Raw genomic sequence first — 72089 nt, forward strand, 5'->3', positions numbered from 1 at the left:
AACAATTTTCCTAATTGACATGCATCACAAAAGTAATCCTTTTTAAAAGATATTTTGGGTAACCCACGTACTAACTTATTTTTAGCTAATTTAGACATGTACTTAGAATTTACATGACCCATTCTCATGTGCCATAAATGTTGAGAGTCATTATTAGCTATAAGGCAATGTTCTGTGATGTTTTCTAGGTATAGTTCATATATATTATTCTTTCTTATACCTTTTAAGATAATGTTTTCGTTGGTGTCTGCTATGAGGCATGCATCATGATTAAAGCTAACATTATAACCTGTGTCACACATTTGACTGATACTTAGTAGGTTATGTTTTAAGCCTTTAACAAGGAGAACGTCTTTGATAAGAGGTTTATCTATGTTACCAATATTACCAATGCCAATTATCAAACCTTTGTTGTTATCTCCAAAGGTGACGGTTTCTCCTTCTTTATGATGAAGAACAGCAAAAAGGTCTGGATGTCCTGTCATGTGCTTTGAACATCCACTATCTAGTATCCATCTGTTCTTCTTGTTTGGAGCCTGCAAATCATTAAGTAAAATTTCTTTTTGGTACCCAATCGGGTCCCTTTTTGTTAGACTTTGGAACCCATATCCATTTGGATTTGGGTTTGTCTACAACCTTGGAGGAGTTAAAAAAATTAACATTATAATACTCCTTATTTGGTTTAGACGAATTTTTCACAAACGTGGTCTTTTGATTCATACAAGAAGGCTTGTTGAAATGAGAGTAGCCAATACCATTCTTGTAGAAAGAGACTTTCTGAGAGGATAAGAGTTTATCCAAGTTCTCTTTACCTTTAGTAAACTTGAAAACCGTTTTCATGAGGTTCTCAATTTTACTTTTTAGCTCTAAAATTTCTACTTGCAGATTTTTAGTTTTGGAGCTAGTAGAAGAAATTTCAGACATAAGCATAAGGTTTTTCTTTTTCAACTCAGAATTTTCACTGCTGAGTTTTTCATTCTTTTGAGAAAGCTTTAGATTTTCAGATTTTAAATCTTTATTTTTGAAACTCAATTTTCTAGATTCTTCAAATAGTTCTTGAAAAGCATCTAGAAGTTCTTCAAAGGAAAAATTAGAGATTTCACTTACAGAACTTTCGTTTGCCATGAAGCACATATTTGCAGTTTCGGCTTCATCATCACTTGTCTCTTCACTGTTGGATGGTTCTGAATCATCCCATTGAGCATGCAGAGCCTTTTTCTTGAAGAACCTCTTCTTAGGTTCCTCAGTCTTGGACTTTCTTTTGAGAAGGGGACAGTCACGTCTCAAGTGACCTGGCTTGTTACACTGATAGCACATGAGATCTTCCTTAGGATCTTTTCTTTCCTTGTGCTTGTTTGGAAGCCGGTTCCTTCTCATGAAGCGCTGGAATTTTCTGGTTAGTAGCGCAATTTCGGATTCTTTATCTGAGTCTTCATTCTCAGATAGAGCTGGGAAAGCCAAAGTTTTCTCTATTGGTTGCTCTTCTTCCCTTCTTTCTTTCATGTGGACTTCATAGGCCATAAGATTGCCTATTAAGTCGTCCAAAGTAAGCTTAGATAAATCTTGAGCTTCTTCAATAGCTGTAGTTTTTTTCTCCCAATCAGTTATGAGAGATCTCAAGATTTTCTTCACCTTTTCAGTCTGGGAATATGTTACACCCAGAGATTTCAGATCGTTGGTGATGTTGGTGAATCTGGTAAACATCTCTGTGATGGGTTCATCTTTGTTCATTTTGAACAACTCATATTTTCTAACAAGAGATGAGATTTTGGCTTCTTTCACTTTGTTGGTTCCTTCATGAATAACTTCCAAAGAATGCCAAATATCATATGCAGATTCACATATAGATATTCTATTGAATTCGTTCTGATCAATGGCACAATATAAGGCATTCATAGCCTTTGCATTTAGGTTTGCCATTTTCTTTTCTTCATCAGACCATAAGCTATAGTCTGCGGATGAAGATGTGTATGGATGCTCAACAATTTTCCATACAGCAAAATCTATTGATTTGAGAAATATAGCCATTCTGCACTTCCAGTATCCATAGTTGGAGCCATTGAAGAAAGGTGGATGAGATGCGTGTTGACCTTCAATATCACGAGCATAGGAGGTAGATGCCATTTGTGCTGGAAGACTTGTTACGTCGAAACCAGCAAACCTGCTCTGATACCAAATGAAATTCCACTAGAGGGGGGGTGAATAGTGAAATTCGATAAAGATCGATAAAAAATAAAATAATCAGGCAATAAGGCACAACACATAAAACACAGAATTTATACTGGTTCGGTCAGTACCCAGACCTACATTCAGTCCCCAAGCAAACCACTTGAGCTTTCCACTATAACATCTGAGTCACCGGATAAATAGTACAACACCCTCTTCCTCAGACGTCTTCTTCCCTCAACAGAGAAGGACAACACCCTCTTTCACAGATGTCTTCTTCTCTCAACAGAGAAGGGCAACACCCTCTTTCACAGAGGTCTTCTTCTCTCAACAAAGAAAGAAAACAGTGAATAACAGAGTTACAATACTTCCTATAGAACCTTCAGAATGATATGAATGCAAGAATGAAGGATTCTCAGAATGTTCTGTTTGTCACTCAGAGGATGCTCTTTGTCAAAGAGCTGGACTTGACTTTTTTTTTCCTTTTCTTTGTTTTCTTTTTCTCTTTCTTTTTCAAGGCTCTCTTTTCAAATATTGAATAGGAATTTTTCTCGTTGTAAGCTCACATGTCTATTCCATTCCATGTTGAATAGTTTATTTGAGTGTGTTTATATAGCTTTAAAAAAGTAGTCGTTACTTTTTGAAATCGTAGCCTTTTTTGAAATGTGAAATGTTATGTCATTTCAAAAATATCTTTAGAGAAATTCGAGAATGCTTTTTTCTATAAAAGAAAAATATAGGGTACACTAGTCGTTGTAATATTTTAGGTAATACATATTTTATGTAAAAAGTCTATTTCTTACAATAGTACATTGAACGTTGGATTGTAGTTTTGTCTTTATTCTAATTAATGATTTTAGGTACATAAGTACTTCTTTACTTTAAATGAGTGTAAGTACACTGAGTGCTTTGAGATATATATTTGTACATAGTCATGTCAAGTGTTTTCTTTATGTTGTGTTTTTCAAAGTCTTCAGAGAGAATGAGGACTAAAAGAAAGTCGACATTCTTTGAGAAGGATATTAACAAGGATTTGTTTCAGGAGGTATTTAATGCTTTGTACAAAGAGAATGATGACTTCAAGTAAGTCGACATTCTATGGTTTTGTAAAAAGGTAACTAGAGTCTTTTCAAAAACATATTATATTTGTATTTCTTTGTGTAGCCGATTTTATGTTTTTTGTCTTCTTCTTATATTAAAAACATTTCTTTTAAAGAAGGTAACTAGAGTCTTTTCAAAAATATATTATATTTGTTTTTCTTTGTGTAGCCGATTTTATGTTTTTGTCTTCTTCTTATATTAAAAACATTTCTTTAAAGAAGGTAACTAAAGTCTTTTCAAAAACATATTATATTTGTTTTTCTCTATGTAGCCGATTTTATGTTTTTGTCTTTTTCCTACATTTCTTTTTCATGTTGTCTTCTATATAGTGTAAGGTACAATTATTACATGACAAAATATCTTTTTCATAAAGGGTTGTAAGAAGGTACAATTATTAGTTTTCAAAAAGGAGCTTTTTGAAACTATCGTATACTTTTATGATATAGTTTTTATGAATGAGTATGTAATATGCAATATGCATGTTCCTGAAGGTTCCGTTACATATGACTCTAAAGAAGAAAAAAAGTCTTCATCTTGAGGTAGCCGATCTCTTCATTTGAACTTTAGGAATGCATGGCTCATCAAGCTTTTTCTTCAAGGAGTATGATTGCACTAGTTGTACTTGAACAGAAAGTCTCCATCCTTTTTGGGTGAGATATCCTTGCATCAAATACTTGTTAGTTTTATGGCAAAACATATTCAGTCATAATATAACATGTTTCAAGAGGACATATTATCATATTATATGAAATCAAATACGATAGTGTATCATATTATGTGACATCAAAACAGAGTTTCTCAACACTCAGGACCCGAGCATGGGCTCAGGTCTGTACCAGACCTGAGCCAGACGCTGCTGCACCTAAACCGAGCCCAATTCAGGTGGTGCATGTCGAATGCGGATTCGGGCAAGTCTGGACCGAAAGTCCAGACTTGCTGCCAGTTTTTCTAGGGACCATCAGGTCCATTGGGTGGGTCTGGACCTCTGTCCAGACCAGCAACTGCAGGACCCAAGGATGTGGTAGCCCCCATTGCGCAGGTCAGTTGGGAGGTGTCGCTCCCAAAAACCTTGCTAGGTTTGCCGGCTGTGGTGTTTTGGTTGGCGGCCTGGGCTATGGACGTTCAGTTCACTGCCGGAGCATGGCCTTGGGGCAAACCTTTTTGGGTTATTGCTACAGCTATTGGGGGCAGCATGCTGCTGGCCTCCCTCCTCGTTATCTTTGTGGTTTTTGACATGTGGTTGCCTCAATAGCCAATTTATGCATCCCAAAGCATTGCTCCTTTTTGCATCAACTTAATTTTGACATACATTTTCTCCTGGAAACGTGTATATATATATATATATATATAATTCTCGTGCGCACATTATGCCACTTGTGTGCATCATAGTTAGCACTTTACGCAAATATGTGGTTCGCGAAATATGACAAGCAAATTAACTTTTATGAAATGATATGATTCAAGAAAAGCAAGGAAGCCATTGGCTTAATGCTCTCTTACTTAATCGTAATTATTTGAATGCAGTGGTTCGACAATTCGGACACTATGTTTCCCATTAGGTGTCTATGCCACTTGACACTTACACATTTTCTTAGTGCGCATTACTTTGGTTTCGTGTTTATGGTAAATGCTCAATTGCATGATAACATGAGATAATGACTTGTGATGATCATCGATTTCATATTTGCTATGTCGATGAGGTTGTTGTACCCACGTCTTTGAAGACTTATGGGAAGTTGGAACTCCTTGGCGAGTTATCTTGGGCAACAGACCCACCCAGTGAGACGAGCTCACTAAAGATAACAATGTAATGTTACTCACACTTTTCTTGCTAAGTGCACCTCGTGCGATGTATGTTCTAGAGAGGCCTTGCCTTAGATTGTTAATTCTTATTGCGATTAAAGACTATCACAACTACACTTAGTTCCTCTCTTAGATATGCTAAACGCCATCACTACAATGCACATACATGTACGCATGCACTGTTTAAGTTATTCTACCTGCTTTAGTTATGGTTAAGTTCCCTTAACTCGTTAATTGCAATATCACATTTCTAATGCCTTTTGTGATCAAGATGTTAGTGTTGTATGTTATCGTGGCTAAATGTTTCTAACTGTCTCATCATAACACACACTGTTTCGTAGGGTTACATTACTAGTTCTCATACTTGTCACAACATGCACATATATGTTCACTTGTATCTATGCACAGTTCACAATACCTTATCTGTTCTGCATGACAAATTCTCGTGTTGTTACATTGGTTGATTATGTTTTGTGATGCATATCATGTTATAAATGCTATGAATTGTGCAAATGGATTATTGTGGTTGATTTCTCACCAGCTTGCAAGAGTACTGACCCTATTTTATGGAGATACAGGTGTTTCCTACTAGGCGTGCGATGGAGCTCGATGTGCGGCGGAAGACATGAACCCACACTTCTAGAACGTCGAGATCTTGGCAGTGTTTTTGTAAAGGGAATTGTTGTACTATTTGTAAAATATGATAAATAAAAGATGTTTCATCTTGTTGTTTCCTCTGTAACCCGCTCAGAATTTTCACTTGTTTTTCCCTTTAGGTTTTTTCGCTTCGCACAATGTATTTCAAAAAAAAAAATCTACCCTGAAAATCTAAAGGATTTCCCAAGCTGGGATTCTGAGGCGTTACAATTATATTTAAATTTCTCAATATGAAGAGGATAATGATTCTTTTAATAGTTTAAATATTTTTTCTTCTTATTTAGCATAGAGGAACGTACCACCACTCTCGTTTGGTGATTCTGTGAGCTGAGCAGTGTCACATTGACCATGGACTAAGTTAATGTTTGTAGCGTAAAACTCTAGGGATAGTTTTCCATTTGGCTTTGGCCTTGCATAAAAAAGGTACACTTTAGGTCTTGAACTCTCAGCCTTTGTCAACTTGAGAGCCTTAATAAGCTGACCTGCCTAGTCGGATGTGCAAAGCCTTTATAGGTGCTTTTAAAGGTTAATGGTTCATTTGGATTTTTTGAGAGGAATGAACGAACAAACATAAATTAGATAATATCATGTGTAGCAAACGGTATCATAAACTCTCTGACACAGACATGTTCGACTCTCAAATTTGATTTTTTTTTCAAAAAATAAGACGAGGACATGGTTTTTTTTTATTTTTAATAAATAAAAAGCTATTTTTTTATCATGTAACACCAAAAGCACATTTTTAATTAAAAAACATTAAAAACTATTAAAATATTATTAAAAATAGTAAAATAATGATCTTTCATATTGGTGTCCATGCGGGTGCTCCAAACACGTCCACTAGTGTCACCAGAGACACGCAAACACACCCAAAATGTGTGTCCCTGGCATAAATTCTTGTTTGTCTATGATAGTTTGTACGATGTGTTAAACAACTCCTTGATTCAAAACAACCCCATTCTCCACAAAATTCCCTAATATCACTAATTTATAAAGTCATTATATTACTCATGTCCACGTGCAAAAAAAGGTTTTCTCCTTGAAAAAGGAAAACACTTTCACTTGTACAAGTTGTGTCTGATGGATTTAAGATCAGGGTGTGTGCTGAAAAGACTTGAAGAGAAGAGGAGTGAGAAGTGATTAACGGCCTACTTCGGAGGGATCCTCGATATAAACATCGAGACCTCTTTCAGTGTATTTTGCAGAGGCAGGGGCTGGAGAATTTAACCTTTACTGGGTAGCCGTTATCCAGCCCTAACTGTCCCATTGGATTCTCAAACATACTGAAAACTCAATGTGTAGTGGCCCCCACCATTATCCTGGTAGTGCATATCTCAATGACGCACTAAGTGGGTCATTGGATTCCATGTGAGACCCATTTGGTCACACTGGATCTGTACTAGGATCCAACATCCCCCACTTGGCCATATGGGATGAATACCCATATTGTAATAACCAGTGCATTATGTATTGCAGTCATGACATTATAAGGTTTTACTTATGCTATTTGGATTTTTCCTTCATGATATATCTCTATCATAAGGCTATTCACAAACTAAGTTAGTTTTTTATCATGTCATAAATTTTAAGTATTTATCATTCATTGCATGCAGTCTATAAATGAATATATCATAATGTGGGTCTCACATAGTCGTGGGGTTCTGTGGCTCTTCTATGACTATACCATAGGCATGCACACTAGTAGAGTAATATACAATTTATTAATTTATAAATCTGTGATTTGCCAAACATAGCAGAATACTCTTACTTTCCATGTGTTGATCATTTTATATCGGTATATACATATCCAAATAGTCACAAATATGACTAACCAACACCATTTAACATTTCATGCAAAACTTTAAAACATGAAAAAATATCCTTTCATATATTCATATTAGCATACTATTCATATGCATGTGCAAAATTATAATTCTGCTCCCACTTTTTTAATGCATTTCATTTAAGCAATATTTGTATTAAGCCATGACATCATGTGATTTTATATACACTAGTTGAATTTCTCCTTCATGATATATCCCTATTGATGATGCATTAAATACACGTAATCTTAATACATTTTCATTACATAAATGCATCAATTATAGGTTTAGAACCCACACTTAGATGCATATAGATGTCATGGAGCTACGGTTCGAATTTCGTTCGAATCGGACTTAAAACAAGAAAGTTATTGCATTTATAGTGAAGCGAGTCGAACCTTGGGGCAAATCGGGTCATTTCGGATCCAACTGGCCCTTTTGGGCCTTGGATCAGGGCTAAAACGCACCACATTCACCCCACACCAGCCCAAAATCGTTTTTTAGAAAATCTTTTCTAAATACCCCCTCTGAAAAAGGCGCCTAGCTAATATTTGTTTTTTAATCTCTTTTCTGGAAATTCCAGAAAAGAGTCTTCTTTGTTTAAAACCAAAATGATGCCCAAAGGGGGGGCGTCTTTGTCTTGATTTTTGTGCCCTAAAACCCGACTCTTCTTCCACCATTGTCTTCCCCAGCAGCCCCTTGCAGCCATCTTCTTCCCCATCCGTGGAAGTGCAGCAACACGCAGCTCCATGGAGTCGCCACCTCTCCATCTTCCATCTCATCTCCCATATCTTCCTTTTCTTTTCCCCTTACTGGAACTAACACCTCATGCTCCATTTTGCAGGAACTCGCAGCTATGGAAGGACTCCAGCCATGGCATGGGTGTTGTCTACCCTGCCATGGCTGGTCGGCCCTACCCCCATCCGACCTTCTCCCTTCACCATTGGATTCACGCCCCATTCGGAGTTCCACCTGCTGTAAGCTCCAGCTTCCTGCAGCAAAGAAGGGTTTGACAGCACCACCGAGGGTATATTGGTATAGCTTCAAGGCAAATTCCAACTCTTCTTCGACCCCTCCAATCGTCGGGTTACCGGACAAGGCCACCGGTAAGCTTCTCACCCCTTTCTTGTAGTATAAAACCAAATCGTATGCTTGTTTTAATTTTCTGGTTGTGTGCCTGTGTTCTCCTCTGTTTTCCAGCCTTAGTGTTAGCATGTTAGTGCTTAAACCAGCACATAGAGGGCGTCTAGGATTTGCATTGTTTTCAGTTTTATTTTTTTTGAATTGCTGATTTGCTTAAGTCTCATGATTTCCCCAATTTACACATCAAACGGCTGGGCTGCTTCCAGCTGGTTGAGACTGTGTAGTATATAGTTTAGATGTGATTGATTAACAGAAATTTTAGGTGTTTAATCGGGTTTAGTGTTGTGTAATTAGCAGGTGTTGTGCGTGTTAGAGAAATTGTAAACATCCCCAAAATCGGATGGATTTACCCAACCGATCTAGGCACCCTAGTATGAGTAATTCTAATTGTAATTTTCTATTTTAACAGTATGTAGATTGTTGGTAATTGTTAATTACTGGTGAATTAGGGTGTTGTAGTTTAGATTTAATTATGTATTAGTTGAATCTTGATTTAGTAGTGTTGAGATAGATTTTTGTAATAGCTAATTTGTGGGATTTAGATAGATTGTACTGTTTATTCTTTCTTTGCAATTAGCAGTAGGTTAGTTGATGTTAGCAAGTTAACTTAGATTAATTCATAACTGTAGGTTAGTTCAACTTAGCCTAACCTAGCGTTTTAAATTAGCACCAATTGTATTTCTCGCAACTAATGTAGATAGTTAATGTAGATTTTGTTGGTTTAGTGTAATTCAATTATTTTCTGTTAGTTAGTTAATTTTAGAACTGTAAATGACTGTAAGCATAGGTGTTTTAAGCAACAGTGTAAGCTTTGTATTCATTTAAGTGAATAGGGCATTCAAGAAAACACTTGATTTTTGCACCAACTTGCAATTCTCATTTTATTCGCAGTTTTATGAGTTTTCTTGAAATTACTATTCTATGTTATTCATTAGGGTGTTAACTGCGTGCAAACCAAAAATCAACTCATTCTGAGTTGATTTGGTTTGCCTTTTAAGCGTTCTGCAAAAGTAGGTTTTACGCGATTTTAGATTCCGGGTCAAACGGTTCTATAATTTTTATCGAACTTGAAACGCTTATATCTGGAGTTCCCGGATGAGTTTTTCAATTCCGTAAAGTCCGTCAGACTCTTGAGTTTGTCAGAAAGAGAACATAAGAGACATACTTAGAATCGGACTTAGTTTGACCCTTCGCACTTCCTGTTTGCGAAAACCTATTAAAAGTCGATTTTGCATTGTTTAGGGATAAAATAGTCATTTGCTTACTTAGTTGATTTTAGGTAGTTTTTCATGTTTTCTAGCAGATAGTTAGTGAATTAACAATAGTTAGGCTAGTTAGAGTGTGTTTACTTTGTTAGTTTAGTTAGAAATTATAATTTTAGTTTTCTTTATCTTTAACTATAGTTTAATTCAGTACTTAGTTCAGAAATAGTCGTAGATATAGCTTAGAATTAATTCTGGATTCCATACTGACTCTTTATTTTCGTGTTTTAGGTTGATAAGTTAGAAACAGATCTACAAGTGTATTTACAATGTGAAGTGCAAATGCACGTGTGACGAAAAGACAGAATTACCTCTGGCGATCTGGAGAAGACTTAGCAACTTGTTTTAGTTCATTTTTATTTTTAGATTGTCATTTAATTAGAATTGTAATATTAACATAGTTGTAAACCTTTGTGATGTTAATAAATTACAGTTTTAGATATAATGCGAATGTATCCCGTTCCCTGTGGATTCGACCCGTACTCGCCACATCCGTGGAAAGTCGGTTTTTATTATTTTTGGTTGACGATTTTCCAAATGATTTTATTGAAAATAATGTGTTAAAAATAACCATTGCAAAAGTCAAACCAAATTTTGGCACCGTTGCCGGGGAACGACGATTATATTATGTTATTTCTGAGATTTCAGTTTATTAATATGTGTTTAGTTAGTTGTTTTTATTTGTTTTAGTCAGTAAGATTTAACATAGTTAGCAGATATAAGATTCATATGTTGTTTCCTATGATTCACTGAATTTCAGAATTCAAAGAGCGATTAGGCAGGTGAGTTTAGAGAATATAGCTTGTGATTCTCTATATTTGCTAAATTTACTGATTTAGATTTAGATTTATGTTTTCGATTTTCGTCATATAGAGTAATTCTGACATAGTTTAGTTGCTTTATGTATTAGTGTTTTTATTTTTATTAACTGTTAGTTAGGGGGTATCATATGTATACTAGAAATAAAATAGTTAATTGGTTATGTGTTTTGTTCTAACTTTTGTTTTGGATTTCATTGTTGTCATGCATGAACATTGTTCCATCTGATGCCTCAATGCATGAGTCCAAGTTGCCAGACATAGAGCACGCCTTCAGAAGCAGACCAGATGAGCAGAAAACTATGCATTCATATATGCATAGTGGTGGTGCGAAATCAAGTCAATCATCAGCTTCAGAGGCTCGATCACACAAGGTTGTATCTATCCTTTCTCCTGCATCTGAATTATTGTTTTAGTGTACATCTACATTACAATTTTATATCTCTGCATGCCACTAGGGACAGTGTCATTCAAGCATGGGGGGATGGTTCAGTAGATACACACTATTTTATCCTGTTTATCATGTTTTGGTAACTAAAACTCATAAATTAGGCGTTTCAGAAATTTTTTTTAGCATATATGAATGTTGTTGACATAATTAGACATGTTAGAAACTTTTAGAAGCCCCATGAGGAAAAAATTTTCTGAACAAAGCTAAAAAGAGTGAGTATTTATGTGAAGTTCAAAGAAAATGTTGTATCTGAATGCGAAAAGCTCATTTTGAATCACAAAGTATAAGCAAGCACTGTTTGAAATAAACTACTAAGTAAATGAAAAATATTAGAAAAAGCTCGAGCTTAAAAGAAAAGAGTCTGCATTAGGTTGTTTGGATGATTTCACAATCCCGAGTACGATTAGTGCAGAAGCTAGTTAAAGCATTTGCATAACACCCGAAAAGGAAAAGGAAAGCTTTGTGAGCCTCGGAAGTTGAGACCAGATACAAGTTGAAGTGTTTGAATCTCGTGTCGAAAAGGTAAATGAAGGAAGTCACTTTTGTGTCTAGTTAGTGTCTTTAACATACAGATAGTGGTATAAGAAGGCATTAACATTGCACAGGGCACAAAAGCAGACCACACGCAGGCGAGTGAAAAGAAAAGAAAAGAATTGAAAAAGTGAAAAATTGAAAATTCAATGAAAAAGAAAATAAGAGCTTAAATGAAAAGAAAAAGTCATTACTTAGAAGTAGAATGAAAGACTGTGCAGAAAAATACATAAGTGATGAAAAAACAAACAATAGCATGATAATACACGATTTTCTGAGAAACAATCATAGATAAATGCGATTTTTAAAAGAGTGAAAGGAAAATTTTTATCGTGGAGGCATAAAATCTCTAATTATGTTCTGAGAAGTGAAAAATTACATGAAATATTTGCTAAATTTGATTTCTGGAATTGCCTAGCATTTTAGAAGAAAATTTTAAATTTCTGCATGATTTCTGATGTTTGTGGGTAGCATCTCTGCAAACCCTCACGAGACCTTGCTCGTCCACTGGGGTAACCCAGGGGTTTAAAGGGCTTGTTGCATGTGCTAAATGCAACCGTGATTCCTACGAAAGTGAGTTAGTTGTTTAATAAAGTTGCATGTTATTCGGGTAGTCCATATCTTCATTGCAGGGGTAGGGTATATTGCTAGGGACTAACAATTATTCTAGCATGGGGGTATTTGATGATGCATTAAATACACGTAATCTTAATACATTTTCATTACATAAATGCATTAATTATAGGTTTAGAACCCACACTTAGATGCATATAGATGTCATGGAGCTACGGTTCGAATTTCGTTCGAATCAGACTTAAAACGAGAGAGTTATTGCATTTATAGTGAAGCGGGTCGAACCTCGGGGCAAATCGGGTCATTTCGGATCCAACTGGCCCTTTTGGGCCTTGGATCTGGGCTAAAACGCACCACATCCACCCCACACCAGCCCAAAATCGTTTTTTAGAAAATCTTTTCTAAATACCCCCTCTGAAAAAGGCGCCTAGCTAATATTTGTTTTTTAATCTCTTTTCTGGAAATTCCATAAAAGAGTCTTCTTTGTTTAAAACCAAAATGACGCCCAAAGGGGGGCATCTTTGTCTTGATTTTTGTGCCCTAAAACTCGACTCTTCTTCCACCATTGTCTTCCCCAGCAGCCCCTTGCAGCCATCTTCTTCCCCATTCGTGGAAGTGCAGCAACACGCAGCTCCATGGAGTCGCCACCTCTCCATCTTCCATCTCATCTCCCATATCTTCCTTTTCTTTTCCCCTTACTTGAACTAACACCTCATGCTCCATATTGCAGGAACTCGCAGCTATGGAAGGACTCCAGCCATGGCATGGGTGTTGTCTACCCTGCCATGGCTGGTCGGCCCGACCCCCATCCGACCTTCTCCCTTCACCATTGGATTCACGCCCCATTCGGAGTTCCACCTGCTGTAAGCTCCAGCTTCCTGCAGCAAAGAAGGGTTCGACAGCACCACCGAGGGTATATTGGTACAGCTTCAAGGCAAATTCCAACTCTTCTTCGACCCCTCCAATCGTCGGGTTACCGGACAAGGCCACCGGTAAGCTTCTCACCCCTTTCTTGTAGTATAAAACCAAATCGTATGCTTGTTTTAATTTTCTGGTTGTGTGCCTGTGTTCTCCTCTGTTTTCCAGCCTTAGTGTTAGCATGTTAGTGCTTAAACCAACACATAGAGGGCGTCTAGGATTTGCATTGTTTTCAGTTTTATTTTTTTTTTAATTGCCAATTTGCTTAAGTCTCATGATTTCCCCAATTTACACATCAAACGGCTGGGCTGCTTCCAGCTGGTTGAGACTGTGTAGTATATAGTTTAGATGTGATTGATTAACAGAAATTTTAGGTGTTTAATCGGGTTTAGTGTTGTGTAATTAGCAGGTGTTGTGCGTGTTAGAGAAATTGTAAACATCCCCAAAATCGGGTGGATTTACCCAACCGATCTAGGCACCCTAGTATGAGTAATTCTAATTGTAATTTTCTGTTTTAACAGTATGTAGATTGTTGGTAATTGTTAATTAGTGGTGAATTAGGGTGTTGTAGTTTATATTTAATTATGTATTAGTTGAATCTTGATTTAGTAGTGTTGAGATAGATTTTTGTAATAGCTAATTTGTGGGATTTAGATAGATTGTACTGTTTATTCTTTCTTTGCAATTAGCAGTAGGTTAGTTGATGTTAGCAAGTTAACTTAGATTAATTCATAATTGTAGGTTAGTTCAACTTAGCCTAACCTAGCGTTTTAAATTAGCACCAGTTGTATTTCTCGCAACTAATGTAGATAGTTAATGTAGATTTTGTTGGTTTAGTGTAATTCAATTATTATCTGTTAGTTAGTTAATTTTAGAACTGTAAATGACTGTAAGCATAGGTGTTTTAAGCAACAGTGTAAGCTTTGTATTCATTTAAGTGAATAGGGCATTCAAGAAAACACCTGATTTTTGCACCAACTTGCAATTCTCATTTTATTCGCAGTTTTATGAGTTTTCTTGAAATTACTATTCTATGCTATCCATTAGGGTGTTAACTGCGTGCAAACCAAAAATCAACTCGTTATGAGTTGATTTGGTTTGCCTTTTAAGCGTTCTGCAAAATTAGGTTTTACGCGATTTTAGATTCCGGGTCAAACGGTTCTATAATTTTTATCGAACTTGAAACGCTTATATCCGGAGTTCCCGGATGAGTTTTTCAATTCCGTAAAGTATGTCAGACTCTTGAGTCTGTCAGAAAGAGAACAGAAGAGAAATACTTAGAATCGGACTTAGTTTGACCCTTTGCACTTCCTGTTTGCGAAAACCTATTAAAAGACGATTTTGCACTATTTAGGGATAAAACAGTCATTTGCTTACTTAGTTGATTTTAGGTAGTTTTTCATGTTTTCTAGCAGATAGTTAGTGAATTAATAATAGTTAGGCTAGTTAGAGTGTGTTTACTTTGTTAGTTTAGTTAGAAATTATAATTTTAGTTTTCTTTATCTTTAACTATAGTTTAATTCAGTACTTAGTTCAAAAATAGTGGTAGATATAGCTTAGAATTAATTCTGGATTCCATATTGACTCTTTATTTTCGTGTTTTAGGTTGATAAGTTAGAAACAGATCTACAGGTGTATTTACAATGTGAAGTGCAGATGCACGTGTGACGAAAAGACAGAATTACCTCTGGCGATCTGGAGAAGACTTAGCAACTTGTTTTAGTTCATTTTTATTTTTAGATTGTCATTCAATTAGAATTGTAATATTAACATAGTTGTAAACCTTTGTGATGTTAATAAATTGCAGTTTTAGATATAATGCGAATGTATCCCGTTCCCTGTGGATTCGACCCGTACTCACCACATCCGTGGAAAGTCGGTTTTTATTATTTTTGGTTGACGATTTTCCAAATGATTTTATTGAAAATAATGTGTTAAAAATAACCATTGCAAAAGTCAAACCACCTATCATGAGGTTATTCGCAAACTAGGTTATTTTTTCATCATGAAGTAAGTTATAAATCTCATACCCGAATCCAATTTGGATATGCACCAAATTCATTATATTATTTGGATATGCCAAATATGATAAGCCACCCCTATTGACTGCTCTGGTGATGAGGATGTTGTAGACGAGGCAAATCTTGAATATGGAGATGACTGTGAATGTGATTTTGGATCCTAGTATGATCGCACCCTGGGGATCGGTGAGCCAAACCTTGCTTGCAAACGGATCCTCCTATACGATCTCGTCTGTAGGCCATCCTATCTTCACGCCCTGAGGATGAACCCGTTCGACCACCAGATCGATAACACTGAGAACTAGATGCTCTACACGATGCACCAAATCCTGGAGGCATGACTCTTCGTCGGATGGGAGCTGATTCGGTGGGAGCTAATCCGTCGGACCGAGGTTTGATTCGAGTAAAGGTCAAGTCCACTGCAATGCCCGCACACCTGCAACGAGACTCTAATATCACTGATGGATTTAGGATCGGGTTGTGCACCAGGAAGACTTGAGGAGAAGATGAGAAAATAAGAGGTGAAATGGGAAATCCTTAAAAGCTACTGCTATTTAGGATTCCTTATTTTGCAGATGAGAATGGAAATGGCCTCTCATCTCTCATTTTTGGATCATATTAAGATGTAGTTGAGGGCCCAAAGGGGTTTGACACAGTGGGATGAAGCTTGCGCTATTAAGCCAAGCAATGCAATTCTTTGGGGGCGAAGAATGAACCACTGTTTATTGTTATCACAGAAGCGACTGTAAGTTTCTTACTCAAAGAGTGGTTTCACCAAAGGGTGTCAACATGTCGGGTTTGGTTCAAACTCAGACCTGATTTGAGATGATGGTATCAGGTTTAGATCCGGGTTTAATCGGACTCGTCATAAAAGAAACCATACCTGGATCCTATAAGAATTACATGAACTAGACTTAGTAAAATAATATTTTTTATCATTTTTATATTGAAAAAATTATGGATCTTAGTTGGAACTCGGGTCAGGCCTGGTTCTTGTATGGAATTTTACAAACCATATCTGGCTCCATATATTAATCGGGGGACCTTATTATTTGTCACCAAACCCTGTCCCTACATGGATTGGTATGGGTCGGGTTTGGATCAAACCTGACCCGTTGACACCCCTAATTTCACTGTATCTTATATATATATATATATATATATATATATATATATATATATATATATATATATATATATATATATATATATATAGTTGAGAAATCCATCCTCTCCTCATCCTCATTTTCATCTCTTTTTTCGTTTACACTTGCTTCTCTGTCTCATATCGGGCTTCCAAATACAACTTATATGCGCATTTGAATCTTGCTTAAGACATCCAAATCTGAAAATAACCGAACCCATTGCTACATACACCCTTAGAACGAAGTAGAAAGGCAAAGGACCTTTCGTTCTCCCCAAACGCCAACCTTGTCTCCACTCGCACTATTTATCACCGCAGTCCTAATCTTTCCCACTTTGAGCGCCCTCTCTCTCTCTCTCTCAATTCACTTCATGAACAGTCTTCTTCGTCATGTTATGTCTCAACCTTCTCTTTTCCTCCTCCCTTCTTCCCTCTCCTCTTCTTCACCCTCCATACACCCACCAAAACGCGAGAATCCCACAAATTTCCGACCCCTCTGTTCCATCAGAGCCTCCCCATTTACAGAAAAGCACTCCCCCGAAAGATACCGACGAGATGGGTGGCTATACCAACAACCCACCTCGCAGAACTCGTGCGCGCGTCGTTGTGATTCGGATTCCATTAGGGAGGACGACATAGCCCTCCAACTCCCCGAGTTGAAGAAGCTACTGATGGAGCTGAAACAGAGGCGCATGGATGAGTCGGGTGGTGGGGAGAGGAGAGGGCCTGGAGACGTTTCCTTGGTGGGAACAGGGCCGGGCGATCCCGAGCTCTTGACGGTGAAGGCGTTGAACGTGATCCGGGCGGCCGATCTCCTGCTCTACGATCGGTTGGTTTCGAATGATATAATGGATTTGGTTAGCTCGGATGCTAGGCTTCTCTATGTGGGGAAGACGGCTGGTTACCATAGTAGAACTCAGGTGAGAACTCAAAAAGTTTGCTTCTTTTTTAATGTTTTCATTGGGTTTTTGGTGTGTTCTTTAGCATTTGGTGGTTGTGTGTTCAAGAATGTTTTATGGTAGTGTAGGAGGAGATACATGAGTTGCTGTTGAGTTTTGCTGAAGCAGGAGCTAATGTGGTGAGGCTCAAAGGAGGTGATCCTTTGGTATGAATCTGCTCCTTTAGAAAGTTGCCATTTTTTTTTATATATGAATTTGGGTATTTATAAAAATGAATGAATGCAAGTCTATAAAGTCGGAGGGTTGTTTTCTATGATCCTCTTTTGCTGAAGCGAGATCTCTTTTCCCATTCTTTACAATTTGATCAAGCTAGTACTTGATGATTCCTTTTGCAGTTGTTTGCTTAAGATTTTTATCCTAATTATGGTACCATGCAGTGTTTGGTTATGGAAAAAATGGTTGTGCTCTTTGTTTTCTTGCCCATGCAAAAGGATGGGAGATAACCCATCCCTGCCTTCAACTGAAGGCCTTTGAACTAATGTTGTGACTTTATCAATATCACATTTGACCATGATAGAGAAGTGCCTGAGCTTTTGGGCATTTTTATGCTTCTTGAGTTCCAAACAACATGAACTTGTTTTCTGAATGATCTCATGTTCTAAGTTGCATTACAGTATACATATGAAAATACAATTTTGCTTGCTGCTAGTAGGGTCACTAGGTGCCCAGATGCTCTGTTAAATCTAGGGTGGCATTTATCTGGTCTCTATCCAAAACTACTGTTGTCCACATCTGATTCAAGAGCAATTTTATTATTATCTATGACTTGGATACTGTGTCAAAGGCATATAGTGTAATTTGACTGTGTGAATTGAGCAGGTGTTTGGCAGGGGAGGAGAGGAAATGGATTTTTTACAAAGACAAGGAATTCATGTCAATGTGATCCCAGGTATAGCTTGACACTTGTTTATTTCCATGAATTGCAATTCAATTGCCATTTTCATGAAATTCATTCATTTTCTTTCTCCCTTGCTTTTCTTGAGTAAACTCAACCATAATAATAATGATGCAGGAATTACTGCTGCTTCTGGGATAGCTGCAGAATTGGGGATTCCGTTAACCCATCGAGGTATTGCTAATAGGTAAGATCTTGCGCTATATTTTGATTATTATAATCTATATATTTGTTTACTTTTCTCTCCATCAAACCAAGGGCACTCAACTTGTTATCTAGTTGCTATTTGTGTGTAAGAGGCATTGATCAGAAACTGTTATGTTGGTTTTGATTTGTGTTGTCATGTACTTGGAGGTTTTAGTTTTGCATATTTTTGCACAAGGGTCAACTTAGACAAACTTATTTGAGTTGGTTCAAGTTGGAAATTGAGTGGGACTGATTGGATTGAGCTGACAATGGTGAATCTTGAGTTACCTTTCACAGTTGAAAGCTCAACCTTTTGGAGTATGTATATAATAAACACATACTGATTGCTGTCTAATACAGGAGCTATGCAATAAAACTTCCGTAGATCATGTATTCAATAAATTTCTCTAGTACTACTAGTGTTCAATGTATTTTTGGAAATATCTATTGGCTCAAATTGCAAGACTCAGTTGTATAATTGTCATAAAGTCTATCAGTTATGGAGTTCATCCAATCTAATGCATGAAGTGGCTCTACCACAATTTTATTGCTTGAAACCCATCATTCATTATGATATGTGATTTAAATTGGGAATGCTTGATTTTAGTGAAGAAGCATTCCTGCTTCTTATTCTTTTTCTTTTTCTTTTCAAAGTGCTGTTGTTAGTATTAGCAAAATTCGTATGCTGTTGTGCTAATATCTCTTTCTCTGCAGTGTGCAGTTTTTAACAGGGCACTCCATGAAAGGAGGAAAAGATCCTCTGTATGTCGCAGACCATGCTGCTAATCCTGATTCAACATTGGTTGTATACATGGGATTGTCGACTTTGCCATCTCTTGTGGCAAAGCTGATCTCCCATGGATTGGACCCAAGCACTCCATCAGCTGCGGTAGAGAGAGGAACTACACCTCAGCAAAGAGCGGTATGCTATCTGTACTTTTCTAGTAAAGATCCTCCATTAGGCTGAAAATATTTCCTTGCTAATTCTTTCTTAAATTACAAAAATTTTACTGTAAGTGCACATCCTGTTTTCTTGTTGATTAATCATATGATCTACAAATACCTCAGTAAATTACAACATTTAATATGAAAGCTGTTCCTTATGTAGATATTTGCTGAGCTGATGCATCTTGCGAATGAAGTGAAGGCAGCAGACTTGGTATCACCAGCACTCATCATAATTGGAAAAGTGGTAGCTCTTTCACCATTTTGGCCACTCTCCACCGTTGAACAGCCTATTGTTGTGGAGCAACAGAATCAGACCCTGAGATCTTAATATAGGCGATGTGGCAGCTCTGTTCTTTCTTGATCTCAATTTATTTGCATTCATTTGCGAGTGCCTATTGAGGATGGTGGTCCATGAGTCCTTCATTCTTCTGTTATCCAAATTTTGTAGAGATGCCCAACTTTCCCTGTAGGGATAAGATTTGGAGCAGAAACAGGGGGGGGGGGGGGGGCTTGCAATTCAATCAGGACCTGGACTCGAGATTGGCACAGTTTGTGATGCCATGAGGAAGCAAAAATCAGCCTCACATTTTGTATGATTATCATCAGTGTAAGGTTATTACAATCCTTATTCTTGATGTAATTGGATCATTTGTTTGCCTCCCTCTCTCTCTCTCTCTCTCTCTCTCTCTCTCTCTATATATATATATATATATATATATATATATATATATATATATATATAGAGAGAGAGAGAGAGAGAGAGAGAGAAATTAAAACCTTCCCAATGGAAAACCCTCCCAAACCTCTCCAATGAACGTTTTATTGGATTTTTGGTATTTTTTTTTAAATTCCGACCGTACAGATGTGATCTACATGCATGTTTTTATAGGAATCAGTTCTTGGAGCATTTGATTCCGATGCATGGATATGTTTTTATAAGTTTTAAATTCAACGGCGTACAATTTTCATAAATTTTTAGGCTCCAAATAATATTTTTTCTATTCAAAACTCATGATCCAAACATCAAAAAATTTCCATTGGGGGAAGTTTGGGAGGGTTTTCATTGGAGAGGTTTATGTATATATATGACATGGGGAACCGGTTTAAACTTTATTTTTGGTGAGCTATATAAAGAACATTCAATCAAGTTCACGGCCACAATCATGCAGCTAATGATTTGCTATGGAGTATCCCCAATTTTTATTATGAAGTAATATAGTTTTCTGGAATTGACTTATCCGCTAGGAGAATCTTGAACCAAAGCCTTTGACTTACAACAGGCGGTGTTATAAGAGTTGGTTTTTGTTGGGATGTGTGGCCATTATCCGCACATCTCGGCATATCCACGAACAAGGGCTCATTCGTGGATATGCTTGGGCAGTTATCAAAACCAATTTTAAATAAACTTTTAGAAAACTGTTTTTGTTTAATGCTAAGAAAAATTGAGAGATGAAAGTTATAAAAGGGGGATATGCTTAGCAGTAGAGTGTGTGAACAACATAAGAAAAAGCCTCTCAAAGCAAACCTTGTCAAGCCTAAAACACTCGAACCTTCTTCTTCTTCTCCTCTTGCCCTTCTTCTGCTGCGTCATCCTTCATTGGTATCAGAGCATAGTTGAGATCTTTGGAGTCTATTGCATCCTTCTTCTTTCGCTTATTGAAACCTGCAAGGAAAGCGTGATAGGTTAGTCGGGTTTTAGGAAGTCTTTTTTTTTTTTACTGTAAACCTGCATAGACACAAATTTTTTTTATGCTTTTTTCGCTTGAGGGACTGTAAGACCCTTCTGAGTTATGTGTTGCTTCTACGTATCTGAAAATAATCATATCTGTGAGAATTTTTTTTATTTTCATCTGTAGCAATCTACAATAAGAATATGAATCAAATAAAAAAAAGGAAAACTATCCTTCGTTGATCTGTCGCTGATTTTCTTTTTCGGTGACCACTGCTATTTTATCAATGGCCTCGACCTTTGATCGACTTTTTCTATTCTCTCTCTCTCCTCGTTTGAATCTGTAACCGGTAGGGAAGATATCCACCGGTGTTCCTGAAAAGGCAAAACAAAACAAAAGTATACCGGAAAACTCATCTAAGAAAACCCTGAAAAAAGAAAAACACCGAAAGTCGATCGTCCGACTACCGGTTTGGTTTGGGTTTTTTCTCAGAGATAGATCTGAGCCGGGAGCACCGACCCAAACACTCGGCAGAGCTTTCCACCGAAATTCCTGGCCGAAAACTCGAAAGAGGAGTTCGACATCTCTGACGAACTTTCGAGAGAAGAGAGAGAAAGTCGACTGAAAAATAAAATTTTCAGTCGATTTTAGGGTATTTATACCCTGTGGTGCGAAAATACAATATTGCCCCTTTGTTTTGCAGGTTATTTAAAAAACCTATTATAATTTTTAAAATTTTAACCCACGTACTTTTTTTTAAAATATTTGCTAAAAGAGGTTTGTGTGTTTGATTTTACCAGAATTCCATTATGAAGCCCGAGAATGTTTAAATTTACAGAAACAAGCTTTTCTGTTTTAGTATTAATATTTTTTCATAATTTTGGCTAAAGACCGCTTATTATTTTTTTTGTTGATTCTTATTTTCTCGGTGTAATATTTTATAGGTCGATACTGATTCGTGGTTTACTATTTTGTTTCTTAACAAAAATATATATAATAATAATAACAATAAATAAATTACTATAAATTAAAATATACAAAAGCGTGACAGGATGACCAATCGAGTGTGTGCTTCTGAACTTGTCAAAACTGACAAGTTAAATGAAACAAAATTTTCAATCTGGAAAAGAAGAATACCTTTAGCTCTTACACTTGAGGGTTTGAAATATGTATTACACAAACAAATAGAAAATCTCAGAGAAATAGTGTCAAAAGAGGAGAAAGAAAAATATGAAAATATTTAAGAGATGATCTTATAGCTAGAACAATTATGCTAACATATATGGATGATGACCTGATTAGAGTCATTGAAGACTATGAAACTACTAATGAAATGATTGAAGCAATTGGGTCTAAATATGATACTACATCTAAAGTATATGTTCAACTGCTATTAGAACAATACAATTCATATAAAATAAAAGAGTGAAACAACGTAGTAGATCATGTAAACCGTATGCTGATCATGGCAAAAGACTTAGCAATAGCTGGAAACGTGATACCTGATAGGATGCAAATCTCAACAATCTTGAATAGTCTGCCTATATCTTGGAAGATGGTAACCACAACACTTAGGCTGAATACTAAAAGTCTAAACCTTAATGAGTTACCTCTGCAACTGGCAATAAAATAAGAGCACATGGCTAAGGACAAAAAGTCAGAACTCATGATAGCTTAAGATGTCTCATACAACAATCAAGTACCATTTAAAAGAAACAACAATAACTTGAAAGGAAAAGAAAACAACAGGTTCAATAAAGGACATGACACCAACTTCATAAGGCCTCAAAGAAATGGATCTCAAGTAAAGTGCTTCAAATGTGGAAAGATGTGACACATCCAAAGGAACTGCAGGACAAAGGCCTTCAACAGGAACAATGGACAACATGGAAAACAGAACAACAAAAGAAGACCTGATAATAAAGTTGTCTGCGTGGTGTCTGAATGCCTCTTTGCAAACGAGGAACTCTCATGATGATGGGTTGATTCTGGAGCAACCCGACACATAGCTAAAACCACAAATGGATCTATAAACATGAAAGAATTAGGCCCAAGAGAACACAAGGTGTACATGGAAAATAATACCTATTGTGATGTACGTGAAATTGGGTCTTATAGACTTAATGTAGGTAGAACAAGCGTCCTTAATGAAGTTCTTTATGTACCCTCAATGATGAGGAACTTAGTTTCTGTCTCGGCATTGACTGGAAAAGGATTTGAAGTCAGATTCATTCCTGAAAAAGTCACAATAGGGAAACATAGCAGAGTCCTATTTGAAGGAACTTTTGTCAAAGAACATTGTATGTTTAAGCTGTGTGATAATAAAGAATCAGTTTCCACTTATATTGATTGTATCTTTAACATTGATATAAACACATGACATAAAAGACTTGGACATATAAGTATAAAGAAAATTAAAAATTTAGCACAACAAGGAATAATTCCTACGTTTAATGAATCACACTTTGAAAAATGTAAAACTTGTATATATGGAAAAATGGCTAGCAAACCTTTTTCATCAAATGTTGTACGTGCTAAAGAATTGTTAGAAATAATTCATACTCATATTTGTGGACCATTTAGAGTCCAAACTCACAGCGAAATGTTATATTTTATAATATTTATTGATGATTTCTCAAGATACGACTATTTATACATGATTAAACATAAATCAGAAGCTCTTGAAAAATTTAAAGAATATAAAAGCGAAGTTGAGAGACAACTTGGAAGATATATTAAAATAATTAGGTCAGATAAGGGAGGTGAATACACTTCGAATGAGTTCTGCGAATTTTGTAAAGATCTTGGCATTAACAGGCAAAAAACCATGCCAAGAACACCACAACAAAATGGTGTTGTAGAGAGGTGCAATAAAACTCTCTTGAACATGGTTAGGACCATGTTGGCAGGAGCACAGTTACCCAAAGTTTTTTGGGGTGAAGCTGTAAATACAACAATGTATACCCTGAATAGAGTGCCCTGCAAAGCTATCCCAATAACTCCGTATGAAAGCTGGACTGATATGAAACTAGATTTGAGCTATCTTAGGAGATGGGGTTCTGTAGCACATGCTAAGATCTTGGATCCAACTATGGATAAGTTGGACAATAGATCTGTTAGAGGTTTTTTTTATCGGATATTCTAAAGGATCAAAATGCTATAGGTTATACCACGAAAGGTTGGGACTGATTGAGAGTAGAGATGTTGAGTTCCTAGAAGGACTCAACAATGAATCCAGCGATCCTATTGAGGATACCTTTGATTTACTGGATGATTTTGATGATCAAGATAAACAGTTTGGTAATGAACAAACTGTGGATCAGTCAGGCAATGAACCAACTAATCTAGGCTCCTCTACTTCTCAAAGTTTAAGCGGTCATAAGAGGATTAGAGCTCCTCCATCCTATCTAGATGATTATTATGTGCATCTAACTGAAGAGTTATGCTATTCAGTAAATATAGATGAAATGACCGACAATCTATCATATTTTGATGCTATTAAATCACATGAAGCATCAGAATGAAAAATAGCTATGGATGAAGAAATAAAATCCATTGAAAAGAATCAAGTTTGAAATTAACTGATCTTCCTGAAGGAAGAAAACCAGTCAGTTGTAAATGGGTTCTTAAAAAGAAGTACATAGCTGATGAGTCAATAGACAAATTCAAAGTAAGATTGGTAGCCAAAGGTTTTCCCAAAGGAAAGGTGTTGATTACACAAAAACCTACTCACAGTTGCTAAGTTTGCATCCATCAGGATAATATTATCCATAGCAACTTATTATGATCTAGATGTGTGACAGATGGATGTAAAAATTGCTTTCTTGAATAATGACTTAAAAAAAACCATTTATATGTTTCAACCAGAATGATATGTCACAGATAATGACAAAGTATACAAGTTGAAAAAATCCTTGTATAGGCTTAAGCAATCACCAAGACAATGGTATTTGGCTTTTCATAAAGCAATAACCAAGATTGGATATGAAGCCAATCAATTTGACCACTTTGTATATGTCTGGAAAAGTGGGAGTCACTTTTGCGTTTTATCTCTTTATGTTGATGATATATTGTTGACTGAAAATGATAATAATATGATAGTCAACACAAAGAGTTGGTTGTATACCAACTTCGAAATGAAAGATAAGGGTGAAGCTTCATACATTCTGAGAATCAAAATTACCAGAAATCGAGAATAAAAAATTCTCAGCTTGAGTCAAGAAAGATATATTGACTATATTTTGAAAAAATATAGACTGCATGACTCGAAACCCATTAGGACTCTAGTTGCTAAAAGGGTGAACTTAAGCAAAAGTGACATGATATAAGTTTTGCAGTAGGTCTTGTTAGCAGATATCAAAGTAATCCTGGTTGGCTTCACTGGCAGGCTGTCAAAAGAATTTTTGATATTTGAAAGGCTTAAAAGGATTACAATTGAGTTTTCAATCTAACAAACTTGATTTGATCGGTTACTCATATGCTGACTTTTCAGGATGCAAAGATGACAGTAAGTCTACCTTTGGCTATATCTTCCTGTTTGGAGGAGGTGCAATAGCCTGATCGTGTAAAAAGCAAGGTTGTGTGGCCCTGCATACTCAGGAAGCTGAGTATATTGCTTGTAATGCAGCCACAACCTTTGTAGTGTGAATTAAAAGGTTCATTTGTGATTTAAAACTAGATATTGTATTTGAACCTGTACATTTTTTTGTGACAATCAGGCTACTATCTCTTTGATGAAAAGTGGAGCAGATAGCTCTAAAAGCAAGCATATAATGGTAAAATACCACTATATACATGATATGATTGAACGAAATGAGATAATCGTTGATTATCTACCATCATCAGACATGGTAGTAGATCCTCTTACGAAAGGGATCTCTGAGGATCTGTTCACAAAACATGCGGCACATATGAAATTAAGATACTTGTGATTATGAGGCAAATCCTTATGAAAAATCCGTAATCATTGCATGAAAAACCCACAATAGTGAAAGCAAGGCCGACAGATATATGGCCAAGTGGGAGATGTTGGGATGTTTGGCCATTATCCGCACATCTCAGTATATCCACGAACAAGGGCCCGTTCGTGGATATGCTTGGGCAGTTATCAAAACCAATTTCAAATAAATTTTTAGAAAACCGTTTTTGTTTAATGCCCATTCCAACAATCTCGCTGAGCTTATCTGCAAAGTTGAGCCAAAGAAAAATCGAGAGATGGAAGTTATAAAAGGGGGACATGCTCAACAGTCGAGTGTGTGAACAACACAAGAAAAAGTCTCTCGAAGCAAACCTTGTCAAGCCTAAAACACCCAAACCTTCTTCTTCTTCTCCTCGCTCTTGCTCGAACTCCTCTCGCTTCTTCTGCTGCTACGTGCCTTTGCTGCGCCATCCTTCAGTTCTTCCCTTCTATAAAGTAGCATCATGTTCGCCTCACTCGTCAAGCAGTGCTTCATGATGTGTTGGTGTTTGTGATTACATGATTTGAACGAGGTCCGTGGTTTTGTGAAGACCAAATCCAACACATTCTGGATTTTGCGTGGGAAAATAATTTGCTTTTCATAAAACTCACGGATCTACGTCCAAATCTGTAACACATAAGTCTGTATTCGTATTCAAGCGACCTAACTCGACATCGAAAAACCTTGGTACTTTACAATGTAACGGTAGAATCAGAACTTTTATAAACTTTTTGACTTTTTTCTTCATGGATTCCATTAGCTCTAGATCTCTGTTCGACAGTTTTGATAAAAACGTGACTGTATCTCAAGATTTAAGGAAATATGGAGTATGCTTTAGGAATTTCAAGTAAAAGGTGTGGTCCTTTGTATGTAATTGTCCCCAAGTTAAAAACAACCTAAAATAACCGGTTATTTTCAAAATAACGCCATTCAAGCCGCTGCCATAGGTAAGACAGACGCGTGGCGAATTCTCGACGTCGAGAGAGAGAGAGAGAGAGAGAGAGAGAGAGAGTCGTGTGAAGAAGACAAAATTGACTAGCAGCAGGAGCGGCCAGTAATCCCGGGCGATGGTGGCCGTTAGCTGCTTCAGTCCTCTCCCTCTCTCCAAGCTCTCTCCCCGCATTCGCCCTCTCTGCTCTATTACTGTGGTAAGATAAGCTCTCTCCCTCTCTCTCTCTCGAAGCAAATCTCTGATTATCACGTCAAAAACTCTAGAAGATTGTATAGGGATAAGAACAAAGTAGGAGAAATACTAAAATTTGTGAGCCAAACAGGGCCAATGAATGAAACTGTGGTGTGGGGGAGCGATTGTGTTTGGATGCACCCACTTATCCAGAAGACTGGAATACGTTGGGAAATTGCAGGGTGCGATAACACTATGAGCGAGTTTTTGGCGCACCCACTTATCCAGAAAACTTGGATAATAACACCGCTAGAGGATTTGAATGAATGCACCCGCTTATCCAGAAAAGTGAACAAGTTGGAAACTGCATCAGCCAATAACACTACCAGGGTGTTTGGATGCACCGAATTATCCTGAAAATTGGGATAAGTTTGGAAAATTGAATTATCAAAAGGCAGTATTAGGGAGCATTTTGGTACGCCCGCTTATCCAGAAAATGGGATACATTGCAAAAATTACATTATGAGCAGCATACGACATCCCAACTTATTCCAGTTTTCTGGACAAAGGTGTGCATCGGAACAGCACGTTATCGTGTTCAAATTGATGTTGGTTCCATGGAATTGGAGTACTGTTTTCGTGTGTTTCATTCGATTTATGAAATGATTTCTTGATTCTCCGGAATGGGCTTTCAATTTCACAAAACAACAACAGGGTTTAGCAGCCATTGAGATCTTCAATGTACCCATTCTCATGTGGATCAAGCTTCCTATGGTTGGTGGTTTCAGATGGAGACGCCAGAGACAGGAGGGAAGGGTGAAGAGGTGAAGGAGATAAAATTGAAAAAGGTGTTCGTTGCCGGAGCAACTGGTAACACTGGCAAGAGGATCGTGGATCAGCTTGCAGCCAGGGGATTCATTGTCAGGGCTGGTGTGCGTGATGTTGAGCGAGGCAAGAATGCGTTCTCCGGCCACCAGAATGTTGACATTGTGAGTGGTTTGGTCCTAAAATTTGCTTCATTCTGCAGAGATATCCCCTCTTATAGAGTCTTGCTTTCCATGACATTGCTGTTGAGTTTGGAAAATAAGTCCTCATTGTTGTCTACTGCCACATTTGAAGTTCTAAATAGGTCTTCTCCTTAAAATTCCTTCAGCTCTTTGCTTAATCCAATGCTACCACTGATTTTGTTCATCTGGCAACATGACGGTTGGGATTGACCTTTGGTTTTGTTATTTTCAACTGTAATCTTTTTTCACCTTGCATACTGATTGGTCACTGTGACAGGTTAGGGCTGATGTCACAGAGGGCTCAGAGAGGCTGGCGGAAGCAATCGGCAATGCAGAGGCAGTGGTCTGCGCCACTGGCTTCCAGCCTTCATTCGACCTCTTTGCTCCATGGAAGGTCTATTTCTTGGAGCATCCTTTGTTGAATTGTTTGGTTTTTCTTAGCTTGAGGTTCTTGGCTCTTTGACGTGGCTGGTTGATAGCATGGTTAGAACTGACATTCTGTTTTTGAAAATATGAACATCACAAGGCATGATTTTCAGATGCTTTGTTAACTTAGTTATTAACAAATGTAACTTTTTGGATGATATTTAAATTATCAAATTTGCTATTAATGATTTAATGATTTTTAAAACAGTTGCGCAAATATGGTTTTGTGAAATGTTTAATTGTCTAGGTTGCTTTTTGCTTAAAAGAAGAAAACAAAAAAAAATTCAGCTCCTGAGAAAACAACAATGGCCCCTCTGGAGTTCGAGAAGGAACGGTGAGTTTACAGATTATGATGATGATGGGGTTGCGTGCAGGTGAGAGGAAGGATTTGTGGTGGTGATTTGGATGGGGAAGATGGGGCAATAATTATGGATCTCCGGAGGGAAAGGAAGGGAGATAGTGAAGACGCACGAAGCCTTCTGAAAAGGTAAGGATTTGTGGCAGCAATTGTGGGTGCTTTCCAAGAAAGAGAAAGAGGGTGGCGGCAGTGGTGAGACAAGCTTGGTGGAGAAAGGACAAAACAAAGTGGGAGAGATGGTGGGAAGTTTCCTGGTGGCAGAAAGGGAAGATGGTGGCGAGGCCACAAAAGAGAAGCGAGGGAAACTGAAAGAACTATGATCGGGGTGTGCACCTATTAAAATATATATGTTCTCACATATATGTGTGTGTGTCTATGTCACATGGGTGCGGGTGCGGGTGCGACACGGGTGCGGCACAATTTTAAAATTTTTGGACACGGGGACTCGGCAAAAAAAAAAAAAAAATATATATATATATATATATATATATATATATATATATATAATTTTATTTTATTTTTAAAATGCCACAGGTGTCTGTGCACAGTCACAGACTGTGACTGTGACTGTGCACAAGCACAGCACTGTGCACTGTGCACAGTCACAGACTGTGCACAGTGCACACTGCACAGACTGTGCACTGTGCACACTGCACAGACTGTGCACTGTGCACACTGCAAAGACTGCATAGTCACAGTGCCTTTTTTTATATATTTTTTTTAAATAAAAAATATAAAAAAATAGTTTTTTAGGGACATTTTTGGACTCGGTCAAAGTTGACCGAGTCCAAAATGTGGACGGACTCGGCCTGGACTCGTTGACCGAGTCCGACTCGGCGTTGACCGAGTCCGGGCCGAGTCCGAAGCCGCACTCGAGTCCGCACCCGTGTCGGGGCGTGTCGACTCGGGTGCGGCACCTCCTTAGCCGAGTCCGTGTGACATAGGTGTGTGTGTGTGTGTGAAATACCCGATAGGGGTATTTTTGTCATTTTATATAGTTATTTTTAGAAACAACTATTTTATGTAAATAATTATTTTTAGTTTTAGTTTTTTATTTTTTCCTTTTATTTTGAATAAGGGATCCACACATAAGGGGCCCCACATAGAGTCGTTGGGGCCTCAACGTCTCTATGGGGAGCTCCCAATGGCTCCCCTTTTTCAGCCCTCTTTCTTGTATAAATAGGGGTCTCTACCCCATGTATTTCTATGGCCTTTTAGGCCCTCATTCAATGAAGTATGTGCAACTTATGCCTCTTCGTAGGCTTCTTGTGGTGTCTCTTAGTGGACCATTTTGTTATTCCCCATTATGGGGTTGTGTTTGTCCAATATTGGACCTTATGAATGCATTATGCATTCTTGTAATTCATTTTCGCATACTTTCTAACATGGTATCAAAGCTCGGCTGGGATCGAGTTGTTCTTTGATGCATCGGGAAGCGTGTTATTCAAGAAATTTTAAAGAAAAATGGTGAAGTTTTCATTTCGCTCTCTCTTTTCTTTCTTAAAGTTATTTGGTATGCATTCTATTTCTTTAAGTGTCGAGCATTATGAAGAATTAGATATGTTTTTCATGTGTTCTCTTTGTCATTATGTCTTTTTATAAGAGTTTGGGTTACTTGATACTCCATTGAACCTTTTTCGTATATTATACTTTTTCGTATGTTTTTCTTTGAAAATTTTTAAATGATAATTTCTAAAAACCGGTGAACTTGTTTTCTTTTTCAATTAGATATATGATTGCTCAAAACGTGCTTTAATGGGTCGGTAAAAATTTATGACCATTAGAGTTTTTGAATTTATATTTAACTTTGTTTGTAAGAATACCTTTTATATGAATGATAAGTCTTTAAAGAAAGTTGTGTTAAGATTAAAATGTTTGTGAGATGTATAGTATTGGTCACATACTCTTCTACACTCTCATCATATTTGTTGTTTCGTATTGAAACTATGTGTTTATCCACTAAAAAGTCTTATATGTGGTTTCTTATAATATTGTGTGTTTTTTGAAAAAATGATTGACATATATCATCTATGAAAAATTTCTTATTAAGTTTTAATTCTCTTACCTAATGTGTCCTTTTCATATGAATAATATTTGATTAAGAATGCGTCTTATAATACCGGTTGAATTAAGTTTTAAAATGGTCTTATGGAATATGATTATTCTCTTTACATCTTTATACTCTTAAAAATTCTTCAAATTTGATTTCAAGAGTTTGTCTCATTGTAAAATTTATGGTCTTCATTAATGCTTTTTGCATACTTATTGCATTAGGAGTTGGTTATAACCTATTAAGTCATATGTTTTTGATAAACTTATGGGTTTTGAATTTTTTTTCAATAAATATTTGATTTTATAGATTTATGCCATATTGCAATCTTATTTTGTTGTAAGGTTTTTTAATAAACCTATTATTCTTCTTTGTTGAGATTTCTCCCACTTTAATGAAGTTTTTCCTCTCCTTTTCGTGTGTACCCTCCTTTGGGGATTTTGCGTGTTTTTGTGTTTGAACTCTCTTTGAGGAGCCTTTCGGTCCTTGTAATCTTCTTATAAGTATATACTCTTTATGAAGATTTCATGGTTATTTGAGAAGATTGTTTGTGAGCATCTTTCTCTTGCATAATATCCTTCAAAGATTCATTAATAATTGTAAACCTTTGTGGATCTTTTGAGATTGGTTGTGAACATCTTTTTTAAGTTACAATAGTGGTTTTCATGAGATTTTCAAACTTCATAATCTTACCATCTTTATGAATGCCTATGTTGTTCTAAATTTGTTATTTGCTCATTCAAGATTATTGTCATTCGACATCTTGTATTGCGTAAAAGTGCATGCTTGCTCACTTTTTTTTGTATTTTACATATTTGTGCAAGTGTGGTGTAAGTGCCTTTGTGCACATTTGTTTATCAAGTATTTATGCTTGTATGCTTATAGCCTTTGTGCACATGACGTTGTTTAATATTTCATGTTGTGTTTGTTGCATAATAAACCTTTTTAACTTTTTTGAAGAATTGATCATGATTAAGCCTAATTCGGGTTTATGCAAAATCGTTGTTATAAAGCATATTGTTGTGATTGATTATATTGGACCTTTGATTTGATTTTTTCAAATCGGCCCTCTTTGTAAAATCATCTATTTGGAAAATGATTTTCCTAAGTGTTCATTGCCTTTTTATGACATTTATATTTATCCATCACAAGTTGTTACATGATGCATCAATCCTTTTTGGCCTTATTATTGTTATATTAGAGATGTTTGTTGAGGTGAGTTATGGGCACCTCGTGTTATGTCATTTTAGATTGTCAACTTGTAGTTTGACTCTAAAATGACTTGTTATGTGATCTCTAATTATGAGTGTGTCACTCGTTTATTTTTTGCCATTGTTTTTATGGATGCTCTTAATTATGTGTACCTGTGATGGATGTATGAAGTTTAAAACCTTAAATGTTTTAAGGTATATTGAAATTAATATTTTGTTTGTTAAATGTTTGTCATCACAAGTCTTATTGCCTCAAAAGTCTTCTCCTTTTTATACCTCTTATCTAAGTGTCATCATATGTAGACAAGACATATTATTACACCTTTGTGTGTTGGTAGCCCTTTAGTGGCATATTCTTATGCTCTTTGTCTAGTAGCTGAACACATTTGTCTTGAGTGTCATTATATGTAGACAAGGCACGTTGATTCACACCATTGTGTGTGATTTTAGTCTATGTTGGCATTTGTATCCTTGTTCTAATCGCTGAGATATATGCTCATGGTTGACTTCTTTCACTCATTTCAAGTGTTATTTTATGTAGACAAAAGATATTTTGTCACATCTTCGTGTGTGTTTTTGCCCATGGTTGGCTTGGTACTCTTGTTCTAGTAGCTGAACATACTTGATTTTAAGTGTATTTTTACGTAGACAAGAGATGCTTTTGGTCCATGTTGGCGTGTATTCTCTTGTTCTTGTCGTTGATGCACTCATTTCAAGTATTATTACATATAAACAAGAGGTATTTTTACACACCTTTGTGTGTGTCTTTGGCCTTTAATGACATTATATTTATGTTCTTGATCTAGTATCTTATACACTTGATTTATGGGTTTTGGAGGACTAATGAGGTAGTTGCTTGTAGTGGATGAACTATTGTTGAAATTTATAAAATTTCATTCATAACTTGTGTTTTAAGATATTCTAGTGGATCATATCATTGATATGCATATTTGGAAACCAATTTAATATTTTGGCATTTAACCTATATATTAAGTGTTTTTTGATTTTTCGGCCACCTAATGAGTTTTTGTATTTGCAAATATTTGAGTAAGAATATACTCAATGTGTAAGGCTTTCTACTCAAATATCTTTCACTATTGACTCTTGGGTGGACATTTTTAGCAAGATCACATGTGACATTTGTTTAGAATTTCTTCTCTCTAAGATGTGAAAGAAATCATGAGATCATCTTGTGTTAAAATGTCTCCCTATCATTGATTTGTGTGTCAAATATACTTTCGTTCGTATGTTCTTTTTAGGGAGCCATTAGTTCTTATGTGAACATTGTGTTCTTAAAGATATTTGTAATACATGAAACCTTTTTAATCTTAATACAAATTTCATAATTTGGTGTCTTTGTGCACTTGTGAGCGTTCTCCGTGCACACACTTCTTACTACCAAATATTGATAAAACCCTTTGTGAGAAATATCTTTGGCATTGGTTCTAAATATATAAATTGTGTATTTGTGGGTGTCCTCTCTTGGACCTTTTAGATACATTTATTTAAGTATTCTTAGTATGGCCTTTGTGCACATATCCTTCTTCAAGAACATAGTGTGTTTTATCAATAAAATATTTAAATTTAAGTCATTTTTGCATAATACTCAATTAAAATGCATGAAATATCTTTTAAATAGTTGTTTTGATGAAATCATATTAAAATGCATGAAATATCTTTTAAATAGTTGTTTTGATGAAATCATGTGGTCAATCTTATTTATCTTTTATTTGATTAAGATACAAAGATATTTTTTACTTGGAGTTCTTTTGGCTTGTTCTATAGGATCGCCAAGATGAGACGAAAGAAGTATCTATGATACATCGTGGAAGAAGCTTGAGGATGATCATTAAAAACAGTTAAAGGCTGACATTTGCAAAGTTCTTTCATGTACTCTAAAGATGATGGCTTCCATTGAAGATTCTTTGAAGACCTGGAACCCTCCTTTTTGTATCTTCAAACTTTTTGTTATCCCCACGTAAAGTTTGAGGGGGGTATTAAAATATATATATATATATATATATATATATATATATATATATATATATATATATATATATATATATATATATATATATGTGTGTGTGTGTGTGTGTGTGAAATACTCGATAGGGGTATTTTTGTTATTTTATATAGTTGTTTTTAGAAACAACTATTTTATGTAAATAATTATTTTTAATTTTTAGTTTTTTATTTTTTCCTTTTATTTTGAAAAAGGGATCCATGCATAAGGGGCCCCACATAGAGTCGTTAGGGCCCCAACGGTCACAAATGTGACCGTTGGGGCTCCCAACGTCTCTATAGGGAGCTCCCAATGGCTCCCCTTTTTCAGCCCTATTTCTTGTATAAATAGGGGTCTCTACCCCATGTATTTCTATGGCCTTTTAGGCCCTCATTCAATGAAGTATGTGCAACTTATGCCTCTTCGTAGGCTTCTTGTGGTGTCTCTTAGTAGACCATTTTGTTATTCCTCATTATGGGGTTGTGTTTGTCTAATATTGGACCTTATGAATGCATTATGCATTCTTGTAATTCATTTCCGCATACTTTCTAACAGCACCGTGAAAACAATAGGAGAAGAGAGGTGAGTATGAGATTAACGGCCTGCTTTAGGAGGGATCTGAATATCGAGACCACTCTGGTGTGTGCTGCAAAGGGAGGGGATGGAGAATTTAACCTCTCCTGAATTGTTGTTATCCAGCCCTAACTGACCCATTGAATTCCTAAACATGTTGGGAATCCAATGTGTAATGGGCCCACCATTATCCTAGTGGTGCATATCTCAATACTCACTACTCAAGAGAGTCATTGGATTCTATGTGAGACCCATTTGGCCACACTGGATCTGTACGAGGATCCAACAAAAACTTGGTGATAGTGGGCAGATTGCCATAGATAGAATAGAGCAGGTGGCAGTTGAAAAGAAGTGTGTATTCACGACTGGGTTTGGATCTTATCCAAACCCAATTTGAGTTCATCCAATTAGCACTCTATTTAGCACATGTTCATTAAAGGCACTAATGGCATATTGTAATTTACATTTGTTGTATGATGGGTATTTTCGTACCCTAGTAATTGTAACATGTATTTAAGGTGAAGCCCAATACCACAGTCGATCATTCATTTGGGGAAAATCCTGCAGCTTTCTTTTCTCTCTCTCCCATTCGGTGGTGTCTGCTCTTGTGTATGAAACAGGGAACCACGATTTCTATCATGGTATCAGAGCAACATATGCAAGCTTAAGGATCTTCTTCCTTCATCCGGTAAAGTCTCTTCCCACTCACTTGCCTTTGAATCATCTCTCCTGCCTTCAAACGAATCAATCAAATCCTTCAAAATAAAGTATTCTTCCTTCTCAGCATACCTGTTTCTCTACATATTTCTGTTTCACTGTTTCCTCTCTATTTTCTTCACGTTATCATAGTTTTGTTTCCCTTTTGACTTGTCACTGCACGTGATCTTATATGTTAACATCACAAATACTCACGCAAGATCGGATTCACATCATTTGATCTTTGCGTGATTCCAAGGCTTGAATAGGGTCACGTTATATATATATATATATATATATATATATATATATATATATATATATATATTTTTAACAAGTTGACTGCATATCAGATTCAGATCTTTGAGTGATCCCATGTCTGTCTTGATTAACCAATATTACATTAGTTGATCTTTCTCTATCTTCTCTGTTTCACACTGTCTATTTATATCCCAGAGTCATAAATCCATATTCTCTCATATTCTGAAATTACACACGTTAATTTTAAAGTAACGTGTCTCTTTGATCAAACTCTAATTCAGAACAGGTTCTTGGTAAATAGTTCTGGTTTTCTACCTCAGTTTTATCATTAAAAAAGGCTTGCAACAGAATTTCTGATATTAAGTTTCTGTTCTGATTTTCATTAGATCTCAACTGCAATTGGGTCCTTGTCGTAAAGTCATTTTCTTAATTCTTATCTCTTCTTATATTTTTGGTTTCGATAGAATATGGACTCATTTCCTCACTCTCAGTCTGGTCTTTCCTTAAACTTTCTTAGTCAACTCGTGTCTGAGAAACTCAACAATTCCAATTTTCTAACTTGGAAGCGACAAATCATTTCATTCATAAGAAGTCAGGACCTTTCTGGACATCTGGATGACTCTGTTCCTGTTCCTTCAGAGTTCGTATCACAAGAAGCAAAGAATGGTGAGGGAGATCTTTCTATTACCTATGTCAGAAATCCAGAATACGTATCCTGGATGAAGCGAGATCAGGCGCTGGTTGCCTATATCACTTCTACATTATCATAGGAAGTGCTTGTGGCAATTCCAGATGACTGCTCTGCAATGCAATTATGGCATCGATTGATTCAGACATATTCTCAAGTTTCTCAGGCCAGAATATTATTTTTGAAGAAAGAGTTTCAAATGTTAAGAAAGGACTCCATGATCATCATGGAGTACTTGAACAAAATGAAGACTATTACAGATCAGCTGGCCATCGTGGGATGTGCAGTTAGTGACAAAGATATGGTGCAACAGACTTTGAGTGGGCTGGGATCGGATTATCATATGATGGTTACTTCCTTATTGTGTTTGTCAGAGTTACCTGCTTTTAAAGATCTTCGTGCCAAGCTTTTGCAATATGAGATGACCCTAAAGGGATTTTCTGAATATACTCATTCTCAAGGTGGATCACACACTGTTCTTGCCAAATGGACAAGGAAGTCGTGGAATATTACCTACACCTAATATTCCTCCCAGTGGGCAAAGGCAAAGATCAATACCGACCTATTTTCTATGCAATAAAAGGGGGCATATCAAAGCAAATTGTTGGTTCAATCCTCAAAATAAAGGTAAACGGCCAGAGACAAGCAAGGGGTCAGATAAATTGAAGAACAGTGACGAAGTGAAGGAGTTGTTACTCTCTGCTTTAGCTGAATTGAACTTAAAGCAAAATGATCAGGGCACTTGGTATGTCGATTCTGGTGCAGCCACTCATGTCACTGGTGATGTTGGTAAGCTCCGAACTTGTGTTCCCTATGCTGGTAAAAATAATATAGTCACTGGAGATGGGTCTCAGCCATGGTTGCCAGTTGAGGAAGCAGGAGCGGGAAGCGATACGGGAAGCGGGAGCGGGAGCGGGAAGCGAGGCACTTTCAAAATTTTAGGAAGCGGGGAAGCGTGGGACCACTTAGGACCGATTCGGGAAGTGTCTCGGAAGTGACCTAGGAAGCGTCTCGGAAGCGACCTAGGAAGCGTCTCGGAAGCGAGGGGGAAGCGAAAAAAATAAAAATAAAAAATAAAAAATACAAAAAATTGAAAAAAACAGGGGAAGCGTGATGGGAAGCGTGCTTCCCATTAAAGGGAAACGCGTCCCCCATTAAAGGGAAGCGCGCTTCCCAAAAAAGGGAGACATTTCCCCCCACGCTTCGGAAGCACGACGTTTCGCGCTTCCGAAGCGCGCTTTCCCTTTTAGCTAGGCGCTTCCGGTAACCCTGGTCTCACCATTGTATTTCCCACATTGGAAACTCTGTCATACCTATGTCTACTTCTTCCCTTGCTCTTTCAAATGTCATTTATGCTCCGAATATCAAGAAAAATATTGTTTCTGTCTCTAAGCTTGTTGATGACATGAATGCCTTAGTTGAGTTTACTCCTTTTTCTGTTCGTGTCAAGGATCTCCACACGAGGGAAACGTTCGCTGAAGGAAAGCGACAAGGGAATGTGTACATGTTTCAAGAGAATCCTTCTACTTCGAAGCTCACATCATCATCTTCTTCAGCTTCTTCTAAAAATGTTTTTAGCCTTTTTGAGTGTAATAAGCCAAATCTTTGGCATGGTCGTTTGGGTCATTGTAGTAGTCGTTTTATTGAAAAGCTTGTTTCTAGCCGTCTTATTCCCAAGTCAAGTCTAAATTTAAATGTCGATGATAAGAAATGTTCTAGTTGTCTTCAATGTAAGAGTCATGTCCTTCCATTTCATTCTATTAATAAAAGAGCTTCAAAGCCTTTTGAAATTATTTGTTTTGATGTTTGGGGTCCGGCTCCAGTTCCCTCCATGTCTGGCATCAGGTATTACCTCATTTTTGTTGATAGCTATTCTCGGTATACATGGATCTTTTTTATGAAATGTAAGTATGAAACATTCAAGTTATTTCAGAATTTTCATTCTTTTGTTCAAAATCAATTCTCTGATAATATCCTTTGTTTCCAATGTGATGGAGAGGGTGAATTCTCCTCAAATGACTTTATTAAATTTCTCTAGACAAACAGAATACGTAGGCAGGTGTCTTATCCTCATACACCTCAACAGAATGGGATTGCTGAACGCAAGCATCACCATATTGTCGAGAGTGCCATGAGCATGATGCATGATAGTAACCTTCCAGTTACCTTCTGGGCAGAGGCCTTTCATTCAACCGTTCATATCATAAATCGGTTGCCCATGAATATCTTAGAAAACAAATCACCCTACCTTTCCTTACATGGTGTTCATCCAAATTATCATGATTTGCGAGTATTCGGGTGTGTATGTTATGTTCATGTTGATAGTTCAATGCGACATAAGTTTCAGGATAAGGCCTTGAAGTGCAGATTCGTGGGGTATGTTGATGATTATAAAGGGTACATATCTATGTCACAGGGATTCGGCTAGCAGGGTGCCGCACCCACGTCGACGCGACTCGATGCGGGTGCGGCACCGGGTGCGGTCAACCCGACCCTGGGTGCGTTGACCGCACCCAGGGTCATTTTTGTCCATTTTTTTTTGGATTTTTGTTTTTAATTTTTTTTTTACATTTTTGCCCCTGACGCACCCCTGCACCCGGGTTTTTTGGAAGTGCCGAATCCCCGCACCCGCACCCGCACCCATGTGACATAGATACAGATGCTATGATCCCGTGGGCAAGCGTATCAAAATATCCAGGAATGTTGTATTTGATGAATTGAATTTTGATCACAAGGTTGACACCCTTCCTGAAATTGAAGTTTATCACCCCTGGTTGAACTCTGACCTCTTCTCTAGTGTTAATGATGTTTGTCCTTCAGAATGTGATAAAAGAGATGTGAGAAACATGTCTGATGATGTACAGATGACTCAGGAAAGTGTCATTTCCGATTCACTCTTGCCTCCCAAAAGGTATAAAGGCATTGTTTACTCTCGACGTGAGAAGGGGATTCTTCCTAATTCTAATCAAGAGATGAATTCTTCTTCTGCTCCCAGAAGATCCACTCGACCCTGACATCCTATTGATAGATGGGTAAGTTATGAGAATTTCACTATGGATTTTCAACTCTTCTTAACCTCTCTAGGTAAGGAAGATCAACCCACGACTTTCTATCAAGCAGCAAATTCTAAGCGATGGATTGAAGCTATGGATGAAGAAATGGAGGCTCTTCATGAATGTGGCACTTGGGAGATTGTTCCCAGACCACATGATCGAAATGTAGTTGGGTCCAAGTGGGTGTACAAAATAAAGTATAAGCCGAATGGTACTATTGAGCGATATAAGGCTAGGATAGTTGCCAAGGGATTCACCCAGGAGCAGGGACAATATTACAATGAGACCTTTAGTCCGGTTGTGAAAATGGGTACTATTCGAATCATACTATCATTGGCTATTGAACATCAGTGGATTATCAGTCAACTGGATGTAAAAAATGCATTTTTATATGGAACTCTAAAGGAAGAAGTGTACATGGAACAACCCACTGGGTATGCAGAAGGGAACTCCAGAGAATATGTGTGTCGATTAAAGAGAGCTATATATGGTTTGAATCTAGCCTCTCGATCTTGGTTTGACAGTTTTTCTCTTGAAATAGAGAAATATGGTTTTAGTTGTTCGCTTCTTGATCATTCACTTTTCATACTCAAATGTAACGACATAATTACCTTATTATTGATATATGTAGATGACATAATCATTACAGGTAACTCTGCTGAACACATTCAGCAAGTCAAAGAACTCCTGAACCACAGGTTTAAGATGAAAGACCTTGGTAAACTGCGATATTTTCTTGGAGTAGAAGTTGACAGAACTATTGAAGGCATGACACTTACCCAACATAAGTATACCATTGATGTTCTCAGCAAAGCAGGTATGAAAGATTGCAAGCCTCTAAGCACACCTAGTGTACTTCATCAGAAACTCAGTTCCAGAGATGGCGATTTGTATGAGGATCCTACAGGATATCGCAGGATGGTGGGGATGCTTCAATATCTCACTTTTACTCGCCCTGATATTGTCTATTCAGTCAATCAGGTATCTCAGTTCATGCATGAACCGCGTATTGGACATATGGAAGCTGTTAAACGTATTCTTCGATATTTGAAGGGAACTATTGGAGATGGTCTTTTGTACAGAAAGAGTATGAATGAACATAACATGCATGAACTTCTTGTTTACACAGATGCAGACTGGGCAGGAGATCCAGATGAGCGTAGGTCAGTGTCAGGATACTGTATTTTCGTTGGCCTAAATCTTGTATCTTGGAGTAGTAGAAAACAAAGGGCTATTGCCAGATCAAACACAAAAGCTGAATACAGATCAATGGCAGCTGCTACAGCTGAAGTAACATGGATTAAACATTTGTTGACAGAAGTAGGAGAATCAATATCTAAATGTATTCTCCTATGTGACAATCAAAGTGCCATCAACATGTCATTTAATCCTATCTACCACAGCCGTGCCAAGCATATTGAAATTGATCAACATTTTGTAAGACAGAAAGTCGAAGAGAAGGAAATTGAACCAGAATTTGTTCGGACTACTGATCAAGTTGCCGACTTGTTTACCAAAGGGCTTATCAAGGACCGATTCTGGATGTTGAAAGGCAAGTTGTTCATGGTTCAAAACCATGTACAACTTGAGGGAGGATGAAAAGAAGTGTGTATTCACGACTGGGTTTGGATCTTATCCAAACCCAATTTGAGTTCATCCAATTAGCACTCTAATTAGCACATGTTCATTAAAGACACTAATGGCATATTGTAATTTACATTTGTTGTATGATGGGTATTTTCGTACCCTAGTAATTGTAACAACATGTATTTAATGTGAAGCCCAATACCACAGTGGATCATTCATTCGGGGAAAATCTTGCAGCTTTCTTTTCTCTGCTCTTGTGTATGAAACAGGGAACCGCGATTTCTATCAGCAGTAAGGGGTCAGTCTATTGGTGGGAAGGAAGATGATGATCATAGAAGACAGTGTTAGGGATGTTTATGGTTATGCCTAACTGTTCTCTGAAAGGTATATATGCTCATACTTGCTTGGGCTTGGAGGTAGTTGGTTGAGGGAGTGAAAGATGAGCCTATAAAGCTCTTTTTCTCAAAATGATGCTGCAACCAATAAAGGTGTAACATAGTAATCGTTGTCACCAAACAAACACAAAACTAAATTTTGGTATAGAAACAGACTTTTAAAAGATAAAACTCTGGCGTGTCATTCAAACAGGTCCTGTTTGTCATGATAAAAATGCATTTTGAAACCTTAGTTTTCTTGACTGAGCTTATCTTGTCAAGAGTTTGTGAATATGCTTATAAGTATGTATGTATATTTGCAATTATTATCACATGAAGAACAAAAAGTTTATTCCAATTCCTCTATTTGGGTTTGTAGTTGTATTGCCATTAAAGTAATTGGTAAGTACAGTTGATAGTCATATGATCAAGCTGAAATCCAGCACAGCCCTGGTGGATGGAGATTAGTGGTTACTCTGGCTTAGAGCAAAAATGAGTGACTGGCTTCAGGTGAGTGTTTTAAGTTTTAACTGATATTTCAGGGATTTTGAGACTTGACTCTGACCAACATTGCTGGTAATGAGCTTCATTTGGAATGCAAATGGCTTGGATTCAGTTCATATATAGGTATTACCAAATCTGATCTAATTGGATCTAGCATAATTGGAGTTTGGTTTGCAGTTGACCTTAGGTTGAAAGACCCTTAACAAGGGTAAAAATAGGGTAAACGTGGTGAGAAAAGAAAAAGCTATCTCAGCTTTATTCATGGCAGCTCACTACTATAGAGGATGCTAAAAAACAAGAAGGCTGTCATGCAACCATTTTGTTTTTGTTAGATATTGATTCCTTTACATTTGGCTTGCTTCATTTCCCTTTTATGTTTTGTTGGAATGGATCTGATTGGGCTAAAAAGTTGTTTTTGCAATTAACTGCCAAATAATTATGTTTATGTAGCATGAATTTTCAATTCATCTCATCATTATCCAATGGCTAGGAGAGGGTTTCTTTTCTTACAAAGTGCTTTTCCAGAGATTGTAAAGTTCATATTTTTGTTAAAAGGTGAAAGTTTGTCACTCTGCAACAGGTTGATAACTTTGGCACAGTCAACCTTGTGGATGCATGCCGGAAGGCTGGGGTGAACAGGTTCATTCTTGTTAGTTCCATTTTGGTGAATGGTGCTGCAATGGGCCAGATACTCAACCCTGCTTATATATTTCTTAACGTGTTTGGACTCACATTGATAGCAAAGCTTCAAGCTGAGAAGTATATCAGGAGATCTGGTATAGACTATACCATCATCAGACCTGGTGGATTAAGAAATGATCCGCCAAATGGAAATATTGTCATGAAGCCAGAGGTATGCCTATTTCTTTCTGTTTTTTCATATCTGATATTCCAGATCTCTAGATCTCTGCCATTTAATTCCATTTTCAAGAATCTCTCTCTCTCCAAAAATATTTGAACCCCCCTTCCCCACACTTTTTTTTTTGAAGATGAGGCTATTTTAAATGAAGCTGCTGATTATGTTCATTTTTTCTTCTTAGGATACGCTATATGAAGGTTCTATATCAAGGGATCAGGTTGCTGAAGTTGCCGTGGAGGCGTTGCTATATCCTGAGGCTTCATACAAGGTGATTGAGATAGTTTCACGTGCAGATGCTCCTAAACTTTCATTCGAGGAAATGTTTGGTACTATAAGACAAGGTTGATTGTTCAGCAGATGGGGTTGGTTTTGTCTGCATTTTTCATATAATGTTAACGAACACTCGATGCCATTTTATGATTAAGCAAGTCTATCTGCATCTTCCACAACCACGTAGATGGTGATCTTGTAAACATTTCTATACAATCTGCATCTGTTATTCATATGTTGTTACTTGTAAAAGTATTGTGGTTTTATATTGAAAAACATATTGTGCAGCACGGTTAAAAAAAAATGGAATCTTTTGTGCAAGTTACCAAGTGAACATGATAATAACAGTTTGAATTCCTTTGTGATTGAATCAAAACATGGTCTGCGGAATTATTGCTGAAGAGGAGAGAGCAAAGTGAGTTGTACGGAATTAGCAGTGAACAGCCTATATTCGCAAGTCATCTCGAGGTACAGAGCATCCAAAAAGGTACAACTCTCAGCTTTCTTCAACTTGAAATCCTTAAGCTGACCACCTAGTCGGGTGTGTGGACACCCTCTCAGGTCCACAGTCAACATGACACTCCTCAGCCTGTTACATGATGTCCAAACTATAATGGTAGTTTTATCAACGCTAAATAATTTTTTTTTTTTTTAAACTTAAAAAAAAAACCCATTATACTGACACTGTTGCACTCTAAAGACGCCACAAACCAGACTCTGAAAGACATCTTCAGTGAAAATGGTCCAGGTCAAACATAAATATTTGAGGCTTCAGAAACCTTTGAATCTGTCACCTAGGTACGGGTACGGAGGGTACAACGCGACAATTCCAAAAAATGTGGGTATGGGTACATGGCTATATATATTATATAAACACAAAATAAATTCAAAGAATCAAATTCATAAATTAATTTAACATAATTTATCACATAAATATTTTATAAGACTGAGGTGATCAGGTATCTGCCCCGTGTCGACATGGGTACAGAGGGTGAAATGGTGTGTCCCGGTATCATAGCTTTGAATCCAGAAGGTCACAGTTATGCATTGTCAACTGAACTAGACTACAAAAGAATCGCTTGTTTTGAGGTTGTCTAAACTACAATCACCAAGATTGTCATAAATCTGGCACCACTGGATTGAAGCAATTTGACAGACCAATACATGGTTCAAAGCACGGTTGCCAAACTAAAAAGAAGAAACAAGAAATGATAAGGAAACGGAAGCGAGAATCGATGCATTTTAAATATATAGAAAGCAAGAAACACCTAATAAAAAGAAAATAATATAAGAATTGAATGAGAATCAAAATGGAACACAAATAAAAACTAAAATAAAAAATAACTTTTCTTAAATTTTATAATTTTTTAGTGTAAATTAAATTTTTGACAAAATTTAAAAATGATGACTGCCAATTTAAAGAAAGCATGAGAGAAAACACGAAAACAAAAAAAGTAGAGAGAGATCATATAATATAATAGATGAAGCATGTAGAAAGCATAGGAGAAGTGTGGGGGAATCCAGATTCTCATCAAGTTTTGGAAGAGAGGAGTATTGGGCTTTCGAAGTGAGCTTTTAACCTATCTAAGAAGCTTCCGGTAAATCTGGTTCAGAGTTTCCTACCATTTAGTTATCTTGCGACAATTTGCTCATTCTTTGGTATTTTTCTGGTTTTCCTACATCTGCACTTCACCAGAAGAGTGTAAATTGAGGCAAGAAAGTCCAAGCAAACACCTCAATCTTTGTGAAAGGATTTATGGAGGTCCTTTGTAGATAAGGGACGGATTGCACGATCACTTCAGACAGACTAGAAATACTATCCATTTTTATTCCTGATGGGCTAAGTTCAGCAGTATCCGTTAAAATAAACAGAAGGAAAGGTTATTGAGTTTGGAAGATGCCTCGAGATGGAAAATGGATCCTCTTCGGTTTCAAACTTCATTTTCTGATGGCCACACTGTTATTTAACTCAAAAGAAGAAAAGAAGATGCTAGTGTTCCATTACTAGTAAGAATCTGATCTTGGATAATAGATGCTTGGTGAAACCAACCGTATGGTTTGATTCTTTCTGTTGAGTTATCAATGATATGGAGCCAAACATGCAAAGCCTGGTGCAAAAGAGCTGGACATGCATGGATGTACATAATAGAAGTGCATGGATGTATGTTTAATATCTATGTAATTTTGTATTGCCTCATATGTTTGTATGTGTACATCTGTACTGTCATGAATCAAGCAACCACAAAATCAGAATCCCAGTTTTACAGCTAATACCGCGAACCCATATCCCATTAGTTTAAACAGCTAAATTATACTCGTAAAGTTTGAATCCGGATCAGATCATGTTCCAGTTTGGATGAAGCTCTAAGTCCGGTATTAATTGGACTCAGCTTGACTAAGTGGATTCACATTCAGTTGGACACGTGACCGAACCCGAACCTTTTATATCCATCACCGAATCAAAAGCATACACAGCCCTACAGAAACGAAGCCAGCGTTGTCATGCTTGCTTATACAAATCAGTTTCTTTTACAAAATTATAATAAAACGAGGTCATTTTTTATGCATCATTGCTGCATGCTGGACATGCAGCAGCATGCCTGACAACCACCCATTTCAACTTCTTGACATGGACACCTAACCCATGGCCATGACCAGCATGCAGCAGCGCTACCCATTATGTGAAATTTTAACAAAAATATATAGGAGTTGGAGAAAATGTAAGAAAAAAAAATTACAGGTTGCAACATACTGGAGATAAGGCTGTTAAACAAACTGAGCAGCTCTCGACTCGGCTCTGTTTAGCTCATCACGAACTCGTCCATGATCTGTATGTATAGATTGCAAGCCGAGCCATGAGCAGCTCGTTTTAGCTTAAATGAGTCGAGCCCACACATAAGGATGTTTGGCTCGGCCTGGCTCAGGAGAGCGCTCGTACAGATAAAAATATATTTTTATGTATAATATATATTTTTAAAAAGAAGAATGCAAAAAATGTGAGAAAATATATATATTTTATTGCTTGTATTATGCTGATACAAATGTGAGAAAATTTAAAAGAATTTATTTTTATTGCTTGTACTTTGCGAATACAATGTGAAAATTTTAAAAGAAATTATTGGCATTATATTCCCATCTTAACCTTTTATACCTGTGGCATATAAATTAAGGAAGCCATTAGCCCAAGGTTTTGCACGCTTAGCTAAGTGGATCAGTTTAAAGCTTCTTATAATTGAAGGACGTCACAAGTTCGATACATGGAGTATATGCCCTTTGCAACAAGACTAAAACTTGGAACTTATGTCACATGGACATGAGTAAAAGGATAAAAGACACCACTTTCGTGTAATTTTTTATTAAAAATAGTATACGTACAAAAGGGACACGACGTGAGGGCAATTGAAGAATCCCTGTGATATAGCTTAAAACACTACAAGAAAGATGAAATGCACCTTGATAGTTTTATCTATACACTACAAGAAAAATGTTAATTAGCGACAAAAATCTGCGACAAATTTTTTTCATCGCAAATTTGTGGCAGATTAGCTAGAAAAAACTTTCATCCTGAATCCGTCGCTAAGTAGCGACGGATTAGCGATGCAAAAATGTTATCGCTAATCCGTCGCTACTTAGCGACGGAATAGCGACTCCAATTTTTCGTCGCTACTTGTCAATAGAAGAAAAATAAATTAGCGACGAATTTCGCAAGGGAAAAATTCTCTCGCGAAATCCGTCACTAATTTTTTATTTAAATCGCCCATCAAGAGCGTGAAATTTTTCCTCTCTCTCCGTTCGAAATTTAAACCGACTTTTGAAGGAATGATATCGAAGGACGACGACGAGGCAGAGCGAACGATTGCTGGAGGACGACGACGCCGGAGAGCGCGTCGGTTCACGGAGGACGACGACAAGGCAGAGCAGTCGATTGCTGAAGGACGACAACGCCAGAGAGCGCATCAGTTCACGGAGGACGGCGATGAGGCAAACTGTCCGGTTGTTGGAGGACGCCGACGTCGGAGAGCGTGTCGGTTCACAAAGGACGGTGTCGAGGCAGAGTGTTCGGTTGCTGGAGGACGTCGACGCCGAAGAGCGCGTCAGTTCACAGAGGACAGCGATAAGGCAGAGCGTCCGATTGCTAGAGGACGGCGACGCCAGAGAGCGCGCCAGTTCACGGAGGATGGCGATGCCGAAGAGCGTGTCAGTTCACAAAGGACGGCGATGAGGCAGAGCGTTCAATTGCTGGAGGACGCCGACGCCGAAGAGCGCGTCGGTTCACAGAGGACAGCGATAAGGCAGAGCGTCCGGTTGCTAGAGGATGGCGACGCCGAAGAGCGCGCCAGTTCACGGAGGATGGCGATGCCGAAGAGCGCACCGGTTCACGGAGGACGGTGATGCCGAAGAGCACACCGATTCACGGAGGATGACGATGCCTTAGAGTGCATCGATTCAAGGAGGACGACGATGTCGAAGAGCGCACCAATTCACGGAGGACGACATTGCAGATATCGAAGGACGGGCAGTCACTTTGCAATGCCTGTCGGGTGCGTTACAAGTCCGGCTTATTGCTGCCGGAATACCGCCCGACAGAGAGCAATTTTTTTTTTATTTTTTTTTAAATTTAGCGACAGATTAGCGACGGATACAGTCAGTCGCTAATCTATCACAAATTAACGACAGAAGTAACGACAAATAATTTTGGCGCTAATTAGCGAGCAAAAATTTGCGATGAACGATATCCATCGCTAAACAGTTTAGCGACGGATTAGCAATGGATATCATCCATCGCTAATCCACAATTTTCTTGTAGTGATAAGGCCTACAGGGTTGTTTGGCTAAAAAATTATAGCCTTTGTTTAACCAAGCTTTTTGGCCAAATAATCTTCTTTGCCTAGTTTTTTGATAAATAGATTTAAAAAAAAAAGTCTACTTTATGAAATATGTTTAGTTTCGCAATGAACATTTTTTAGAAACATATTGGATTTAAAATGTGTAGAGTTGACTTAGAGCGCAAGGCCCCAGGGAGGGGGGGGGGGGGAGGGGGTTGTCAATTGAACTTTGGACTTTGGATTAGGCTTTGAATTTGGATTTGGCTTGGTTCGGTCTAATCTTGGTCTTGTTTTGACTTTGACCAATCTTTTTATCATTCTTTTTGGATAATTTTTTACCTCATAAAATCTCTTAAAAACTTTTATTTTATGTAACCATTTTGGTGGTTGACCAAGACAGTCAAAGGACATTTTTAGCTTTTTACAAAATTTACCTGATCGTTAAGATGATCGAGTTGTCATGCAGAGCGGTAGAAAAAGCCTTGAGAGGAGGTTGAAAGGGTCTACCATGATGACCGAAAGAAAGAGAATTGAAGAAGCCGAGAGGATCGTTTGGGCATTCATGGTTGTGTTTTGTGTGATCCAAATACTTTATAAAGTATTCGGGCCTAATCACTAGGTCTGACCTTTAAGAGCATTTAGATTTTGAGCTTGTGTATCTCTTGACACAGTTTTTATCCTTTTGATTTAAAAATGAGCGCCCCTCTCTTCCTAAATGTTTAGACATTCATGGCTGTTCGTTTGAACTCATTTAAACCCTTTTTATAGCTTGCTGAGACCTATATAAACTCTAGCACACTCCCAATTTTATAATCCCTCTCTCAAACTCTCCTCGCTCTATCACTATGACTAGGGCTTTTCACAAAATGGATTAGCAAAAAAATGAGAAAGCTTTGTTAACAAATAAAAATGTATTTTACCCTAGAAGCTCACCAAGACCAATGAAATGCACAACCACTAGCAACTTTACCCAAAGAACAAATTTATGTATGGAACGCTAATACAGATCTAGTTTGGCTTTATCAGAGTAAACAACTGATAGATACTTTCTGTTTTATATCCAAATCCATATCCAAAGAGAGTGAGTCATGTGAACATCCAAACCTGATTACATCTACAAAGTATACCAATTGGCTATTTAATCTAATCTGGTTTTTTCTTGGAAATCCTTACAAGCACACTTGAATTTTGTATATTGTTAAAAACACACTGAAATCTATGATCTCTTACATCAAAGACACATTTTGTTCAATTTAACTATGGTTGATTAACCCAAATTTAGTTAATAGAATATAATTACTAATTTACCTTCAAAACAATTTATTTTTTTGAAAAAAAAATTCAAACACATACTAAAAGGTTTGGCCAGAATAAAAGAAAACTAAGTTTTGGTGGTGTCAATGGGTGTCGGGTTTGACCAGAACCCAACCTGTACCAAACCCCATATGGTCAGGGTTTGGTGATAAACAAAAAGGTTAGATTAGAATCCAGACCAGATTCAAAGGATCTGATTAATATATGGAGCCGGGTATGGTTTATGAAATTTCATACCAGACACTTGCCCCACATGAGTTCTGAATAAGACCACAACTTTTGAATATGAAAAAGACAAAAAAAAATTATTTTACCGGGTCTGGTTCATGTAATCTTTATAGGGTTCCAGTTTGGTTTCTCTTATAGTAGATCCGATTTGACCCTAAATCAACTAGGTTTAGTCTTACCTAAATTTGAACGGACCCATATACATTCAAAATTGTAGCCGTGTGAGGTTAGAAAATGATTCATTTTCTCATCCCCCTCTCTCACGTTTGGTTTGACTAGACATAAATGAGAATCGTTGTCTCGTTTGGGACAATGTTGTATTGGTATCGGCTATGAATCGATTCAGCTGTATCAGCCTATACCGAACTCAAGTGAATCATTCTGTATGGGCCCATAAATAATAACAAATTATTATGTATCAATCATAACCTGACATGTGTTAAGACCATTAAAATAATATTTAAAATTATCTTTTGGTATTTTCTACATTTATTAAAAAATAGCCGGATTCAGGCCTGCAGCGTGTCTAAATTCTGTCAATACAATGCGTATCGGCCGATACAGATAACATTGGTTTGGGAGAGTGAATAATTCTTATAAGAATTAAACAAACATGCACCTAACCGCAACTTTGACTGAAGTAAATTAACAATGTGGTTTTTTTTTCTAATGAAACATGAAAAACTTTAAACGTATTTTTAAAAGTATCGAACACTAAGTATGATTTTGATTAAAAGTTTTTCCGTGTATTTGAAAATTTCACATTTTCTTCGTCCCACACAGCTTTTCTCCACCGGAAGCCAAATTCCATCGCACATATCCGTTACGTCGGATTCCACCGCCTGGTATAGATGCAAAGCATAATTTACAAAAAAAAAAACCCGCTTAAAATAAGAGCTATTTACAGAAAGCTCTATGGTACTTTAATTATTACATTTAACAGTTGTCTTGATGTTGAAAATAACATTTTTGTCCTTTTTAAAACGAATACTTCAATATTAGGGATGTCAACGGGTCGGGTTTACCCAGACCAAACCCTACAGGGTCGGACTATGATGACAAATAAGAAGACCCGATTAAGATCCGGGTCTAAAATATCCAATTAATACATGGACCTGGGTATGGTTTGCAAAATTTTATACCAGACCTGAGCCCGACCCCAGTTTCCATTAATACCTGCAATTTTTCAATGTAACAATGATAAAAAACATTATTTTACCGGGTGCTATCTGGGTCTGGTTCATATAGTTTTTATCGGGTCTAGGTATGATTTCTCTTATAGTAGACCCAATTAGTCTCAGTTTCGGACCCAATACCATACTAAAAAATCTGATCCAAATCTGTTTCGACTGGGTCTGAACCAAATCCCACCGGTTGACACCGTATGTTTTTGTATTAAAGAAACCAATAACGAGGGCAGTTTAGTCATTTACTGTGACTAAAAATTTGTCAACGGAATGATACTTGGTTTCAGCACTGAGCGATGTTTTTGAAACGTAAATGAGGAAATGGCGGCGGTTAAATGCAACAATTGAAACACTTGCTCGTGTTTTGTAAATATCTAATAACTTACAGGCTTCTTTGCAAATTACTCTGCATGCCTTCCCTCCCACGGAATCCAAAACCTCAATCAAAAATGGTTAATTACCGAGAGCTCCCCAGAACGTTCTGGACCCCTCTGAGAAGAAATTCCGTTCTATTTAAACCCTTTTCCCCTCTCATCTGTTTCGCTCTCTCTCTCTCTCTCTGTTGATTTTCCGGCGACGTTTCCCGTAATTTTTCTTCCGGTGAGTTCCCAACCTCTTGTTGAAACTTCTGTTATCTCTTTACCGGTCGATTCCGCTCCTGCTTTCGGTAGATCCTTTTGTTCCTACTTCCGCTTTAAACCCATCTTACTCCGGTTGATTTCCGTCGATTTTGAGTTTCCCTCTTGAAATCAGCCGCGAAACCCCGTTTTTTTTTTCAGTCTAATATAGAAATCTCCCATCTTTCTTTCAAACCCGCCGAGTTCCACTCCGAATTCACCGAAGATGCCGAGCAGATACCCGGGCACCATCACGCAGGACTGGGAGCCGGTGGTGCTCCACAAATCGAAGCCAAAAACCGGCGAGCTCCGGGACCAGAAGTCGGTGAACGCTGCTCTCCGGGCGGGGGCGCAGGTCCAGACGATTAAGAAGTTCGAAGGCGGCTCGAACAAAAAGGCGTCAGCCTCGGCGCAGCCTTCGGTGAACGCCCGGAAGCTCGACGAGGCGGAGGAGCCGGCGGCGTTCGATCGGGTGCCGGCCGACGTCCGGCTGGCAATCCAGAAGGCGAGGGTGGAGAAGAGGATGAGCCAGGCGGAGCTGGCGAAGCTGATCAACGAGCGAGCGCAGGTAGTGCAGGAGTACGAGAGCGGCAAGGCCATCCCCAACCAGGCAGTGCTCGCCAAGATGGAGAAGGTCCTCGGCGTCAAGCTGCGGGGCAAGCACAAGTGAGCTCGATCCAGAATTTTCCATATGATGGTAGTCAGGCTTTTCTTGGGGAGCAGGGGTTTTGGGGGGTTCTGTTTTGTCTTGGGTTTTTGGGTTTCTTGGGTTCTGTAAAATTGATGGGGTTTAGGGAGGGTTCTTCAATCTTCTGGTGGTGATGTAAATTGGGTGTTTAGGGTGATGGGGACTAGGGTTTATGGGTTCTCAGTTTGTGGGTTTATACTTGGAACGAAAGAGTGTGCAAATATGAAGGTTTTGTGGTTTTAGGAGTCTCTCTCGTCTTGGGAGATGTAAATTCTGGTTTTATGGAATGGAAGAACTGGAAATGGATATGTGATTTTCTTCTTTTAACTTTGTTTACATGAATTTTGAATAATGATAATAACAAGAAATGAACTGTCGACTAATGACAAATTTCTGTATCGGTATATCCTTTCAAGGTAAGCATGCTGTAATAAAAAATAATTAAAAAAAACTTGTTGAAACGTCAAAATTGCTGACAAATATAAGATTTAAAATTTTGAAATAAGAAACATTTTTTTTAAAGCCTTGTTTATGGTGTGATAATGTCTCCATGAGGTCGTCATACGCTTTGTGAATAATTTGAAGAAATTTAAAAGGATCAAATAAGGTTTTTCAAAAAAATTTATAAACACAATTTTCGTCATGGCAAAGTATAAGACATAACTATTGAAGCCACAGGAACATGGTATTTGGAAGCTTACAGAATACATTCTTTATCAATGTCACACGTTTCTTGGTAAAAGAATGTTATTAACTTATTGAACAATTTAACGCAGTGTTGTGAAAAGCGCGTTGTGGCGTAACGAAGCGTTGCATGAAAAGCTGAGGCTAGGCTAAAGTGGAAGCTTCATTTTTTTTTAAACTTAAAATAAATTATAAAAATATTAAAAAATACAAATAAAAAAATAGAAAATCTTAAATAAATGAAGCTTAACGTAAAATTAATTAAAAGAAACTACACAGCATAATAGTAGGATTAAAAAACTGATTAAAAACTTATAAAAAAATTAATTAAATAGCTATAAAAACTGATTATATAAGTGAGAAACTAATTATGTCATATATATATATATATATATATATATATATATATATATATATATATATATATATATATATATATATATATGTTTTCCACACATCTTTCTTCTTCATGCTGGCGGCTCACCGTTCAAGGCACGCTTTTAACAAATTTAACTTATTATAATGTTTTCACCAATATCACAATTCTTACTATTGGTACGTTGTTCGCAGGGGAAAATATCACGATAAATTAAAATTTATGGTTTCTTTGAGAAAATAACTGACCACGCAAATTTTAGAATTTCGTGAGAAAATATACAATGAAGTGTATGAATGAAGTATTCTAAAATATAAACATAAAGATCGCGTTCATTCAAATTCTCATGAAAATTGCATTCATAGGGAAAAATTTAAAACTTAAAAAGAAAAAAATGTTTTTCTTCGTTAAACAGCCGATATTGTGGTGAAATAAATATTTATAGCGTAATATTTTAGCTTGTTTAAAATGTCAACCTAAGTATCATGTTTTTTCGAGATCTTTTTTAAAATTAACTAGCCGTGAATTGACAGGAGAGGTCATGTTTTAACTAGAAAGATCCTCCAAAGGAGGTCGGTCTTGGGAGGGTGATGTCTCTGTTACTTGAAGCGCAAGAAGGCAGGGACGGGATCGCGTGCGTGTAAAAACGACATACAGCACGAAGAAGACATCACCCTTTCATGGAAACGCGTGATCAGCAAGCAAGTTGCTGTGGACGACTTGTAATCGTCACCAAGTTATTGAGTTAAAGCTTAGTATGCTGCAGTACAGGGGTATCAACAGGTCGATCGGATCTGGATCGGACCCAGGTGCATTCTAACTTAGATCTGAATTTGAGGTACTGATACCGAGTCCAGACCCTAGTCATATTTGGTCCATTATAAGAAAAGCCATATTCAGGTCCTATAAAAATTACATAAACCAGATCCGTTCCATATTTAGTAAAATAATATTTTTTATCTTTTTTTTTTTTTATCGTTGGGTCCAGGTTTAATATAAAATTACACAAACCATACCCAGCTCCATATACTAATCAGACCCTTTGAGTCTGATCCGGTTACTAATCGGACCTCCTTCTCTATCACCAAACCCTGACCCCTATAGGGTTTGGTACAGGTCAGGTAAGGGGCAGACTCGACCAATTAACCCCCTAATGTAGCATATTTTGGCAAGGCTGAAGCTGCTTGTATTTTTGAGCTAGTTGACACGGTTATGAGGTGCTCATAGTTGAGCCCCCTCACCACCTGACAAGGCCCCTCTGATCTGTGGATCTGAGGGTACCCTGTTAGGATTGAGGCGTTCATGGTCTTCTGATGTCAAAGTGGGGGGGAGGGATCCTCCTTACAGACTCGTGTAGATATCCCCCATGTTCTGATCACTGAAGGAAGTTCCTCTCGACTATGGATGACTCTTTGAGCAGATCATGAAGTACGAAAACTATGTTAAATTCTGCAGAGCATGTGGCTCGCCCTGTATACCATTCAGATGCAACTTGCCCCCGGCATGCAAAAGAGCCCCAACCATCGCCACCGTTTGAAGATGGCAAAGAGAGCCTGGAAATCGAAAACGAATTCAACTAAGGTTGTGTCTGCTAATCGATTTCAAGTTCTATCCCAAGACAGCCAGGAGGGTCATGATGATACAGAAATCCCCTTGAGGGAGTCGGAGGTCACTCACACTCGGCCATATGAAGATATGAACATTGAAGCCCCACTTGGCTTTGCAGTTGATGGCGCTCGGCCACATGAAGTGCCCATGGAGTATGATCTTACGCCTCCACAAGTATCCGTAGTTACTTTAGAAAAAGAAGATGCCTAAGCAAAAGAAAGCCAAACAAGTCATGGTCATTTGAATACTATCACGAGTATATCCACGGAGTCAGCCTAGATCCATGGATATCGTCAAGCAGTTGCCCATTTGGAAGAAACTTGAGTAGATAACGTCAAGCATTTGCCCATTTGGACGAGACTTGAGTAGATAACATCAAACAATTGTCCATTTGGTCGATCGAGATTGGCTGTTGTAACATTTCTTATTTTTTTCAGTTTTCCCTTATCCAATCCCACGTATGGTGGGATACAGTTTGTCACCTATGTGTATTCTTTGGTGGCCGTTGGCTTGGTATGTAAAAATCATTGTTTTCTGCCTATCGTCATCTCTCATCTACGTGTTAACATGGTAGTAGAGCGAGGAGGTCGACCTGTCACGCCCCACATGCACAACCATGATAAACCATGATACATGTGTGCCTTGATACAATCATGTACTCTTTTTCTCTTGTTTAAGCTTTCTACAACCTTACCTAAAGCCACTACAAAAAAAAAAACATTAATTAATGATAAAAATTTGTGACAAAAATAATCTATCCTAATTTTGTGATGAATTAGCGAGAGAAAATTAATCATCCTCAAAATTAAAATTAGTTGCGGAATTTATCATGAAAAAATTATGTCTTAAAATTCATCGTTAATTAACGACGGAAATGTCCTTGCTCAAACTCCGTCGCAACTTCACGAAGGATGCACAACAAAATTTTTCTATCGCTAATTAGCAACAGATTTTAAGACAAATTTTTTTCGTCGCTAATTTTTGATGTAAAACGGCTCATCTAGGGCACAAAATTAACTCCGTGAACCTGCTCTTTCTCTCTCGCCCCTCTTCCACGGACCACCCCCCGCACTGCTCGCCATCTTTGTCCTCGCTCTCTGGTGTCCCACCGACAGCTCCCTCCAGAGACCTCGTTGGCCACCTCCCATTCTCCTCCCTCGATCATTCCCCCTCTGTCGCCCCTTTCCCTTGAGTGATCCCTCTCTCCCGCTCACCGTATTCTGGCCACCCAACACCGGTGACCCCCATTCTGCGTCCGGCCCTCTCAGGTGCTCTCTTCCCCCCTCTTCGTTGTTTTCTTATTCGTCTTTTTTCTTATCATCTCTTGTCTCTCTTTTCCATTCTCGTGTTGGCCTGCAGCTCGCTGGCAACCCCACCCTCCCTCTCCGACAACCTTGCCGGGCATCTGACCCCGATCATTTATCTTAAGTTTTTGTTAGGCAGGGGCGAAGCCCCTACCATTTCAGAGTTCCACCAGGCAGGGGCTTCGCCCCTGGCTCTTTGTATTCTGTCAGGCAAGGGCGAAGCTCCTGCCATCGGCTTGGTCAAATTGGCAAGGGCAAGGCCCCAACCTGCTCTGATTTTCGGCAAGCAAGGGCCTAGCCCCTGCCCCTGTTATCCCTTCGGCAGGCAGGGGCGAGGCCCCCTTCTGCCTTTGGGTTTTTGACATGAGGCCTTTGCCCTTTGCCTCTTTTCATTTCCCTGTCCGACAAGGGTGTGTCCCCTGCCCCTTCTTCTTCTTTCATTTTTATTATTTAGCATGCTAATATGTTGTGGCTTCACAGCTCGCATGACAGAGCCGCACGCGCTCTGCGGCCTAAGACCTTTAGCTCATATACTCGAGACATGTGCAACCCCCGAAACCCCTAAGATAAAAGAAAGTGGATACAAGAATGTTAAGCAAAATGTGCACCTTTAGCTCGTATATAAATGTGCATTGCAGGTGCGTAGCAGAGCAAAATGCACAATACTTAATGCTAAGCATTGCATGCGGCTTAAAATGCCATGCAAAAAGAAACAAGAAAAATACAAATTCAAAAGCATGAAAATCGGGTAAATACCCGTGGTGAGTAAGTGATGAAGCACATCACATGTTATTTACTTTTTTAGATGCAACACTTTCCTGCTCACACACTCACTTAGTTGTGGATATCTAAAATTGTTTTGCTCGAGTTTGGAGATCATGCTGAGCATGATTTAAATATATGAGAATAAAAGTGCTCTTATTTTTGTAGTTTGGATTCCATGGTAGTCATAGTAGTAGTTAGCAGGATATTGGAGTATGTTTGTTGCATGTACATGTTTGACATTGTTGCGGTATGAATGATTGAATATATTGCAATGTTTGACATGACTATTCATGCTTGCATGAAGTTATTTTCGATTTGATTATGCATTCCATGTAAAATTGTATCATGAAAATATGCTTAAATTGAATGTATCATGTTTGTGAATATGATTTTATCTTTCTAAATATCCTTGTGATGTGTGTAAATATGATGTGATGATGTTAGACACAAAAATATTGAATTATCAATGCATGCATAATAGTTCATGGAATTGCATTTTATGTTAAGCATGTTTGTGGTAGAGAGGAAAAGACAATTTACGCATTAACTGAAATAAAAAAATTGCTCACCAACAATCATAAAAAAAAAATTATAGCAAACCAACAAGGAGAAATCAATCATTATATATATATATCAAATCATTATATCCACCATCAATACATGACAAATTAGATATTTTTTTCATCCTAGCATTATTATTATTCTCTTTTAATTAGTGAAGATAATATCCGTGACATTATAGGATAAAATGGCTGCAAATCGTGAATGAATGTACCGTAGGATAGTTGATAATGAGGTGTCGCTTAAATATATGGATGGTGTTGACAGTTTTATTGAATTTGCAATGACAAGTGTCAGTAGAGTGTATCCCACCGGTCGGATCAAGTGCCCCTGCAAGATGTGTAAGAACAATCGATTTGCAGAACCTTATGGCATTAGACATCACTTATACAGGAAGGGTTTTTTGAGTGGTTATGAGAATTGGATGCTTCATGGTGAAGAATTTTAGAGAAATTTTGATGCATGAGTAGATATGGTGCACGATAATCATTACAAGAAAAATGTCAATTAGCGATGAAAATTTGCGACAAAAATAATTCATCACAATTTTGTGATGAATTAGCGAGAGAAAATGAGTCGTTTCAAAAGTTTGATTTAGTTGCAGGATTTGCGACAAAAAAATTTCGTCGCTAAGTAGTGACGGATTTGCGATGAACTTACATCCATCATAAACTATGTTGTAACTTAGCGACGAAGTAGTGATGGTAAAAAGCTGTCACTATTCCATCGCTAAGTTGCAGCGATGTTTGTGACAGAATGTTTTTGTCTCGAAACTGTTGCTAAGTAGCGTCGGTGTTGGTGATAGAATTGTTCTATCGTGAATCCGTCTCTAATTTTTGATGTAAAACCCCATCTAGGACACAAAATTAACTCTACTCTCTCTCTGACTCGCGCTGTTCGCCCCGGTCGCTACCTCTCTCTGGTGACCGCCCTGGCCACCTACCACCCTCCGACGACCGCCCCACCCACCTCCCGCCCTCTGACGACCGCCCCAGCCACCTCCTTCTCCCTGTGTCTGGCAAACACCCCGACGACCCCGAGAACCCCCCCTCTCTGTGTCTCCTCTCTTTTTCCCTACGAAAATCGGTGACCCGCACCGGAGCTCTGTTGAGCCACCCCCTCCCTGACATCATCTCTCTCCGACCTCGTTCATCAGCATCCTCACCATTTTCGCTCCCCTCTTTGTGTCCATCGGCATCCACTTGAGTCACCACCCTTCTCCTTCTCCCCCGTGTTCTCTCTGCTAGCGGCCGACGACATCGCCAGTCGTCGGTCGACGTTCGCAGGTATTGACCCTCCTCCCCTTCTTTTTTTTTCCTTCCTATCGCCCGTCGGTCGGCATTTGCAGGTGTGCTTTTTTCGTTAGGGAGGGGCTGAGCCCCCTCCTTGTTGGTGTAAGATAATAGTGGTTGTGCTAGAGAGACCGAGCCCCCTCGTAGGTGTGATTTTTTTGTCAAGTGTACGGGTTGCGCTGGAGGGGCTCGACCCCTCCCCTTTTTCTTTTCGCCAGGGAGGGGCCGAGCCCCCTCCCTTTCTCCCTATCTTACAAAATGCGCGGGAGGGGCTCGACCCCTCCCTTGTTTTTTTTTTTGCCAGGGAGGGGCCGAGCCCCCTCCCTTTTTTTTCGCCAGGGAGGGGCCAAGCCCCCTCTCTGTCTCCCTGTCTTACAGGATGCGAGGGAGTGGCTTGGCCCCCTCCCGTGTTTTTTTTTGTCAGGGAGAGGTGGCCCCTCCCTGTCTTACGAGATGCGAGGGAGGGACTCCGACCCCTCCCTATTTCCTTTTTTGTCAGGGAGGAGTTGAGCCTCCTCCCTATATTATTTTGTATATTTGTGCTTTGCAGGTACGTTGCTGAACTAATTATGCGATGCTTAGTGCTAAGCATCTCATGCGTCTAAAAATGCAATGCAAAAAGAAATAAGAAGAAAATGAAAAGGCAAAAGCAATTCAAATTGGGTAAATACCTGTGGTGAGTAAGTGATGCAAGTGCATCACATGTTATTTAATTTCTTGGATGCAACACTTTTTTGTTCACACACTCACTTAGTTGTGGATATCTAGGACTGCTTTGATGAAGTTTGAAGAACATGTTGATCATGATTTTAATGTATGAAAATAGAAGTGTTATTATTTTTGGAGTACGGATTCCATGCTAGGCATGGTAGTAGTCAGTGGGATATTGGAGTGTGTTTGCTGAAGGTACATGTTTGACATTGTTTTGATATGAATGATTTGAATGTATTACAATGTTTGATGTGTCTGTATCCATGCTTGCATGAAGTTATTTTCTATTTGATTATGCCTTTCATGTGAAATTGTATCATGAAAACATGCTTCAAATGAATGTATCATTTTATGGAATTTGATTTCATATTTCTAAATATCATCGAGATGTGTATAAATATGATGTGATGATGTTACATACGAAAATATTGAGTTTGTAAATGCATGTATAATAGTTCATAGAATTGCATTTTATGTTAAGAATGTTTGTGGTATAGAGGAGAAAAAAATGTATGCATTAATTAAAACAAAAAATTACTCACAAACAATCACCAAACAAGAATTAATAGATAAATTAGATATTTTGGTCACAATGGTCGAGGACCAAGTAGAGGCCGTGGGACATCATTAGGTAAATGTCTTTGTGTTATATTTAAATATAGGAATTTATTATGTTTTTGCTTATATGTTGATATAAACATTGTTACTTGTTAATCGTCTTTATAGGATCCCAACTCACTGATAGGCAGACTCAGCCATCGTCTTCACGAAATGCTTCGATAGGTATATCATTTAAATAATTGTATACTTGATTAGTTTAAATGTGCATTGTATGAATTTTTAACTCATTGTTCTGTAGGTGATGTTTCGCCTACACATGACCCACCTATACCAGCTACTCATACACATCACGAGACAATGCTGGATGCAGGGACTTCTCAGTGTGACACATGATGACTCATTCAAATAGTGTATATCGATAGTTTACCATAAGTATTTCATTGTCACTTGTCCAATATTTATCTTATAAATAGTGTATATCAACCGTCCATTGTTAATGTGTATCAATTCATGTGTAGTGCGAGGTTCGAGCAGCAAGAAGTAATACGAGAAATTAGGAAGTCATTACTGCAGCATCTTCCAAGACCGATCGCGCAATGAAAAGAGTACCCGACGGAGGTGTTAGTCAGATTAATGTTCCCATTCATGGTATGCAATCGTTTATCATAACTAATGTGTTTCATATTTAATTTTTTGTTATACTCATGTGTGCTAACTTTCTGAAAGTATTTGTAGGCTTTTCATCGCTTCGCGATTGCGAACGAGGAGAAAGATGCGAGGATAGTGTGGCAGAAGGTGGCTGACAATCGATTTGCCGACATGATGCACAATATAAAGATTGTAGCAAAAAAAACAGCTGGTGGGATAGATGATCCACTGCAGTGGAAGGGCCATGAGCATTCTACTATCAGGAGAGATTATTGGGAGGGCATGTGCAACAAGTGGGCGCTCAATGAATTTCAAAACCGCTCAGCAAAGGCTGCACAAAACCAAGCGAAGATGCCTGATGCCATCTACACACAGATGAATCTAGGACTTTTGGGAGCCACTAGAAGAAAATGGTAACTCATCAATATATATATATATATATATAGTCAATTTTATAAGTATTTTTACATACTTATTAATCAATTTTTTTATCATTTAACATTGCAGGAAGCAGAAAAAAGAGACATTGTGCCTTACAAGAATGTATTTATTGAAACACATAAATGTAAGAGGATGAGAGATTTTGTATCAGAGAAGGCGAGAGAGACATCGGTATGTATTTATTGTATTAATAAAAATTGTAATATACAAGTTACTATAAATTACGTTATCATAAATATTATAATTCTTAATTCTTAATTCATATTCTATTCATTACTTTGTAGGAGTCATACGAGCAGCAAATGGTACAATAATATGACGATCACTCCACTCAGCATTCACCTTTTGATCATGCAGCATGAGTGACTGCAACCGGTGAACCTAAAAAAGGTCGTGTGTTCAGGTTTGGGAGTAACAAGAACACCATAACAATCATTGCCTCTTGCAGCCATGGCTCTTAGAGTTCTCCCACCAGCATTAACTCCCAACGTCCGATTGACCGTGCTATGTCTTGGATGGTGTCTATCAACGTCTTGAGGACAAAATGCAGCACTTTTTAAATGAATCCATTCTCAACATTGTTCGTAATGAGTTGTGCAACTTTTTTCAGGACAAGGGAACTTCGTCTGTATTCAACATGAGGTCCAGCACCCGTTAGGTATAAAGATTCATGTCATTTATTTCATGTTGTTAGATTTTAAGCTAGTATATGCATGATTGAATACATATATGCATGATTACCTCACTATGATTTTTTTTGACACCTTATAACACATATATGCATGATTGATTCACTATACAGTTTTTATGACACCCTTATAACACATATACGCATGATTGAATAGCTATGAAAGTTTTTTTACAACCTTACAACACATATATGCATGATTTCATCACTATAAAATTTTCTTAGTGCCCGCACATATGCATGATTGGATCACTATGAAAGTTTTTTGACAACCTTAGAACACATACAAGCATGCTTTCGTCACTATGACAATCTTAGAACACATATGAGCCTGATATTATTATATATGAAAGTTTTTTAATGCCTTATAACACATATATGCAAGATTGAATCACTATAAATTTTTTTGACTGCCTTAGAACATGATACACTTGATTGAATCACATATAAAGTTTTTTGATTGCCTTAGAACACATATGAGCATGATTGAATCACAATAAATTTTTTTGACTGCCTTATAACACATATGAGCATGATATTAGCATATCACTAAAAGAAAAATGTCCATTAGCGATGGAAGTTTGCAACGGATTTTTTTCGTCGCAACTTTACGGCGGATTAACGAGAGAAACAAATCCATCGCTAAAATTCATAATATTTACAAAATTAGCAATGAAAAAACTTTCATCGCCAAATCCGTCGCTACTTAGCGATGTCAGGTTTTTGTCGCAATACCCACAACATTTAGAGACGGATTTGGCGATGAAAGTTTTTTCGTCGCTACTTAGCGATGACATTAGAGACGAAAATATTTTGTCACTAACTGGTCATGTACATTTGCGACGGCGTTGCGACGGAAGTGGGCCATCGCCAAATTCGTTGCTAAGTTTCCCGTAAATCCCTAATCAGAACCCTTCTTTCTCTTTCCTGTTTCGTCTCTCTCGCCCGACGCATTCCCTCGGCCGCCACCCTCTCCCGCCTGATGCATTCTCCCGGCTGCCGCCCTCTCCTGCCCGATGCATTCCCTCGACCACCGCCCTCTCCCGCCCGATGCACTCCCTCTGCTCGTCGCTCCCCGGTCCGCCGCCCGTTCCTCCCCTAGCCCATCGCCCCCCGTTCCGCCGCCCGTCGCCCGTCGCCCCCCGCCTGCCGCCCGGCATCTCCCAGGTAAGTGGGTCATTTTTTTTTCCGACAGGGGGGGCGCCTGCCTCGTTTTTTTTTTTTTTTGGCAGGGGGTTGCCCCCATGCCTCATTTTTTTTTTCTGACAGGGGGTCGCCCCCCTGCCTCGTTCTTTTTTTCCGGTAGGGGGGCGCCTGCCTCATTTTTTTTTCCAGCAGGGGGTCGCCCCCTGCCTCATTTTTTACCCCCCCTGCCTCTTTTTTTTTTTCGGCAGGGGGGGACCCCCTGCCTATTTTTTTTTCTGGCAGGGGGTCGCCCCCTGCCTCTTTTTTTATTTTCGACAGGGGGGGGGGGGAGGGGTTGCCCCCTTGCTTTTTTGGCAGGGGGTCGCCCTCCTACATTTTTTTTTCTGGCAGGGGGGGGGGGACCCCCTTGCCTCTTTTTTTTTTTGGCAGGGGGTCGCCACCCTTGCCTTATTTTTTTATTTGGGCAAGGGGTCGCCCCGCTGCCTCTTTTTTTTTGGGCAGGGGGCGACCCTCTGCCTCATTTTTTTTCGGCAGGGGGTCGCCCCTCCTGCCTCATTTTTTTTTGTCGGCCAGGGGGGGGGGGACGGGCCGCAGCGCGCCTTACGATCTCCGGGTTCCTGAACCACGACATCACCCCGTGCCTGCCACTCCGGGGGACGATCACTGGCTTCGGAGACCTCGTGTCACTGTCGTACATCGCTAGCCTACTGACTGGCCGGCCGAACTCGAAAACTTGTTGGGCCGAATGGAGAGGTGGTCGACGCCTGGGAGGTGTTCCGCCTCATCGGAATCCCATCAGACTTTGATATTTATTCTAAAGTTTTTCCTTTCGGCAGAGGGTGACTTCATTTTAACACAATGTCTCTTGCAAATTTCTCAACGGATCCCGCTTGTGCCCCGCCACCCATGATAAATAAGTGACAAAAACAATGTAAATAAGGTAAATACCCGTGGTGAGTAAGTGATGCAAGCATATCACATTATTTAATTTATTGGATGCAACACTTTACTGTTCACACACTCACTTAGTTGTTGATATCTAGGACTGCTTTGTTGGAGTTTGGAGATCATGTTGAGCATGATTTTAATGTATGAGAATAGAAGTGTTCTTATTTTTGGAGTACGGATTTCATGCTAGGCATGATAGTAGTTAGCGGGATATTAGAGTGTGTTTGCTGCAGGTACATATTTGATATTTTTTTAATATGAATGTTTTTGATGTATTGCAATGTTTGATGTGATTGTATCCATGCTTGCATGTAGTTACTTTCAATTTGATTATGACTTACATGTGAAATTATATAATGAAAGCATGTTTCAAATGAATGTATCGTGTTATGAATAGTTTGCACATGAAAATATTAAGTTATCAATGCATGCATCATAATTCTTGTGATTGTATGACATCATATATTGCATGATAAATTTGATATTTTCTTCATCATAACATTCTGACGATTCTCTTTTAACTGGTTAGGATACTATTCGTAACATCATACGACAAAATGATTGCAAACCGTGAATGAATGTACCGTAGGATAGTTGACAATGAGTTATCGCATGAATATATGGATGGTGTTGAAAGTTTTATTAAATTTGCAATGACAAGTGTCAGTATAGTGGATCTCACAAGTCAGATTAGGTGTCCCTGCAAGATTTGTAAGAATAATCGATTTGTAGAACCTCATGGCGTTAGACATCACCTATACAGGAAGGGTTTTGTGAGTAATTATCAGAAATGGACGTTTCATGGAGAAGAATTTAGAAACAATTTTGATGCACAGGTGAATGCGGTGCACTAATGAATTTGAAGTCTGTGTATAATTTGAGTCAATCATGTTTTGACCATTTGCGCATGATTGTGAAGAGTATGTTGCCCAAAGATGAGAATTTGTCACAAAATTTCTATCGTGCAAATGTTATGGTCAACGCTCTAGGTATGGGGTATAAAAAGATAGATGCTTGTCCAAATCACTGCATGTATTTTAGGGATCAGAAAAACAATATATCATGCGCGTCATGTGGGCATCCTCGGTTCAAGTCAAAGACAAGAGGCAATGGTAGCACGAGATCAAAAGAAGTTTCATACAAGTCGTTCCGCTACTTTCCTATCACTCCTAGATTGCAACGATTGTATATGTCTTTAAGGACAGTTAAACACATGAGATGGCATGCAAATAAAGTTCGACATGATGAAGACAAGATTACGCATCCTGTTGACGCGAAAGCTTGGAAGCACTTCGATTATAATAATCATAACTTCGCAATGGAAGTGAAAAATGTTAGACTCGGTCTATGTACAAATGAATTTAATCCATTTGGGGATAGATCAACTCCATACTCATGCTGGTCAGTATTTATAACTCCATACAACCTTTCACCAAGCTTGTGTATGAAGCGTCCAAATCTTTTCTTATCTCTATTAATCCCTGGTCCGACCTCACCTGGCCAAAATCTTGATGTATATTTAAAGCTATTGATTGATGAACTAAAAGTATTATGGGATGATAGTGTTACCACGTATGATGCCAAAAAAAAATAAAATTTCAATATGAAGGCCGTTGTTCTATGGACAATCAGTGACTTCCCTGCATATGGTATGTTATCTGGTTGGAGCACACATGAGAGGTTGTCATGTCCGTACTGCATGGAGGATACAAAAACTTTTAGATTGACGCATGGAAGGAAGCCTTGCTGGTTTGAGTGTCATCGTCGATTTCTACCCAGTGACCATCCGTTCCGACGCCAATGGAATGTGTTTCGAGCAGACACAACTGAAATGGAAGGTCCACCCACAAGATTGTCTGGCATAGAGATTTTAAGAAGATTATGATACTTTTCAGATGTATTAACAGATGCCCGTAGTCTGACGCCCTTCCTTGGATTTGGGAAAGATCACAATTGGATAAAGAAATCTATTTTTTGGGAACTACCATATTGGCCGACCCTATTGATACAACATAATTTGGATGTGATGCATGTAAAGAAAAATATGTTTGATAATGTGTTCAATACAATAATGAATGCTAAAGGGAAAACGAAGGATAATCTGAAGGCCTGTATGGATTTAAAAGTAATATGTAAAAGACCAGAATTGAAACTCAAAGAGTATAATGACAAAGTACTGAAACCAAAGGCAAAGTACGTGCTTGGACCTGATCAAATAAAGCAGGTATGTCAATGGTTGAGACAATTAAGATTTCCAGATAGATATGTCTCTAACATTGCTCGAGCTGTGAAGATTGACGATGAACAATTATATGGGTTGAAGAGCCATGATTGTCATATCTTTATGCAACGATTGATACCCCTAGCATTTTATGATATGTTAGACAAACCTATATGGGGGGTATTGTTTGAGTTGGGTGGATTTTTTAAAACATTGTGCACATCAGAAGTCGTAGTATCTGATGTAAAGAATCTTGAGGACTCTGTCATCACTATTGTTTGTCTGCTAGAAAAGATTTTTCTACCAGTATTTTTCGATGTTATGAAACATTTGATCATACATTTTCCATATGGACTAAGGGTTGGTGGTCCTGTGCAATATTGATGGATGTACCCATTTGAAAGGTATATGTTTTCTTATATTTGTCTCTTCAATGGCAGATATTTCAAATTTGAAATATATATTTTTGACAGATGCATGTTTGACCTCAAAAAAAAAGGTTCGTAATAAAGCAAGAGTAGAAGGCTCTATTTATGAGGCGTACACTTTAGAAGAGATTTCAAATTTCTCATCTATGTACTTTGAACCTCACATTCCAACACGTTACATATTCCCGCCTCGTAACGATGATGGAGAACAAGTGACTGTAGCTGACAAACTATCGATATTTCAACCACTTAAGCATGCATTTGGTAGTTGTCGATCAAGACTCTTGACATATCGAGGGCAAGACACAACATACATCTATATTCTTTTTAATTGCTCAGCGATCGACCCATACATCGAGTAAGTATATGTAGATGCAACACAATTCTAAATCCTTTTATATTCTATACGTGCATACATGGTTCGATAATATAATTATTTATAGTTTGCAGACGATTTGATCTGGAGTTGCGAAGATAAGTTTCACATCTTAGTGATGCAGAAGTACAAAAAGAACGTGAAACTAAGTTTGTGGAGTGGTTGAAAGAGTTGGTAAGGACGCTCACATAAATTGTGTACTTGTAAACAATACTAAGTTACTTAATTGGTCGCGATCACAATCATTGTTTATGTTTGTAGGTCTGCCATGGTGATGTTAAAGATCAAGGAATATGTGATTTACAAAATGGTCCAACCAAAGTTGTGCAATGTTACAATGGGTACATCGTAAATGGTTATTGATTCCATACAAAAGACTACGGTATAAACAAATCAACGATGAATAGTGGCACGTGTGTCAATGGTAGCAGCTACGGTGAAAATGAACATGATTACTATGGTGTTATAGAGGAAATAATGGAGTTGACTTACTTAGGCATAAATAATAGAGTAACTTTATTCAAATGTCATTGGTTTGATCCAACTGCAACAAGAGTCGACAAAGCCTCAGGCATTGTGGAGGTGAATCATAAATCAAGGTTTGGAACATATGAACCATTCATATTAGCCTCGCAAGCTCAACAAGTTTATTATACTTCATATCCGAGTATAAATAAGTCAGATAGAAATGAATGGTGGGTAGTTTGTAAGGTGAAGTCCAAACTATACCCTGAGTATGATCAGTTACAGGAAGACAAGTTAACTGAAGAGAGTGATTACTATCAATCAGATGATATCTATGACTTCTCTTATGGTCACAATGTTGTGCATGATATGCATATTATATCTCTATTGGTCGATGAAACATTCATAAAAGAATGTGATCCAAATGATATACCAAGTGGATGGGCAAACAATGAAGAAGAAGATGAAGATGAAGATGAAGAAGATGATGATGAAGAAGAAGAAGAATATGAAAGTCAAACAAGCGATGAAGAATTCTCGAGCTAGTGAGCAAAATCTTATAATACAAACCTCTATTTGAATGTATTCCAATGTTTTGAATGTATTGCAGTACTTGATGTGAATGGTTTGAATTATTTGAATGTATACAAATGTGTGACAATGATTTGAATGATTTGAATGTAATGCAATACTTGATGTGAATGATTTGAATTATTTGAATGTATTGCAATACTTGATGTGAATGATTTGAATATATTGCAATACTTGATGTGAAAGATTTGAATGTATTGCAATGATTTGAATAATTTGCAGGTATTCCAATGATTTGAATGATTTGAATGTATTGCAATACTTGATTTGAATTATTTGAATATATTGAAATGTATTGCAATGATTTGAATGATTTCCAGGTATTCCAATGATTTGAATGATTTGAATATATTGTAATACTTGATTTGAATTATTTGAATGTATTGAAATATATTGCAATGATTTGTAGGTATTCCAATGATTTGAATGTATTGCAATACTTGATTTGAATTATTTGAATGTATTGAAATGTATTGCAATGATTTGAATGATTTGTAGGTATTCCAATGATTTGAATGCACTATAACAAACCAGTGGATTAGCGACAACCTAAATCTGTCGCTAATCCGTCGCTAACCAGATTAGCATCGGAGTAGCGATGAATATCTTTCATCGTGAATTTTTCGATGCTAATAAGCGACAACATATATCCATCGCCTGTTTCGTCGCTAAGTAACGACATACTGTATATGTCGTCAGTTCCGTCGCTAAGTTGCGACAGAATAACGAATGACAACTTCCGTCGCAAGGCCGTCGTTACTAAAGGGCGACTTCGGTTTGGCGACGGATTTACAACCGTCGCTAATCTATCGCTAACTTCAACGGTAATAATAAATAGAGATGGATATATCCTTCGCTAACAAGGAAAAAAAATTTAAAAAAATATTTAAATATTAAATATTGAGAAAAAAATTCTCGTGCTATAATTTATATTTCTTATACAATTTATATTTCTTGTGAATAAAAAACAAAGTACACATAAAAATACATATAAAAGGAAACTAAAACAATTAATCGTTCCACTTTAAAATTCACAAGTTTTAATTATTTATAATTCAACATTTACATTTTCGAAACAAAGAGAAAGTAGAACAAATTCAACACATTAATCTAATCATCACCAAGATTTTGTGTGTCTTCTTGTTCATTGCGTTGTTCTGTCCCTTCTGCTCCACTACGCTGATTATCGTCAACAACCTACACAAGAAAAGAAAGGTCAATATTGATAAACAAAATATATTGAAATAAATTATACACTATATGTGATTCTATCATGAATGATATGTGTTCTAAGGCAGTAAGAAAACTCTATATGTGATTATATCATGCTCATATGTGTTCTAAGGCAGTCAGAAAAACTCTATATGTGATTCTACCATGCTCATATGTGCTCTAAGGCAGGCAAAAAGTTGTATATGTGATTCTATCATGCTCATATGTGCTCTAAGGCAGTCAAAAAACTGAATATGTGATTATAGCATGCTCATATGTGTTCTAAGGCAGTCAAAAAAGCTTTATATGTGATTCTATCATGCTCATATGTGCTCTAAGACAGGCAAAAAACTTTATATGTGATTCTATCATGCTCATATGTGTTCTACGGCAATAAAAAAACTCTATATGTGATTATATCATGCTCATATATGTTCTAAGGCAGTCAGAAAAACTCTATATGTGATTCTACCATGCTCATATATGCTCTAAGGCAGGCAAAAAGCTGTATATGTGATTTTATCATGCTCATATATGTTCTAAGGCAGTCAGAAAGCTGAATATGTGATTATAGCATGCTCATATGTGTTCTAAGACAGTCAAAAAAATTTTATATGTGATTCTATCATGCTCATATGTGCTCTAAGGCAGGCAAAAATCTGTATCAGTGATTCTATCATGCTCATATGTGTTCTAAGGCAGTAAAAAAACTCTATATGTGATTATATAATGCTCATATGTGTTCTAAGGCAGTCAAAAAAACTCTATATGTGATTCTACCATGCTCATATGTGCTCTAAGGCAGGCAAAAAGCTGTATATGTGATTCTATCATGCTCATATATGTTCTAAAGCAGTTAAAAAACTGAATATGTGATTATGGCAAGCTCATATGTGTTCTAAGGCAGTCAAAAAAACTTTATATGTGATTCTATCATGCTCATATATGCTCTAAGGCAGGCAAAAAACTTTATATGTGATTCTATCATGCTCATATGTGTTCTAAGGCAGTAAAAAAACTCTATATGTGATTATATCATGCTCATATGTGTTCTAAGACAGTCAGAAAAACTCTATATGTGATTCTATCACGCTCATATATGTTCTAAGACAATAAAAAAGTTGTATATGTGATTCTATCATGCTCATATATGTTCTAAGGCAGTCAAAAAATTGAATATGTGATTATATCATGCTCATATGTGTTCTAAGGCAGTAAAAAAAAATGTATATGTGATTCTATCATGCTCATATGTGCTTTAAGGTAGGCAAACACTTAATATGTGATTCTATCATGCTCATATATGTTCTAAGGCAGTAAAAAAACTCTATATGTGATTATATCATGCTCATATGTGTTCTAAGACAGTCAGAAAAACTCTATATGTGATTCTACCATGCTCATATGTGCTCTAGGCAGAAAAAAGCTGTATATGTGATTTTGTCATGCTCATATGTGTTCTAAGGCAGTTAAAAAACTGAATATGTGATTATATCATGATTATATGTGTTCTAAGGCCGTCAAAAAAACTGTATATGTGATTCTATCATGCTCATATGTGCTCTAAGGCAGGCAAAAACTTTATATGTGATTCTATCATACTCATATGTGTTCTAAGGCAGGCAAAAAAGTGTATATGTGATTATATCATGCTCATATGTGTTCTAAAGCAGCAAAAAAAACTCTATATGTGATTCTACCATGCTCATATATGCTCTAAGGCAGTAAAAAAACTATATATGTGATTCTACCATGCTCGTGCTCATATGTGTTCAAAGGCAGTAAAAATATTATACTGAAATATTATATAAAAGGTCAGTATTGATAAACAAAATATACTGAAATAAATTATATCCAATGCAATTAAGTTAAGGCAATCAAAGTTATATGAAATCTAACGACATGCAATATATTAAATGAAACTTCCATACCTGAGAGGCACCTACAATCGAAGTTCTCCTGTTCAGCAAAAAATTGTTGAACTCAGCTTGGAGAACGTCGGCGATAGTTTCATGGAAGTAGTCACGCATTGTGTTCTTAACGATCTGACGTACATCATCACCAGAAAAAATAGGATGCTTGGAGCTTATGTCGACGGAAGAAGTCTGTGAGCCATGACTGGAGGAAGCAACGACAGGTGAGGTGTTCATATTATTCCCAAACCCGAACACACGACCCTTTTTTGGTTCACTTGCTGCAGTCACCCATGCTGCAGGATCAAATGATGGATGCTGAGTAGAGTCATCGCCATATCGCTCTACCATTTGTTGCTCATATGCCTCCTATAAAATAATGTTTACAGTATGCATTAATAATTGAGAATTACAATGTTTATGATAACTTGTATATTACAATGATTATTAATAGAATAAATACATACTCTTGTCGTTCTTGCCTTATCTGATACGAAGTCTCCTGTGGTCTTCCGTTTATGTATTTCAACAAACACATCCTTATATGGTACAATGCCTCATTTTTCTACTTCCCGCGAAGTTAAATGATAAAAGATTTAGTTAACAGGTTTGCAACAATACTTATAAAATGATAATATATATATTAATGAGTTACCATTTTCTTCAGGTGGCTCCCAAAAGTCTTAGATCCACCTGTGTGTAGATGGGCTTCGAGCATTTTCGCTCGATTTTGTGTAGCCTTCGCAGAGCGATTTCGAAATGCATCCCCCGCCCACTTGTCACACATTCCGTCCCAATAATCTCAATTGATAGTGATAGGGCCATGGCCCTTCCACTGTAGTGGATCATCTATTCTGCTAGATGTTTTTTTTGCTCCAGTCTTCATATTGTGCAACATGTATGGAAGGTTGTATGGAGTTACAAATACTGGCCAACATGAGTATGGAGTTGATCTACCCCCAAATGGATTAAATCCATCTGTACATAGACCGAGTCTAACATTTCTCACTTTCATTGCGAAGTTCTGATGAGTACGATCAAAGTGCTTCCAAGCTTCAACGTCAACAGGATGCGTGATCTTGTCTTCATCGTGTCGAACTTTATTTGCATGCCATCTCATGTGTTTAGCTGTCCTTGAAGACATATACAATTGTTGCAATCTAGGAGTGATACGAAAGTAGCGGAGCGACTTGTATGAAACTTCCTTTGATCTTGTGCTAC

General features: G+C 37.7%; 3 protein-coding genes across 3 annotated transcripts; all 3 read left to right on the plus strand.

Moving 5' to 3' along the window:
- Positions 1-16750: 16750 nt before the first annotated feature.
- LOC149832250 (S-adenosyl-L-methionine-dependent uroporphyrinogen III methyltransferase, chloroplastic-like) lies at positions 16751-20021 on the plus strand. Its single transcript, XM_090012396.1, has 6 exons — positions 16751-17331; positions 17439-17516; positions 18190-18259; positions 18383-18452; positions 19166-19373; positions 19560-20021. The coding sequence occupies exons 1-6, from the start codon at positions 16783-16785 to the stop codon at positions 19725-19727; spliced, it is 1143 nt and encodes a 380-aa protein (XP_089868522.1). The 5' UTR covers positions 16751-16782; the 3' UTR covers positions 19728-20021.
- Positions 20022-27000: 6979 nt separating this feature from the next.
- Positions 27001-43390, plus strand: LOC149832251 (uncharacterized protein At2g34460, chloroplastic-like). The gene is made up of 5 exons (XM_090014395.1): positions 27001-27175; positions 27939-28139; positions 28435-28551; positions 42521-42793; positions 42981-43390. The coding sequence occupies exons 1-5, from the start codon at positions 27095-27097 to the stop codon at positions 43143-43145; spliced, it is 837 nt and encodes a 278-aa protein (XP_089870521.1). The 5' UTR covers positions 27001-27094; the 3' UTR covers positions 43146-43390.
- A 7723-nt stretch (positions 43391-51113) lies between these two features.
- Positions 51114-52253, plus strand: MBF1C (multiprotein bridging factor 1C). The gene has a single exon (XM_090014396.1). It carries the CDS (start codon positions 51468-51470, stop codon positions 51909-51911), a length of 444 nt encoding a protein of 147 aa, XP_089870522.1. The 5' UTR covers positions 51114-51467; the 3' UTR covers positions 51912-52253.
- The last annotated feature ends 19836 nt before the right edge of the window (positions 52254-72089 follow it).

Source organism: Nuphar pumila, chromosome 7, assembly GCF_984573655.1.
Source record: "Nuphar pumila chromosome 7, dmNupPumi1.hap1.1, whole genome shotgun sequence".
NCBI classification, from domain to species: Eukaryota; Viridiplantae; Streptophyta; class Magnoliopsida; order Nymphaeales; family Nymphaeaceae; genus Nuphar; species Nuphar pumila.

Coding starts and splice junctions, on each gene's coding strand:
- LOC149832250 (XM_090012396.1), top strand. CDS start 16,783: ATGAACAGTCTTCTTCGTCATGTTATGTCTCAACCTTCTCTTTTCCTC. Junction 17,332..17,438: donor GTTACCATAGTAGAACTCAG/GTGAGAACTCAA, acceptor ATGGTAGTGTAG/GAGGAGATACATGAGTTGCT. Junction 18,260..18,382: donor TCATGTCAATGTGATCCCAG/GTATAGCTTGAC, acceptor ATAATGATGCAG/GAATTACTGCTGCTTCTGGG.
- LOC149832251 (XM_090014395.1), top strand. CDS start 27,095: ATGGTGGCCGTTAGCTGCTTCAGTCCTCTCCCTCTCTCCAAGCTCTCT. Junction 28,140..28,434: donor GCCACCAGAATGTTGACATT/GTGAGTGGTTTG, acceptor TCACTGTGACAG/GTTAGGGCTGATGTCACAGA. Junction 42,794..42,980: donor ATATTGTCATGAAGCCAGAG/GTATGCCTATTT, acceptor TTTTCTTCTTAG/GATACGCTATATGAAGGTTC.
- MBF1C (XM_090014396.1), top strand. CDS start 51,468: ATGCCGAGCAGATACCCGGGCACCATCACGCAGGACTGGGAGCCGGTG.